We start from the raw sequence: 72,089 nt of genomic DNA, 5'->3' as shown, positions 1-72,089 counted from the left end.
CTCACCATCCTCGGCCTCTTGCATTGTTCCACGGAAGCTCAGCATAAGCTTGAGGAACAGCACCTCATCTTTCGATTAGGCACTTTACAGCCTTCTGGACTCAACACAGAGTTCAACAATTTCAGACAATAACCTCGGCCCCGATCATATATATACATATTTTTTATCCACACTCTCTGTCTTTTTTTCTTCTCCCCCACATGGCAGCTGTCTTTCATTCTGTCAGCGCAATTTACATTTCATCTAAAGCCATCCTTTGTTTCTTAACCTGCCCCATTACCATCTCCTTTTGCCTTGAATATCTCTTAAATGTCTCTTAACCTCTTCCACCTTCTATCCTATCACAGACCTTCCCTTTTGTTCTTTCATCCCCTCCCCACCATTCCCAGCCTCTATACTTGCTTAAAAATCTGTTCCATTTCCTGCTTTTTTCCAGTTCTGATGAAAGTTCATCGACCTGAAACTTTAACTCTGTTTCTCTCTTCACAGATGCTGCCTGACCTGCTGAGTTTCTCCAGCATTTTCTGTTTTTATTGCACATATATTTAGTTTGGCAAGGTTCTAACTCCTCGAAAAATAAATCATACTTTCCCCAACACAAGCTTGTTCTATTTTTTAAACACAAGGGCCTAGAAATTGGATCGCTCCCGAATCAAGACCACATGGTTCACATTAATCATGCCTTGCACTCTTGGCAATCCAGCAAGTGGGTAGAAGCCAAGTTATGTGCATCCTGTTCCTTAAGATCCATGGAGAACACCTCTGTATTCATTTGGTGGCAACTGAAGCTCTTCAGTAGATGGAAGTTAAGTTGATCTTAACTGGCACAGACAGTGATTTGAGGCTCAGGACTGTGGTTTAAAGTCCTCTCCCAACAGATGTTACAACTCTGATGACCTACTAAGCCAGAATATCATTGGAGTCAGTGTCATAAACCCACTCAGTTGGGTACCTCCAGGTAGGTGCTCTCCTCCTCTGGTACTGCCTTGCTGCACTTACATCATGCTCCAGGAACTCCTGTGTGGTCTGGTCCTCATTATCCTGTTCCTCACCATCATTGTTGGCATCAATGTCAAAATGGAAGAGATTTACGCCCTCCTGCTCCTCCTCATCACATCTTCAGAGGTAATGGTGTGGGGGTGGGAGAGAAGATTCTTTGTCTATGACTGTATAGACGGGAATGGAACCAGGTGAGGGCAGTCCCACTCAGCTGGACAATGAAGGAGAGGCGTTTAGAGGAGGATGGTGTGGTCAACCGTCTCAAAGGCTGCAGACAGGTTGAGAAGGATGAAAATGGATAGTGCACCATGGTTACAGTCACAGATGATGTCATTTGCTGCTTCAGTGCTGTGGCAAAGTCGGAAACCTGATTGGAGAGCTTCGAACATGGAGTTGCAAGAAAGATGGGCATGGATTTGGGAGGCAACAACATGTTCAAAGATTTTGGAGAGGAAAGGGAGTTTGGAGATGGGGAAATAATTCTCAAGGACAGAAGGGTTAAAGGTGGGGTTTTTTGAGGAAGGGGATAATGATAGCAGATTTGAAAGAGAGGGGACAGTAAAGGGAACCATTAACAATATCAGTTAGTATGGGGGCCAGGAAGGGAAGTTGGGTGGTCAGCAATATAGTGGGAATGGGGTCGAGAGATTTAATCCACTGGGACTCTATTTAATTGTTCAATACCGAAACCATATTGCTAATAATTATGACTTTATTTTGGTGCAAGCAAGAATGAATACATTGCAGTATTTAAGCAGCAGCTTACATGGTATAATTGAGAATTATATTGCCCCGTTGTTCCTTGAGCAGAAGTTATGACCTCGTTCCACACACCCTCTACAATTCCGTCCTCATTCACCCGCGTAGTGCCTTATGTTGCATCCTCTACCCTGAGAGAGGCTCAAATTCCCTCGGTTATACCCCAACAAGCGGAACTGCAGCAAAATTCATCCAATCATGTTTTCTCCAATACCCGCCCACCCCCCAATTCTACCCAATCATAGGGTCGGCACGTAAATGTCCAGACCCAGACAATGTCATGTGACCCCTTATCTCTGTTTTTAGCCTCAGTACAAGCTTCCTTTGTTTTTATAATTAATGGCTCATCCTGTAGACCTTGAAACTAATGACAATTCGAACTGCAAAGAAATCCTAGCATAAACATCATTATCTTTATTCATTCTAATAAAGGAATAAATGTAACTGTCGTTCAACAAAGCTTAATACTAAAATGCATTCTAGCAGGGCCCAATACTGGAAAACTATTAGAAGGAATTATAATTTGACAAATAATAAGAGTTCTTTAGTACGCATGACCACAGCTAGGGAGTGAATAACAAGATAGCAAGGGCTAGATTTTCAGTATAGACAGTTTTGGGGCGCTAACCTTAGCGCCCGCCCGAAGTTAGCGCCCGCCCCAAAGTAGCGCCCCGTTGCCGGAAATTCAGTGGCTTCGCCCTAAGAGGTTGGTGGAGCGCTAAAAGAGGCGTTCCACTACTATCTTTAGGCGCTAAGCCGGCGGTGCAGAGCGCAACACCCGCGCTCGGGCGCAGCGCACGGCAGACACTCTGGTGCCAGTGAGCACTTAAAGGGGAAGGGTGCATGTGTTTTTTTCAAAGGCAGAGTCTGGAGAAGAAACAGGAGGAGGAGGAGGAGGAGGAGGAGGAGGAGGAGGAGGAGGAGGAGGTGGTGGTGGTGGTGGTGGTGGCCGGAAACATAAATACACCGTTCACAACAACACACTGGATCCTTCCACACAACACATGCAGACTGCCTTTTATAGTGCAGGAGGAGTGCCCTTTAATTTGCGCTCCCCAGGGTGTGTTGCGTTCCATTTTACAAACGCTCTGGACGCCAGCCGCACAATCGGGCGGTCCAACTGAAGTTTGGATTCGGGGCGGCCAAAGGGCGTTGCACGAGGATGTGACGTCATTTTCTGCGCGCGCATCCGGGCGGCCGCTAAACTTTGCGCCGGCGCTAACGGCCAACTTAATTTGGGGCGGGGCGCAAACTGCGCTGCGCCCGGGCGCTATACGCATAGCGCCCGAAAATCACTTCTCTTAAGGCGCTAACTGCTGGCGCAAGCAACTGAAAATCTAGCCCCAAGTTTCATATCTCAATGTTCCTTCTTTGGTTTGCAACAATAGGGTACTCATGTTGTGCCTGCAGTCAGTTTGTCTAAATTCAGTTTAAGTAGTTTAATTTTCATTGAACAACTGTTCCAGCCAAAGCTGTAATCCCTAACCCTTTTGAGCTGAGTTCCCCCAAATAGCTTCTAAACCCACTGTTATGTCTGACATTGGTGATAGGTACTCGATTGCCTTGGCCTGAGCACATGGAGTTTGATAGTGCTGTTATCGTTATATTGTGTCTGAATTTGGATATAGGTATTCGATTGCTTTTGCCTGGGAGAGTGTGTTTGGATCAGCCATTAAAAGCAACATGAACTCAGCTCTGCATACGGCCTCTGGATTATCTTTGCAAACGCAACATTTGGCGACGAGGATGGGATGAAATCTCTCTTCCACCACCTCCTCCCTTCCTTGCACTACCCGGTGAGCCCCCGATCCCATGGGTTCGCTGGTTACAGTCCTTTGAAACCTACCTCATTGCTTTTGGACTAGAAAATGTGAGAACAGCACGGAAAAAGGCACTGTTATCCCATTGCTTGGGAGCGGAGGGCCAGCGTGTTCTTGGGACATTATGCGCAGCAGACTCAACTCAAACGTATGATGTGGCTGTGGCTCTGTTAAGCACACACTTCTCTGCCCCACAAAGTGCCCTGCTGCGGCGATTCATTTTTAGACAGCGTCACCAACTCCCCAGCAAGTCGGTGCATCAATATGTGGCTAAATGAGGGGGTTAGCAAGCTCGTGCAAGTTCGGTGCACTACAAGACGAGATGGTGCATGATCAACTAATAGAGCACACCAACAACATGAGAATGCGTGAAAGACTGTTACTTGAGTCCGACGATCTGTCGTTGTCACAGGCAGTCAACATTGCCTTTCAAGTGGAGTCTGCAGCCAAATGTGCAGCGAAACTAACACACACACCCAGTGACAGCGCTCTCGGCCCCGACAGCTCTGACACTGTAATGCTCGCGCGACGGCAGTAACGCGCGCTACCGCGGCAAGAGTGTGGAAACTGCAGATCTCGTTCACATGCTACCAGAGCACAGAATTGTCCGGCGCGTGGCCAAGCCTGTCGCAATTGTGGAAAACAAAATCACTTTGCCAATGTCTGCCGCTCTGCCCCTGTTGCTACAGATGAACACTCTCAGTCCTCAAGCAGTTGGCCTATAATTCACAACGTGAGCTCTGGGCCAGTAGTGGCTTTCAAGTCATGCACAATTAACCTGAATGATGTGTGCATCCCTCTGTTGTTGGATACCGGTGCCAGCGTCTCACTGCTGAATATGGACACATTCAAACGATTTTTCAGCTCCCTGCCACTCTCTGCGCCCTCCACTGCCCTTTACGGGTATGGTAATTCGAAAATTGGACTAGTGGGCTCAGTCAACCTCACTGTACGCTATGGAACAAAAGTTTTGCCAGATTTTTGTTTTCATGTGGCACGCCAAGGAGCTAACCTGATGGGACTGGATCTTTTCACTGACCTGGGTCTTTCTCTCTTGGACACCGGCAGGTCTGCGATTCTGCACGTCGCCTCACCGTGGCACCAAACATGGCCAGCACTCTTCGAGGGTCTGGGCTGCCTGACTGCCTTCACCCACCAGCCCATGGTTGACTCCACCATTACCCCTGTCATTCAGCCACTGCGCCGCATCCCGCTTGCTCTCCGTGACGGGGTCACAGCTGAACTAAAGCAGCTACTGGAAGCTGGCATCATCGAACCAGTTGATGCCTCCCCATGGGTCTCCAACCTGGTGGTCGCAACGAAAAAGTCAGGTGGTCTACGCGTCTGTGTCGATCTTCGAGCAGTGAATAAGGCCATAATCCCTGACAAATATCCACTGCCCACGTCAGAGGAACTCACAGCGCAGTTCTATGGTTCCATCCTGTACTCGAAACTGGACCTTCGACAGGGCTATCTACAGGTTCCCCTCCACCCCAGCAGCAGGGACCTCACTGCTTTTGTGATACATGCTGGCGTCTTTCGGTATACCAGGATGCCATTTGGACTTAGATCTGCACCCAGCTGCTTCCAAAAGGTGATGTCCTGTGTGCTCGCGGGCATTCCTGTGGTGGCCATCTACCTGGGTGACATCGTCGTGCATGGGCCCTCGACCTCCACTCACGCCGAACGCCTTCACAGAGTTTTCACGGCTCTAGCAAAACACAAGCTCACACTGAATGGCGAAAAGTGTGTCTTTGCTGTTTCAGAGATCGAATTTGTGGGGTTTCGGTTGTCGGCTGACAGTATATCCCCACTCCAGTCAAACGTGGATGCCATTCACAGCATCCCAGAACACAGCTCTGCAGCACAGGTTGCCTCCTTCCTTGGCATGACTGGGTACTACCTGAAGTTTTTGCCCCAGTACTCAGCCACCACAGCCCCACTGCGCCAGCTCCTGCGAAAGGATGAGCCCTGGGTGTGGTCACAAGCCTGTATGGAAGCTGTTCACCTCCTCAAATCGCAGCTCACGTCGCCTCCAGTGTTGGCTCACTTTGACGTCACCAGCCCCACCCTCGTCACCTGCGACGCATCCGCTGCAGCTGTGGGGGCGGTGTTATCGCAGATACAGAATGGAGTGGAGAAACCAATCGCCTTGCCTCCCGAGCCCTTAGCCCCACTGAACAGAAGTACTCAGTAGGCGAGCGTGAGGTGCTGGCGTGCGTCTGGGCATGTGAGCGGTGGCACCTGTACACGTATGGCCGTGCCGTCACCCTACGAACCGATCACCAGGCTGTCACTGCCCTTCTGTCGACATCCGGCATGGGCCACAGACCACTGCGTCTACACCGCTGGTCTGACCGCCTCCGCCAATACAATTTCAGTCTCCAGTTCACACCAGGACGTGGCAATGTTGTTGCAGATCTGCTCTCCCGCACTGTCTCTGCCCCAGCCCCACTCGTCAGGTCTGAACATGTGGAACAGGATATCGTCCAGATGCTGCACACGCCTCTCCAAACTCTCTCCAGGAGCTCAAAGAGGCCTCTGAACAGGATCTGGCCCTCTCCCAGCTGTGCAATTTCATCAGAGATGGCTGGCCTCGCAAGGTGCCTGAGGAACTGTCTGCCTACTTCAGAGTTAAAGAGGAGCTCTCCTGCTGGAATGACGCCTGTGTTGCATGTGGGCTCTGCACTGTGGTCCCAAGTGCCCTTCGTGCGCGTGTTTTATCCATGGTGCACGAGGGCCACTTGGGCATAGTGAAGCTCAAACAACGATGCCGAGACCTAATGTGGTGGCCGGGTATCGACAGGGAAATCGAGGCCCTGGTCAAGGACTGTGCAGCCTGCCTTGTAAGTGGCAAGACTGGCCACCAAGCTCCTCCACCCCTGCAACCCCTTACCTGGCCCTCTCAGCCCTGGGAGTACCTGCAGCTGGACGTCTGCGGGGAGATCCATGGTGTCCCCCACCATCAACGGTTCCTAGTGGTGACCTATGACCTGCACTCAAAATGGCCAGAGGTCACTGCCGTGGGCTCCGTCACCTCTCGGGTCATCATCGATATCCTTGAGTCCCTCTTCTCCTGCTGGGGGCATCCAAAGGCCATCACCACAGACAATGGCCCCCAAATGGTCTCTTCGGAACTCTCCTCTTACCTTGAGAGCAAGGGCATCTGTCACATACGCCTACCACCCCGAGTCAAATGGGGAGGTGGAGCGTTTTAACCAGACACTGAAAAATGGCCTCAGAGCACACCTATCCCAGGGGTGTGCATTTGACAAGGCCCTCCTCCACACACTGCTGCACTACAGAGCCTCCCAGCATTCCACTACAGGGGTCTCACCCACATCCCTCATGCTAGGCCGTGAGCTCATACTGCCCCTTGGCAGGCTCCGCCCCTCGCTAGCTCAGAGCCCTGCTCCACGGGCTCAAGCCACAGTCGCTAGACAGCAGGAGAAGATGAAACTCCGCTTTGACCAGTCGAAGAGGGCCAAGGCGCCCAATATCTCAGTCTCCGATTGGGTCAGAGTCCGCAGGCCTCACCGCAACAATAAGATGGCCTCATTCTGGTCCTCCCCTCTCCAAATCAGCCGCCAACTTGGACCAGCCACTTTCTGCCTCACTGACAGCTCTCGGTGGCATGCCAGCCACCTTCGGAAGGTGCCAGCACCCCCTGATGTGAGATTATACGGACCTAATCTCCAAGCCTTACCCCCAGAGTGGCGGGATGCACATGTGGCTCAGCCAGCCAAACCTCAAGCAGATATTGTGCCTCAGCCTGCTCCTCACCAGTCCCCACTTCGGCCTGCTCTTCACCAGTCCGCACCTCAGCCTGTTCGTACATGTTCTCGCCCTGGCCACCGACAGGAGTTTGTCACTACATTTCATGTTTGAAATTCTGTGAGCGGGGAGGAAATGTTATGTCTGACATTGGTGATAGGTACTCGATTGCCTTGGCCTGAGCACATGGCGTTTGATAGTGCTGTTATCGTTGTATTGTGTCTGACATTGGATATAGGTATTCGATTGCTTTTGCCTGGGAGAGTGTGTTTGGATCAGCCATTAAAAGCAACATGAACCGAGCTCTGCATACGGCCTCTGGATTATCTTTGCAAACGCAACACCCACCTATCTTTACAGAGAGCAGGAGGTGGGTCTCAGGGACAAGATGAGCACTCAACTATCCCAATACGTTTCCTAACATTAAATGGTGCTATATACACGCAAGCTGTTGTCTTTGTTGTACTCTTCTGGTGCCCAGGATGCCCAAGGAAGAAAAGGAGAGTGGTTGGTGTGTTATTTTGCTTACACTCATCGGGTGATTGAAGTTTTTGCGACATTGGTCTGCACTCCTGGGGGTGAGAGATTTGACACCCAGTGCAAGTGACACCTCCCTCCACATGGCATCACAGACAGGAGGATTTGCAAATCCATTTCAGATAAATTGTGGCATCATCTTCCCTGCCTCAGTGCCATGCCCTGGTCCCTTGTTTAGTTGCCTGTGCCAGCTGCTCCCGAGATAGGCTTTTTTGAATAATGACACAAAAACAATCATGAGACATGGAGTTAAGCTAGCTGATACTCAACTGATTAAGCCAAGCACTAGCCTTTATTTACCTGCTGCTCCCCCAGCCTACTGCTGCAATCTTCAGGCATTGAGCAGCATAACCAGTGGTCCTTAAAACCCACAACAATTTTGATCTTTTATTTTTCTGGGGCCTGGAGGAGCAGGACTCCTCCTCCTCCTCCTGGCCCCACAATAATTCTCTGGCCCACTGAATGCCCATGCACAGCTGTCCCCAGGCCCCAACTGTTGATTAGTTCCACGTAGAAGCCAGCTGATTTCTCATCCTCCCCAACTGGCAGACTCCATCAAAGCACTACTTTGGTGCAAGCAATTCACTGGTCCATGCAAATACTAGCATCTGCACCACCCAGAAGGACAAAGCCGGCATATGTGCGAGAACACAAGCATGTCCAAGTTCCCATTCAAGTTACCCACCATCCTGGCTTGGACATATATCGCCGTTCCTTCATTGTCGCTAGGTCAAAATCTTGAAGCTCCCTACCTTCATCACACAGACTGCAGTGACTCAAGATTTGTGGTTGTCTTCTGCTTGTGCATAACTTTGCCATCATAAGAGACCAGCCCTTACCACTACCTAGGCAGCAGGAGCAGGAGCAGGAGGAAGAGCAGCACAAAGAGGAGGGTGAACAGCAGCAGCATCAACCACTAGTGCCCCTAGCCGCCAGAGCACTTAGAAAGCAACACATCCAAGAGTGCTTCACCTGAATCATCCCTCCCATCTCCAATACAGCCACAGTCCTGCAATCCTTATCACCACCGTCCTTACTATCGCTGTATTGATTTCTTTGTGGGTTCAATGATGAGACATTTATGAAAGAGAATGAGTTTTAAACTAAAGTCTGTTCAACTCTTTATAACAACATTTACAGGAGACATCATTGCTAGTGATGCATCTAGAACGAAACTGAAACTAAACTAAACTGCCTTGCTTGTCTCGGTCACATGACCTCTGCTGGTCAGGCATAAGTAATCAATCAGGCAACTATGCTGGTAAGACATGATAATCGAACAGGCAAATAACATCACTATTTGCTGATATCATTACATCTCCTTTCCTTAAAACAAAAGTATTTTACTTTTAACTAACAACATGTTTTCTTTGTATTAATCTGCATCTTAACTGTAACACTTAATGAACTTACATTATCATTATCATGATCAAGGTTTTTTAACCTTGCTTTGTGTGTTCACATGAAATATGTCAATACACTAGAACTTGAAGAAAGAATAAGATAACATTACTTCCTTCTATAACAATAGTCCTTAAATTTGCTCAATGAGTCTCTCAGGAGGCTTCACGTGTCTTGAGGATTTTCTGATTGATTGTCCTTGAATCTGAGTTGTTGCCTCAGATGATTGGTTCTCAGCTGTGTGATCAGGTTGTTCAACAGTATCAGTCTCTTGACCTGCTGTGGCTGGTCCCATGAGAAGATCTCGATGATTTCTTCTCAGAACAGCACCCTCATCTGTCTGAATGGTGTATGATCTTGGTTGAACTTCACTCAGGACAGTTCCCTTCTGAGTCCATGTGTTTGTTTTGTCTTTGAACCTTACTTGGTCACCAGTGTGGAGTTCAGGTAGGTTTTGTGTTCCTCTGTCATAGTAGTACTTTTGCTTTTCTTTCTGTTGCTCTTTGAACTTCCTCACTTTCTCCCCCTCTTTTGTTTTCAGGAGGTTCTCCGGGATGGGTAGGTTTGACCTTAGCCGACGTCCCATCAGGAGTTGGGCTGGTGACATACCACACTCGAGCGGCGTTGTGCGGTATACAAGCATGCTCTGGTAGAAGTCAGTTCCACTGTCTTTTGCCTTGTACATCCGTCTTTTCACTGTGTTTGCAGGCTCTCCTGGGTCAACAGCTCTGGACAACGTGTCTGCTGTATACATCAGCTTACCCGGTGTGTACGCAACATTCAGTTCATCATAGACTGTCTCTCCTTCGCTTTCCACAACGAGGACTCTCTTTACCAGGTTCAGTCTCTCACAGGCTTTTAAACCTAGTATGGCTTGCACATCCTTTGGCACCACGATTAATGCTAGCGTGTGCTCTCTGTCCTTGTGTGTTACTTTGACAATGCATCTTCCTTTCACTGGTATATCAGTACCTGAGTATCCTGTCACTTTCACTTTTATTCCATGTATCTTTGGTCTGGGTCTAATTTTCTTAAAATCAGTCTCTGATATCACATTAACTTGTGCTCCAGTATCCAATTTAAATGGAATGTGTGTGTCATTCACTTTTAGTGTCAACATCCAGTCTCTTTTTTCTTCTTTGTTTTCAGACACAACATCTACATTGAACTCCTCTATCTCGCTTTCCTCTACTGCATGGACCTTGCTTTGTTGCATTTGGTTCTTACAGCAACGGGCATAATGGTTGTTCTTGTTGCAACTATTGCATGTTTTACCATATACTGGACACTTTCTTGGTGGATGCTGTGTACCGCATCGACTACATGTCTTTCGATTGTCCCTTTCATTTTTGTTCGCTGGCCACGCCTCTTTTTTCACATTGGCGCTCTTTTTGTTAAACGGTTTGTATCCGTTCTTTCTCACTGCATCCACATTGCAGCTATTGTCACTGAACAGCTCCTTTGCCTGCAACTTCACAGTCGCTGTAGCCCTACACAGTGCTATGGCTTTTCCCAGGTCTAGATCTTGCTCTCTTAGCAGTCTTTCCCTTAGACCATTATCTGGAATACCACACACCAGTCTGTCTTTTATCAGCGAGTCTGTCAGTCCCCTAAATTCACATGATTTGCTTCTGTTTCTCAGTTCAGTCACATACTGATCAATAGTCACACCCGTTTTCTGTACACATGTGAAAAATCTGTGCCTCTCAAACATCACGTTACATTTAGGTATGCAGTAGGCCTCAAACTGTTCCATTATTTTATCTAGCTTCATTTTGTCTCCATTAGCAGCGAATGTGAAGTTATTATACACCTCCAGTGCTTCATCACCCACGACATGTAAGAACAGTGACGATTTCCTTTTATTACTTTTCTCGTCAGCTCCGATTGCTGATAAATACAACTCTAAACGTTGTTTGAATCTCCTCCAATTTTCAGCCACATTACCTGTCATCTGAAGCATCGCCGGTGGGAGTAAACCTTCCATTTTTCACTTCGTTAGCTATTCTCTAATGGTAAGTAACGATGTTCTCTTTTGGCTTGCTAATATGTGGAGAGCTGATTTAACTTCAGAGTTTTTCTCTTCATCTCTTTCAGCCACTTCTGACACCATGTATTGATTTCTTTGTGGGTTCAATGATGAGACATTTATGAAAGAGAATGAGTTTTAAACTAAAGTCTGTTCAACTCTTTATAACAACATTTACAGGAGACATCATTGCTAGTGAGGCATCTAGAACAAAACTGAAACTAAACTAAACTGCCTTGCTTGTCTCGGTCACATGACCTCTGCTGGTCAGGCATAAGTAGTCAATCAGGCAACTATGCTGGTAAGACATGATAATCGAACAGGCAAATAACATCACTATTTGCTGATATCATTACAATCACCATCTGTTTGCTTTCTTTCAGTCGAGCCTTACGGGTCTTGTCCTTACTTTACTACAAATATTAACACCAACACAAAACTCTGGAACAAAAAAAATTATCAAACAACTCAATTCCATCTGTGTCTAATAGATAACAGAATAATTAAGAATCACCCTTGTGCAAGCCCTTAGTGCCTGTGCTCATTGACCTATCCTGGTGATCCTATGAACTGTTTCCCCAGTGACTACAGCTTGGGAGGTGAAAGGCTGTTGAGCTTCCCTTGAGGACACTTCAGATGGCCCTGGTGGGCGACTTTGAGTAGCTAATTCTTTTTACTTGAAGTCACTCTTAACAATTCCCATGTCTGTATCTTTCTTAAACATTGCAGCTATAGCTGAGGGTTGGAAAATAGCAAATATTATCCTGATATTTGGAAAAAGGAGTGAGATGTGACTTGAGAATTTACGCCAGTCTGCCTAATATCTGTTTCAGGGAAAATGCTTGGCAGCATTACACTGGATGTCACCAGGGCTTGTCTAGAGGACATGGGAGTCTTATAGATCAGTAATCATGGATTTAGAAATAATAGGTCATGTCTCATTAATCTTTGTAATTCTTTGAAGAGGTAATTAAACAAACAGACAAGGGCTACCAGAGAATACAATTCATGCCAATTTAATTTGTAAAAGTCCCAAACGTAAATGTTTTTGAAATGCTTCAAGCTTATGGAAAAATGGCAAGTTAGCTGGCTGGATTGAAAACTGGCTTGACAAAAGGAAACAGAAGGTGATGATGAATGTCAAACCTAAAATGCTAACCCAGTTGCTGCACATTTCCAGTACTATCCATTTTACTTTCAGAAACCCCACCATTTTACCATTTTCTTTCTGTTAACTGATAGTAGATTTTCTGATATAAGTCTTTATTATCAGCTATCAAACCTCCCTTTAAATGAGTAGGCAAACACAATGGGCCAGATTTTGCTGGAGTGGGGCATCTCGTTGCATGCCCATTAGTTAGACTTACAATTTCATATTTAGGTTTTTAAAACTTGTGCCCACAAAGTTGCTGAAAGTGCGAGCTGATAAAAGCGTAGTGAGGGCAACAGAACATCTGGGACTTTGGTGAACAATGGGACAAACAAGTCTTAACCAATGAGATTAAAGGATTGAGAAATAAACAGAGGAAGGACATGAGAGGGAGGGCGAATTAGAGGGGGTGAATTCAATGTCAAATCTGGTGCAGAATGAGAAATAAAGAGATGGAAAGAAAGATTGGATTAAGAGGGAGTGAGAAAATAAGAGTCAGAAAGGAAAAGTAATTAAAAAATGTAAAAATTTAAACTTTGACGTTTTTTAAATCTCCTAAAACAATTCACAAACGAAATAAATAAAAAGTTGTAAGACACCACACTTATAATTGTTTACTTTATGCCCAAAAGAGGTCGATTGGCAGTTATTAACAAGTATCACGTTGTTGGAGTCGACAGAAAACAACAGGCTGAGACTTTTCTTTAAGCAAAAACAAAACGTGTCTTACTTTAATAAATCTCCACGAGGTCTGAAGGATCAGCCCCGTGCAGGGGCTATGACATCATCACGCAACCGACGTCATGACGTCATCACGTTCCCGACGCTCTTAAAGGGACCCTGCACCATACCCAACCCAGCATGTACATATCACAACATTGCTATACAAAGTGAATTGTGTTCAGGTACATATAACAGCATTGGCTATACATTGTGTTATTGTCCCTATGTGGTCTCCGCCACATACGTCCCCCCAGAATTCACTAGTACTGGCAATGTCAGTCGTTGGGGGGGCCGGATCACACGGTTGGAACGGCTCCTCAATTCCGGGGTGGGGACCGGGGGGTTCATCGGAGGGGCCTCGGGCGTTCGGTGGTGGATTGAGGATGTGGAAACCGGAGGTCGGCCCCGTCTCGGGGGCTGTGCCAACTCAACGGGTCGGTCCAGATCCAGGTGGGCCGGCTTGAGACGGTCCACGGAAATGCAGTCCGGCTTACCGCCGACATCCATGACGAAGGTCTTGTCCCCGGTTTCCAGGACGCGGAATGGTCCATCGTAGGGTGGCTGAAGGGGTCCCCGGTGGGCGTCATGGCGGACAAAAACATACTCCGCCGCATGAAGGTCGAGCGGAACGTGGGACTGCAGGAGGCCGTGCTGCGACATGGGCACTGGCACGAAAACCTTGGCATTGTCCAGAAGATCGGACCGCTGACGGGCTGCGCACCAAGGTTCCGTTGCGTTGGGGACGAAATCCCCGGGAACCCGCAGCGGCTGTCCGTAGACAAGCTCGGCAGATGAGGATTGGAGGTCCTCCTTGGGAGTGGTCCTGAGTTTCAGCATGTCCCACGGGAGTCTGTCGATCCAGCCGTCATCCCGGAGGCTGGCTCGGAGCGCGGCCTTCATGGAGCGATGAAACCGTTCGCACGGCCCGTTAGCCTGAGGGTGGTAAGTTGTGGTGCAGTGGAGTTTCAACCCAAGGCCTTGGGCGACAGCATTCCAGAGCTCTGACGTGAACTGGGGCCCCCGGTCGGAGGAAATGTCAGATGGGGCGCCGAACCGTGCGACCCAAGTGCTGATGAACGCCCGAGCCACATCGGCGGCCGTCGTTGAAGACAGCGGGATGGCTTCCGGCCATCGGGTGGCTCTGTCGACCACTGTGAGGAGGTGGGCGAACCTGCAGGTGGGCGGTAGGGGCCCCACCAGGTCCATGTTAACATGGTCGAACCGCCTCTCGGGCACCGCGAAAGGTGCCAACGGGGCCTTAGTATGGCGATGTACTTTCGAGCGTTGGCATACCATGCAGGTGCTGGCCCAGTCGCGAACGTCTTTCCTGAGCCCGTGCCAGACGAACTTGGCCATCACCAGCTTCTGTGATGGCTTCCTGCCCGGGAAGGAAAGATTATGGACAGCGTCGAATACTTGCCATCTCCACCCTTCGGGCACGATGGGACGTGGCTGCCCAACAGAGACGTCGCACAGGAGTGTGGTGCCGGCAGCGTCGAACATGATGTCTGCTAGTTGAAGGCCCATGACTGCCGTCCTGTAGGCCTGGACGTCCAGGTCGCAGGGCTGGTCGGCCGCCATGCGGGTGCAGTCGATGCCGAGGTGCACGGCGCTGGCGACGGTTCGGGAAAGACAGTCGGCGACGGGGTTGTCTTTCCCAGCCACATGCTGGACGTCCGTTGTAAACTCCAAGATGAAGGTCAACTGGCGTTGCTGACGGGCCGACCACATCTCGGAGGCTATGGCCATGGCGAAGGTCAACGGCTTATGGTCCACAAACGCCGTGAACGGGCGAGCCTCCAGCAGGAAAAGGAAGTGTCGGACGGCGAGGTAGAGGCCGAGAAGCTCGCGATCAAAGGTACTGAACTTCCGCTCATTGGGGCGGAGCTGCCGGCTGAAGAAGGCGAGTGGCTGCCAGGCGCCGTTGACCCACTGTTCGTGGACGGCGCCGACCACATAGTCTGAGGCATCGGTGGTGAAAGCGATCGGCGCATCGGGCAACGGATGCGCCAGCATGGTCGCGTTAGCTAGGGCCCTTTTCATGTCCGTGAAAGAATTGGCCATCTCATCAGACCAGTTGACGGCGAGTTTGTCGGGCTTGCCTTTGAGGGCCTCGTAAAGGGGCCGCATAAGCTGGGCTGCTCTGGGGACGAAACAGTGGTAAAAATTCACCATGCACAAAAACTCCTGCACGGCCTTAACGGTGAGGGGCCGCGGGAAGTCCATCATGGCCTCCACTTTTGATGACAGTGGCACCGCCCCGTCCTTCGTGATGCGGTGCCCGAGAAAGTCGATTGAGGACAGCCCGAACTGGCACTTGGCCGGGTTGACGATTAGGCCGTGTTGGCTGAGTCGTTCGAAAAGAGCCCGGAGGTGGGACACATGTTCCGTCCTGGAGGCGCTGGCGATGAGGATGTCATCCAGGTATACGAACAGGAACGTCAGGTCCCGTAACACGGTGTCCATAAGGCATTGAAAAGCCTGTGCGGCGTTTTTGAGGCCGAATGGCATGCGGACAAATTCGAATAGCCCGAACGGGGTGATCACCGCGGTTTTCGGGACGTCCTGCGGCCGGACGTGGACCTGGTGATAACCCCGGACGAGGTCCACTTTCGAGAATACCACTTTCCCGGCCAGGCGGGCGGAAAAGTCCTGGATGTGTGGAATTGAATAGCGGTCGGGGGTCATCGCGTCATTGAGGCACCGGTAGTCTCCGCACGGGCGCCACCCGCCGCCTGGTTTTGGGGCAATGTGGAGGGGCGAAGCCCACGGACTGTTCGACCGGTGGATGATGCCGAGGTGCTCCATGGTGTCGAACTCAGCTTTGGCGATGGCGCGCTTCCCCGGGTCGAGGCGCCGAGCGCGGGCGTAGACGGGCGGACTGGTGGTCAAAATGTGATGTTCTACCCCGTGTTTGGTGGTGGCAGATGAGAACATGGGTTTCGTAAGGTCCGGGAACTGGGCGAGGAGGCGGGAAAACTCGTCGGAGGCCGAGAGTGCACTGGACAACTGCGTCGTGCTGGACCCGCTGAGGGAACATGGGAGCGAGCTGAAGGTTTCCGCGTTGATGAGACGTCGGGTCTTGACGTCCACCAAAACGCCATTGGCGCAGAGGAAGTCAGCGCCGAGAAGGAGGGTGGACACTTTTACTGTGACAAAGTCCCAGGTGAACCGTTGCCCGCCAAAACAAAGCGCCACGTTCCGTTTTCCGAAGGTGCGGATGGAACTGCCATTGGCGGCTTCGAGGACAAGGCCGTGGTTCCCCCCTTGAATGTCTATGGTTGACGCGGGCAGGACGCTCACCTGGGCGCCCGTGTCGCAAAGGAAACGACGTCCGGAGTCGGTGTCTGTAATAAACAACAAACTGCCTGAACGGCCGACAGCCATGGCAGCTGACGAGTGGTCTTTAGTTTGCTTCGACACGGGAAAACTGCACGGGGGCCAGCACTTCCTGGCTTTGGGGCCGAACTGCGCATGGTAGAAGCAGAGGCTTGAGCGTTGCCGCCATTGGGCTGTATCAGTGGGGGCAGGGCTCCGCATGGCCGAGCAGTACTGTTGCCCGGCGGAGAAAAATTTGTCGGCCTCCTTGGCCAGGTCGCGGAAATCGGTAGTGGAAGAGTTGGCTAACGCCGACCGTACCTCATCTGGCAGCTGTTGGAGGAACAGTTCCTTGAAGAGGAAGCATGGCGTGTGTGTGCCCAGGAGGGCCAGCATGTGGTCCATCAGCTCCAAGGGCTTGGAGTCGCCCAGCCCGGGTAGAGAGAGAAGCCGGCATGCGCGTTCAGCTTCGGTGAGTCCGAAAGTTCGTAAGAGGTGTGCCTTCAGCGTTTCGTATTTGTTGAGCTCCGGGGGGTTTTCGAGCAGGTACACGACTCTGGCCGCGGTGGAGCTGCCGAGAGCAGAGACGATGTAGTAGTACCTCATGTCGTCCGCGGTGATATCCCGGATTGCAAATTGAGCCTCGGCCTGGGCGAACCAAGCGGCAGCCTGTTGTTCCCAAAACTCGGGTAATTTGATGGAAACGGCGCTCGTCGCCATTTCAGAAGAGGTCTTTGGAATCGTCCAAAAGAGTAGCGGGGTCACCAATGTTGGAGTCGACAGAAATCAACAGGCTGAGACTTTTCTTTAAGCAAAAACAAAACGTGTCTTACAAGAGCGTTGGGAACGTGATGACGTCATGACGTCGGTTGCGTGATGATGTCATAGCCCCTGCATGGGGCTGAGCCTTCAGACCTCGTGGAGAAAGGGACCCTGCACCAATAACCCAACCCAGCATGTACATATCACAACATTGCTATACAAAGTGAATTGTGTTTAGGTACATATAACAGCACTGGCTATACATTGTGTTATTGTCCCTATGTGGTCTCCACCACATACGTCCCCCAGAATTCACTAGTACTGGCAATGTCAGTCATTGGGGGGGCCGGATCACACGGTTGGAACAGCTCCTCAATTCCGGGGTGGGGACCGGGGGGTTCGTCGGAGGGACCTCGGGCGCTCGGTGGTGGATTGAAGGTGTGGAAACCGGAGGTCGGCCTCGTCTCGGGGGCTGTGCCAACTCAACGGGTCGGTCCAGATCCAGGTGGGCCGGCTTGAGACGGTCCATGGAAATGCAGTCTGGCTTACCGCCGACATCCATGATGAAGGTCTTGTCCCCGGTTTCCAGGACGTGGATTGGTCCATCGTAGGGTGGCTGAAGAGGTCCCCGGTGGGCATCGTGGCGGACAAAAACGTACTCCGCCGCACGGGGGTCGAGCGGAATGTGGGACTGCGGGAGGCCGTGCTGTGACGTGGGCACCAACGCGAAAACCTTGGCGTTGTCCAGTAGGTCGGACCACTGACGGGCTGCAGACCAAGGTTCCGTTGCGTTGGGGACGAAATCCCCGGGAACCCGCAGCAGCTGTCCATAGACGAGCTCGGCGGACGAGGATTGGAGGTCCTCCTTGGGAGCGGTCCTGAGTCCCAGCATGACCCATGGGAGTCTGTCCATCCAGCCGTCGTCCCGGAGGCTGGCTCGGAGCGCGGCCTTCATGGAGCGATGAAACCGTTCACACGGCCCGTTAGCCTGAGGGTGGTAAGCTGTGGTGCGGTGGAGTTTCAACCCGAGGCCTCGGGCGACAGCGTTCCAGAGCTCTGACGTGAACTGGGGTCCCCGGTCGGAGGAAATGTCAGATGGGGCGCCGAACCGTGCGACCCAAGTGCTGATGAACGCCCGAGCCACATCGGCGGCCGTCGTTGAAGACCGCGGGACGGCTTCTGGCCATCGGGTGGCTCTGTTGACCACTGTGAGGAGGTGGGCGAACCCGCGGGAGGGCGGTAGGGGCCCCACCAGGTCCACATTAACATGGTCGAACCGCCTCTCGGGCACCGCGAAAGGCGCCAACGGAGCCTTAGTATGGCGATGTACTTTCGAGCATTGGCATACCACGCAGGTGCTGGCCCAGTCGCGAATGTCTTTCCTGAGCCTGTGCCAGACGAACTTGGCCACCACCAGCTTCTGTGATGGCTTCCTGCCCGGGTGGGAAAGATTATGGACGGCGTCGAATACTTGCCGTCTCCACCCTTCGGGCACGATGGGACGTGGCTGCCCAACGGATACGTCGCACAGGAGTGTGGTGCCGGCAGCGTCGAACGCGATGTCTGCTAGTTGAAGGCCCATGACCGCCGTCCTTTGGCCTGGACGTCCGGGTCATAGGCCTGGTCGGCCGCCATGCGGGTGTAGTCGATGCCGAGGTGCACGGCGCTGGCGACGGCTCGGGAAAGACAGTCGGCGACGGGGTTGTCTTTCCCAGCCACATGCTGGATGTCCGTTGTAAACTCCGAGATGAAGGTCAACTGGCGTTGCTGACGGGCCGACCACATCTCGGAGGCTTTGGCCATGGCGAAAGTCAACGGCTTTTGGTCCACGAACGCCGTGAACGGGCGGGCCTCCAGCAGGAAGCTGAAGTGTCGGACGGCGAGGTAGAGGCCGAGAAGCTCGCGATCAAAGGTACTGTACTTCCGCTCGTTGGGGCAGGGCTGCCGGCTGAAGAAGGCAAGCGGCTGCCAGGTGCCGTTGACCCACTGTTCGTGGACAGCGCCGACCGCATAGTCCGAGGCGTCGGTGGTGAGAGCGATCGGCGCATCGGGCAACGGATGCGCCAGCATGGTCGCGTTAGCCAGGGCCCTTTTCGTGTCCGTGAAAGAATTGGCCGTCTCATCAGACCAGTTGACGGCGAGTTTGTCGGGCTTGCCTTTGAGGGCCTCGTAAAAGGGCCGCATAAGCTGCGCTGCTCGGGGGACGAAACGATGGTAAAAATTCACCATGCCCAAAAACTCCTGCAGGGCCTAAACGGTGAGGGGTCGCGGGAAGTCCATCACGGCCTCCACTTTCGATGGGAGTGGCACCGCCCCGTCCTTCGTGATGCGGTGCCCGAAAAAGTCGAATGAGGACAGCCCGAACTGACACTTGGCCGGGTTGACGATTAGGCCGTGTTGGCTGATTCGTTCGAAAAGAGTCCGGAGGTGGGACACATGTTCCGTCCTGGAGGCGCTGGCGATGAGGATGTCATCCAGGTATACGAACAGGAACGTCAGGTCCCCTAACACGGTGTCCATAAGGCGTTGAAAAGCCTGTGCGGCGTTTTTGAGGCCGAATGGCATGCGAAGAAATTCGAATAGCCCGAACGGGGTGATCACCGCGGTTTTTGGGATGTCCTGCGGCCGGACGGGGACCTGGTGATAACCCTGGACGAGGTCCACTTTCGAGAATGCCACTTTCCCGGCCAGGCGGGCGGAAAAGTCCTGGATGTGTGGAATCGGATAGCGGTCGGGGGTCGTCGCGTCGTTGAGGTGCCGGTAGTCTCCGCACGGGCGCCACCCGCCGCCTGGTTTTGGGGCGATGTGGAGGGTCGAAGCCCATAGACTGTTCGACCGCTGGATGATGCCGAGGTGCTCCATGTAGTAGTACCTCGTGTCGTCCGCGGTGATGTCCCAGATTGCAAATTGAGCCTCGGCCTGGGCGAACCAAGCGGCAGCCTGTTGTTCCCAAAACTCGGGTAATTTGATGGAAACGGCGCTCGTCGCCATTTCAGATGAGGTCTTTGGAATCGTCCAAAAGAGCAGCGGGGTCACCAATGTTGGAGTCGACAGAAATCAACAGGCTGAGACTTTTCTTTAAGCAAAAACAAAACGTGTCTTACTTTAATCAATCTCCACGAGGTCTGAAGGCTCAGCCCCGTGCAGGGGCTATGACGTCATCACGCAACCGATGTCATGACGTCATCACGTTCCCAACGCTCTTAAAGGGACCCTGCACCAATAACCCAACCCAGCATGTACATATCACAACATTGCTATACAAAGTGAATTGTGTTTAGGTACATATAACAGCATTGGCTATACATTGTGTTATCGTCCCTATGTGGTCTCCACCACAACGTCGTTAGAAGGGTACTTATGCTGATAATTACCAGATTTAACTTTCTGTGATGAGTTTAATGGGCAGTTAATGTGCAAATGCAGCAAATTCATGAAAATCATGCTGAGGTTAAGCGCAAGATACTGTTTTTTTGACGTTAACGGCAGAGTGGCACAAATCGGCCAGAAACTTGTGGCGATTCACAATTCACGGGGTATCTCTTCCTCGCTACAAGTTGCTGGCTGATTTCTGCATCAATAACGCCATGCGCCGTTCAGACGCCGTTATTCTTTCAGCAAAATCCAGCCCAATAAACCTTGCGGCATTTATATACAGATAAAGAACACACTCCTGCCATCGGCTCTACATTTCACACTTCTTGCCAATTCTTTGGTAAGTGCTTTAAAAGCCATTCAGATAATGCCAAAGGGAAAAAGGTCATTTGCCAATCTTTCACAAAGTTCCTTCCAAGTGTTGTGAAGAAAAATCTGTTTTAGCTTCCAAGGTGGAGATATAATAATCAAAGCAATGTTATTATCTCCAAACACAAAACAGAGACTGTAGTTAGGCACATCAGAGATATGCTTCAATGGACAAAGATAATAATCTGTCCTAAGTGTTAGTTTAACAGCTTTATATTAACTCCAAATGTTGTTATGTGTTACCTTAAGTCCCTTGTAGCCAGAGAGTCCAAATATATCCAAATAGCCTTAGGGTACTATTTACAACAGCAATGCTACTGAATGGTTGGAGCAGCTTCAAAGAATAGAGCTGGAAGTGATATGGATTTTCCTTACATAAAAAAGTCAAATATTGACAGAGTGGCTAGTGCTGCTGATAGTGCAAGCTCATTGTTTAAGGCAAATACCTGTATTTGCTAACACCAGTTCTATAAATAGACTTAGGATAGCATTTTGTGGCTCAAAATCATAGCCCGGATTTTGCAATTGAAATAACGGTGCTTACCATTATGGAGTAAATCAAACAGCAACTTCTGGCATTCACACATGTGCAGTTAGATGCAAAATTCTGGATAGATTCGGCATTAAAATACAGTGTCGTTCCTTCGACGCTGCCTGCAAAATCCGAGCCATTATGTCATAAAACTTAAATAATGAACATGAAGGAGCCATTTTTTTTAATAAATTCATTTCAACCAGTAGAAAGGGTTGCTGTACTTCCCAGTTTTTTAAATCTACAATATTAATTTTGTCTTATTCTATTTTTTTCTGGTTGTAAATGGATTTAATAAACTTTTTATTTTCCCTGTTGCTAAATTAATTTGTGAACAGTAATGATATACACCCTATGTAATCTTCCACTGAGCTGTTCGATTTCTGATTTTAAAAGAATGATAGACCAGTCAGCTTAACATCAGTGGTAGGAAAAATAATGGAATCCCTACTAAAGGAGAAAATAGAAGAACATCTAGAAACCAAAAATATAATAATGAATAGAAAACATGGATTTCAAAAGGGAAAGTCTAGCTTGACCAACCTTATTGGATTTTTTGAAGCGGTAACAGCAAGAGTAGACAATGGTAATGCAGTATGTAATGTATATACCTTTAAGGTGGGAACTACTTTTTACAGCTCATGTATACTGTAGTACCGGAAGTGACCACACCTGTATATAGCACTGAGTAGTAATCTGTACAGATCAGTTGCAGTGTGAGCCACGTTGAGTAAACACCTGTTGTACCGTTCTCCGCAGTCTGTGTCTTATTATACACGGACACAACATTGGCGACGAGGCAAGTTCGAACCTACCTGCAACTCTGCATCACCTCCCGGGGATTCGTTCCTGGAGATCAGTGGATTGGAGGTCAAGGCCAGAGACTCGGGCGAAAATGACAGTGATCACCTTGCCAACCTGGAGCAGGTGCTCACTAGATTGCAGGAATATGGGCTCTGAGCTAACCACCCCAAATGCGAGTTTTTTAGAAAACAGATCTCGTATTGTGGTCACGTTATCAATAAAGAGGGGTTACATAAGTCCCCAGAGAAGATTGAGGCAGTAGTCAAGGCTCCAGCACTGGAAAATGTGTCACAACTGAGGTCGTTCCTCTGGCTGGTAAACTACTACCATAAGTTCTTGCCAAATTTGTCTACAATACTACACCCACTGAACACCCTACTGCAAACTGGGGTGCCATGGAAGTGGAGTGACAAATGTAGATGAGCTTTCCAGAAGAGCAAAACACTAATCACATCGAAAGAGGTATTGGCCCATTACAACCCAGCATTACCAATTCGGTTGGCATGTGATGCGTCACCCTACGGCATTGGAGCGGTGCTGTCACACAAATTCTCCGACGGCTCAGAGAGGCCAATAGCCTTTGCGTCATGATCACTAACCTCAGCCAAGCGTAACTACGCCCAGATTGACAGGGAGGCTCTCAGCCTAGTGTGGGGAGTGAAAAAGTTCAATCACTATCTGCACGGGCAGAAATTCACATTGCTGACTGATCACCAGCCTCTTGTCTCCATTTTTAATCCGAAGAAGGGCGTTCCGGTGATGACTGCGCAACGACTACAAAGATGGTCACTTTTTCTAGGGGCGCACCACTATGAGATTGAATATAAGGGCACGAAACAGCATGGAAATGCTGATGGGCTATCACGCCTGCCACTGCCTACTGCGGAGGAAACACCAGCAGTGGATCCTGTCGAAATATTCCATTCGACTATAGTTGAATACCTACCGGTAACTAACGCTTGTATCGAAAAGGAAACCCGAAATGACCCGACACTGTCTCGGGTATATGATTTGACGGTGAAGGGATGGCCAGCACATGGCGACTCACTGTTGCCAGCATTCTCGACAAGGAGAGAACAGCTGTCAGTGTGCCGGGGGAGCTTGATGCGTGGATCCCGAGTGGTAATTCCACCCAAGTTAAGGGATAGAGTGCTCAATGAGCTTCATGAGGGTCATCTGGGAGGGATAAAAATGAAAAGCCTAGCCAGGGCTTATGTGTGGTGGCCGGGAACCGATAAACAAATCGAGGACCTGACCAAGAGCTGCTCAGGATGCCAGAAAGTCCAAAATGCACCACCACAGGCCCCTCTACACCCATGGGAGTGGCCCTCATCTCCATGGCAACGGGTGCATATTGATTTTGCTGGTCCATTCATGGACTCAATGTTTTTAATAGCGTGGATGCGCACTCGAAATGGCCTGAGGTCATCAAAATGTCCTCCACCACCACGGAGAAAACTATTGCAGTCCTACGGACCATTTTTGCCAGGAATGGCTTGCCAGAACAGATTTGCTCCGACAATGGACCACAGTTTGTGTCCGAAGAGTTCCGGAGGTTCTTGAAAAAGAATGGGGTAAGGCATTACACATCCGCCCCGTATCATCCAGCCACAAATGGATTGGCTGAGAGGTTCGTACAAACCTTTAAGAAGGCAATAAAGGTTATGTACAATGACAACATTCCGCTACAGCACAAGGTGGACAATTTCCTGTTTGCCTACCAGAATGCGACACATGCAGTCACCAACCAGGCCCCAGCCATGATGTTCTTTAACCGAAGGTTAAGATCTCGCCTGGATTTGCTCAGACCAAACGTATGAAGAGATGTTGAGAGTAAGCAATTCCAGCACATCCATGAGAAGCCAACAAGGAGCTTCAATGTAGGGCAACCAGTCTTGGCCCGCGACTACCGAACAGAAAAATGGCAGCCAGGAATGATATGCACACAGCAGGGCCCACTAATGTACACAGTGGACGTTGGGGAGAGCATCGTGAGACGCCATGCTGACCAGATCCTAGAGTCACAGGAACAAGTCAACCCCATGCCTTGCCCATACGTACCTGGTGATGAACCCGACGTACAGGTCGCATCTACCCCAGAAACAGTAGCATCGGAAGCTGATGAACCAACCGACGACAGGGGGCCAGAATCGCCTCTGCACCAAGAGCAAGACACTCGGGAAAGGCGCTATCCAGAAAGGATCAGGAAGCCTCCCCAAAGACTGAATATATAAATAGGCTATTTTCAGCTAATATTGCATGTTAAAAGTGTTAATTGTAATTCGTTTGATATTTAATTGTTAAATGAGTGTTATGGTACTGTTAATCTGAAAGGGGAGGAATTTTAATATATATACCTTTAAGGGGGGAACTACTTTTTACAGCTCATGTATACTGCAGTACCGGCAGTGACCACACCTGTATATAGCACTGAGTAGTAATCTGTACAGATCAGTTCCACTGTGAGCCACGTTGAGTAAACACCTGTTGTTACCGTTCTCCGCAGTCTGTGTCTTATTATACACGGACACAAGAGAGTAGATGTAATTTATCTGGATTTTCAAAAGGCCTTTGATAAGGTTCCCCATAATAGACTGATGAATAAGGTCAGAGAATGCAGAGTCAGGGGACAAGTAGCAGAATGGATTGCTGGCTGGCTTCAGGACAGAAAGCAGAGAGTGGGGTAAAGGGTAGCTATTCACAGTGGCAGAAGTTGGGTAGTGGTGTTCCACAAGGATCAGTGCTGGGACCACTGCTGTTCACAATTTACATTAACGATTTAGAGTTAGGAATCAAAAACACAATTTCTAAATTTGCAGATGACACCAAATTGGGGGGGTAGTCAATACTGAGGAGGTCTGCAACAAATTATAGGAGGACATTAATAAACTTGCAGAATGGGCATTTCATTGGCAAATGAAGTTCAACACAGATAAATGTAAGGTATTACATTTTGGTAGGAAGAATAGGGAGGTCACTTATCACTTGGAGGGTGCGAGTCTAGGTGGTGTAGAGGAACAAAGGGATCTTGGAGTACAAATACACAAATCACTAAAAGTTGCAACACAGGTTAGAAAGACCACAAAAAAAAAGCAAACCAAGCACTAGAGTTTATTTCTACAGGGATAGAATTGAAAAGTAGGGAAGTTATGCTAAACCTGTAGCGAACCTTGGTTAGACCACACTTGGGGTATTGTGTACAGTTCTGGTCACCATATTATAAAAAGGATATAGAGGCACTGGAGAGGGTGCAGAGAAGATTTACAAGGATGATACCAGAAATGCGAGAGTATACATATCAGGAAAGGGTGAACAGGCTGAGTCTCTTTTCTCTTGAAAAAAGAAGTCTGAGAGTGACCTAATTAGAGGTCTTTAAAATTATGAAAAATTTTGATAGAGTGGATACAGAGAGAATGTTTCCACTTGTGGGGAAGAGCATAACTAGAGGCCATCAATATAAGATAGTCACCAAGAAATCTAATAGGGAATTCAGAAGGAACATCTTTACCCAGAGAGTGGTGAGAATGTGGAACTCGCTACCACAGGGAGTGGTTGAAGCGAATAGTATAGATATATTTAAGGGGAGGCTAGACAAGCATATGAGGGAGAAGGAAATAGAGGGTTACACTGATAGATTTAGATGAGGAAAGACAGGAGGAGGCTCGTGTGGAGCATAAACGCCGGCATGGACTGGTTGGGCTGAATGGCCTGTTTCTGTGCCATATATCCTATGTAATCCTATGTAACTGAAATCTGGAATGTATGGTTGACGTTTACATGGTGATTTTATCTTGTTACCGGTCATAGTTTAAAAACAAAGATTCACAAGCTTCTTTCTTCACTGGAAAAGTAGAATAATAGTCATTTAAAAGGTGAACTCAAAATGCATGCTCAATGTAAGTATGACAGTTTATCTACACTAGTTAAAATACACTCCCAGTAAGTCATAAAACTTCTACTTTTTTTCAATATAGGAGTTGATATTACTATCTTAAATATTAGTAATACATTCATGTAAAGTCTCTTTATCCACTATTTAATGAAAGTTTTAATCCATTTAATCATTTGTTAAAATAGTTAACAGAATAATGTCATTCAAGCACATTACCAATATCACATGGAACAATTTAAACCCAATGTTGTTTGAAGGTCACTACACATTCCACTTTTCATAAAGAATGAGAGAAATGTACATTTTTTTCTGAAATGAATGAACCATTAATGAAATTGCAGAACATGCAACTTTGAAATATGGGCCCCAATCTTTACTGTGGTAGGATTTAAATTGGGAGGATGAGTTTTAACTCCATGTCTTTTTTTTTAAAAACAGGATCCCCACCTGGAAGCCAGCTGATTGACAGGCTTGGCTCTGTGTCGGGTGTAACGCTGCAGCAGTGGCCACAGCCAAGGAGCAGCTACATTTGTGCTGCTGGGGTAGAGATCACGAGGGGGGGGTGGGTACAGAGTGGCCACCAGCAGTGCTGAAAAGGCATTTACCTCTTCCACACAGCGGTCCTCGCCTCCATTTAGCTGTCGGGTTTCCCAAGGCCCGGGAAACCCGGCTGGCCGGGGTTAAACCTGAAATGGAGGTAAAATCTGAGGCACACTGTCACATTAAAATATTTAAATGAACAACATGGCTCCTGGGAGTGGGCTGATTGCCCACCCCCATCCTGCCTCCGTTAAAACCAGAAGTGAGTGGGTTGGAGGCGTGGTGGGTTTGGGTTTGAGATTTTTCAAATGTTTACATCCCTCCCGACCCAAACCCACCTGTTTTATAGGGTTAAAATTCCCCTCGCGTTTGCATTAGCAGCAATGATAAAAATAGCAGGGAATAGTAATCCTTCAGCACTTCTTAACTGGGTAATTAGACATTTAAACAATATATAAGAGCGAAAATGTTTGTTAATCCAGTTTTGGAATGTACAATTTTTGGTGAAAGTGGCTAACCAGCAAATGAGAAAAACCTGATTTAATGACGAGACTGTGTAGTGCTGTTAAATTCAGTAATGGAGAGACACAAGAGCATTTTGGTGGGAGATGACAACCACCAAACATGCAAAGGAGATGCCAAGTGTTATAGTGTGGCAGTGACAGAGTGAACCCTGTCTCAGTGACTCAAGAGGACCTGTACGAAGAGCCTGAAGAAGTTGCACAATTTAAAGAACACATTGATCATTTCAATGTTAAGTTACTCCAGGATGTCAGAACATTTCTATTTAAAATTGTGCTTGAAAGTCCCTTTAAGGTCAGCCATGGGAGACCTACACCACTGCTTCACTTCATACACTGAATCAGGTACCATATGAATATGGAGGATAGGTTACCAGAAGTTGCAAGACTGGAGATTAGTGAACAAGAGAAACTTACAGCAATAGGTATAAACAGAAAAATTATAATAAATAAAGTAACGGGATTGAAGCCAAACAAATCTCCAGGCACAGATGGTTTTCACCCACAGGTATAAAAAGAAAAAGCTGAGGAATTTTAGGACGCATTAATTAAAATCTTCCAAAGCGAGCTGACTTCATGGATAGTACCAGAATATAGAAAAGGGTGCACTATTATTCATAAAATGGGCAAGGGGCATATTAGGTCATTACAGGCCAGTTAATTGAATGTCAGTAGTGGGAATCAAGGGATATGGGGATTGGGCAGGAAAGTGGAGTTGAGGTTGAAGATCAGCCATGATCTTATTGAATGGCAGAGTAGTCTCGAGGGACCATGTGGCCTACTCCTGCTCCTAATTCTTATGTTCTTATGTTCCTATTGCTAGAATCCATCATCACAGACAGAGTAAGTGAAGACTTGGATTATGTATCTGCTCAAAATGCAGTTGATGCAGATACACAAACAACAATCAACATTCTAAATGTATCATGTAATGTTTATAGCATTTATCCAGAAATCTTATAAGCTGCATTTCTAATTCCAATAAAATACAGTGCGAGAAAGAAACAAAGCTTTTTAAACTCCACAATTGCTTTTTAGCAAATTGTTATGTTGATACTTATTTGCTCTCTCAAACAACACATTTTGATGTAATTTCATTTTTATAATGTATAGTTTTTCTCTGATAGAAATTGTAAATGTTGGCACATATGCTAGTAGTCATGTGCAATTCTAATACACTTTATAACAATGTGGTCTGTTAATAAATCCTAGCACATGGGCCAAGAAAAGCATAAATGCTTGCTCCATGATACAGCCTTATAATTACTTATAAGTCTCTACCAAGCATCTGTCAAATAACATTGTCACTCAGAAAGGCTAAACAATGCACAAGAGGGGTGCTTTTGTGATTGTCTGGTAGGAGTATCTCAGCCACTTGGAGGGCATAGTGAAAATTTAAGCATGTGTTGTGCAGATTTCTGACCATTGCTTTACATGATTGGAAAATCATGAGCAGCACATACTCATTATTTTAATACGTACTCCCAGAGGGGAAGGGTTCCTCCTGGAGCATGTAGTCAGAAAATTAACCCTAGGATATTCTTTTCGGAGGAAGCTAAATAATACAGTTCCATTCCATTGAGGAACACACTCATTTTTGCCTGGTGCTGATACCTGAAAACTGCTAGGTACAAGGGAGTTGGGTCAACTGTATTGACTAGGTCAGTGTCCTCCCACCATGCAGCTATCACCTGTGCTTTTACTGGAGGATGGCCTTCAGCCCAAAATAAGACCACACTCCTTTGGTCCATCTCCTGCAGCAGGTCCTCCAATTCTTCAGCAGTTGGGTACTGCTGCTCACATGTCTCCACTGTGCCATTGGGAACAAATGAGTTCAGCACCACTGCTTTCCCTTTGATGATTTATGAGCTGCACCTTTCTGAAGGTTGTGCTACTCAGTCAAATGGCTTTGTTTGTAGTATATTCAAAAGAGTAAATAGGCCTCCTAAAGCAAAATTGAGCGCCGTTTTCCCCCGTGTGCATCCCCCACTCCTTTCGCCCCACCATTGGTGGTCGTGCCTTCAGCCGTCTAGGCCCTAAGGTCTGCAATTCCCTCGCTAAACCTCTCCGTCTCTCCTCTTTTAAGACCCTCCTTAAAACCTACCTCTTTGACCAAGTTTTTAGTCGCCCATCCTAATATAACCTTCCTTGTCCCGGTGTCAATTTCTGTCTGATTACACTCCTGTGAAGTGCCTTGGGATGTTTTCTTATGTCTATGTCAAAGGCGCTATTTAAATACATATCGTTGTTGCTATTGATATTTTGCTAGGATCTCAAAACTGGGGCTATTCACTCCTAGTATAAAACCATCTACAGTAATATCTGAGCAATTAGCCGTATCTAGGATAGAAAATCTGCAGCCCTATTGCTACACTCACTCCAGAGTTACAGCAGGAGTGTGCTGAGAGGGCAGCAATTTAGGCTGGGATATGCCAGATCTCGTCCATATATCAGTGTTCCCTGCTGGATCAGCTCCTGCCACCTGAAACAAAACCACTAAATGCAAGAAATGTGGCTCATCCGCGTCATGGCCTGGACCCCTGAAGTGGGAGGCCAAAAAATGCAGCCACCTTGCCAACAGAGGGGAAAGCATTGTGTGTGTGTGTGTGTGGGCGTGTGTGTGTGTGTGTGTGTGTTGGAGAGGGTGGTGGGTGGGGGTGGGGGGGTGGGTGGGATGGGAACCAACAACCCCCTCAAGATCTTGCACAATATACCAGTTTTCAGCCTCTGAGGCCAGATGGGTGCCCAAGGTCCCAAGGTGCTGTCTACTGACACGGGCATCCACCATTGGGATGCAAAGTGGGAAACCTTCCTCTGGCCCAGAAAGTCCATTGGAGTTAGTTCTTGGTGGCAGTATCTGGCACTTGTAGGTTTTCAGGCTTAAATTTCTGAAAATGCAACCTGGTTTCCTCTCAATTATATAAAGAATCGGAGAAGTAAAACAAGTAAGAAGGAGTTGGAAGTATTTAGGCAGCCTCATTCACATTCACGCAATGTACCTGAACTACTTTTGTCACTGCTTATTTCTCTCCTCCCTCACCTCTTCCACCTCAAAATTTGTTTTTCATTCCCTTCACCTTCAGCCAGGAGGAAGACACGCAGGTAAGTCAAGGCCTTCTCAGTGATTGTGATGCAAGGGAGTATAGGTAACCTGAAGTATGTTTGCTGCAGTTATGAATGTTCTGTGTCAGTTTTCCCTTCCCTGAGGCGCGATACAATGGGTAATTTTCTGAGTTTGTGTCTCTCCTTGGGCCGCCTCAGCTTCCCACAATGCATATCAGGAAACTGTGGCCGAGGCTCCCCGCCGGCAGTGCTATTTCTGAAAATCAACCTTGCCTGACTGATGCAATGAGCCAGTACATTAGTGGCTTGTCACTGCTCAACTTGTTTAGCTGGCAAATACATTAATTAACCCTGGTACTGGGAAGTGAACAGTCTTAGGCCTAGATTTTCAGTAGCTTGCGCCAGCAGTTAGCGCCTTAAGAGAAGTGATTTCCGGGCGCTATGCGTGTAGCGCCCGGGCGCAGCGCAGTTTGCGCTCCGCCCCAAATTAAGTTGCCCGTTAGCGCCGGCGCAAAGTTTAGCGCCCGCCCGGATGCGCGCGCAGAAAATGACGTCACATCCTCGTGCAACGCCCTTTGGCCGCCCCGATTGCAAACTTCAGTCGGACCGCCCCATTGTGCGGCGGGCGGCCGGAGCGTTTGGAAAAAGGAACGCAACACAACCAGCGCGGGCCCCGGGGGGCGCTAATTAAAGGGAACGTCCTCTCCAGTATAAAGGCCATCCTTTTTTCAGAAAACAGTCTTGTGCAACGCATTTCTGGAGACACAACAAGGAGGATAGCTAACTGGTTTCAAGCAGCAAGAGGCAGGTATTTTTGGACTCAGGCAATAGCGCTGCAAGTGGCCATTTGGAAATTAGACTGTTTGCCAGGATTTGATGGGGGCTGCATGGGGTGCCAACGCGCAGCTGCAGCGCCATATCCGTAGGGCTCGCAGATGCATTGTGAGAGGGGCAGCCCTGGCTAGAGGCAGAGGGGGCTACAGGCGTCGGCCACGTAGGCCTTACCCAGTCAGGCTATACCGCCAGCAGCGCTCCTACCTAAACATGAGTGCCGCGCGATGTGTTAGAAGGCTCCGATTCCGAAAGGAGGTGATTGCAGAGATCTGCCACCTGCTTCGCCGAGATCTGCGGCCAAAGCTCAGGTGCAGGACGTCTCTGTCGGTGGAAGTGAAGGTGACGGTGGCATTGAACTTCTATGCCACCGGCTCCTTCCAATACGCTGCTGGGGACATAGCAAACATCTCCCAGTATGGCGCGCATCGCTGCATCCGCCACGTGACCGAAGCACTGTTCAGAAGGAGAAGCCAATTCATCTCCTTCCCCATGGCCCTCGAGAGCCAGCATCAGCGCGCATTGGGATTTGCCAGACTCGGGGAATTCCCCTTGGTGCAGGGCGCCATTGACTGTACGCATGTGGCTTTGCGGGCCCCTCTGGAGCATGGCGCGCAGTATCGCAACAGGAAGGGCTACCATTCTCTGAATGTGCAGCTGGTATGTGACCACAAGCAGCGCATCATGGCAGTCAATGCCAGCTTCCCAGGCAGCAGCCACGATGCCTTTATCCTGCGGCAGAGTACTGTGCATGACATGTTCCAGGCACAGCCTTCCCCAAGAGGATGGCTCATCGGGGACAAAGGCTATCCTTTGTGCACCTGGCTCATGACCCCGCTTCGCGCGCCCAGGACCGCTGCTGAAGAGGCCTACAACGAGAGCCATCAAACCACCCGCAACATCATCGAGCTAACTATTGGGGTCCTCAAGCAGCGGTTCCGCTGCCTTGATCGCTCCGGAGGAGCTCTCCAGTATTCGCCGGACCGGGTCTCCCAATTTGTGGTGGTTTGCTGCATGCTACACAACCTGACTATCCGCAGGACTCAGGCACTGCCACCTGACGTTGGACCAGCACCTCAGGAGGAGGAGCAGGAGGAGCATGAGGAGGAGGAGGAGGAGCAGGAGTACGTTCCCAGGAGGGAGCGACCAGGGCCAAGGGCCGCACGACGCCACCTTATTACACGGTACTTCTAAGCCCCCTGTCAGGGAATGGCCAGGGGCCATGAGGGAAGATGAATGCAGCCGCTCCGCAAGCCCTCAGCCGGCGAAGCCAACAAACACTAAGAAGAACAACCATGGAGACTGCATGAATAAAGATAATTTTTTATTGCACAAAAATGAAAAGCCCTTCCCACATGAATCCCCAAAAACAATAAACGGGCCCCACAAAAAGCCCAACAAACGACTCACTCGCACAAACTGGGGAGGAGCCACTCCACCTTTATTGAAACCGGGCCTCAACGTCGGCCTAACGCAAAAAATAAGCCCTCCAAAAGCACAACCATGGGCAAAATAAAGATGGCCACCGCCATATTAAAGGAAAGCTGGCCACACCCTCTACTGAGTGGCCCGCGAGGGCGAGACCTTGGCCAGCATTTTGCCTCCCCTGCCCTGCCTGCTGCTCCTTCGCAAGCTCTGCCCAGTGGCTGCTGCGAGGCTGGGGGAAGGCGCCTGAGGCTCAGATGCCCTTCCGCCAGATGCCGCTGGGGGGCGGCCTACACGGCGTTTGGGCCTCGAGGGGCCGTCTGCTGAGTGGCGCACCTGAGCCTGGCCACCATCAGCTGCAGCCGCTTGCCGTCGACGCCCCAGAGGGGGAATGGCGGCGACGGATGGCGCAATGTGGGCCAGCTGGCGTCTGGGATGCGCTGGCTGGTGCTGTGGCGCGGTGGCACTCGGCCGGGCCCGCACTGCAGGATCCGCAGCAATCAGCCGACGGGCGGCTTGCTGGGATGGTCCAGCGCGGCGCCTGCCCTGGCGATGCCTGCCTGAGACAGCGCGTGTGGCAGCAGTGGGTGGCCCTGTGGTCCTGGTGTGCGCGCGCATCACATCCGCCAGGGTCTTGACGGCATCAGTTAGCATGCGGCCAGTCGCGGCAGTTGCTGCCCCGAACTCGCGAACACTGGTCGCCAGCGACTCGATGGCCTCAGGCATGCGCCCCACCACGCTCATGAGCTCCGTGTGGCGCCGGTCCGAGTCGTTGGCCATCTGATCCAGCTTCCGCACCTCCTCCAAAGTGAAGGTGTCCGGACTGGAGTCGCGACTCTCCCGCTGGGGAGGAGGGGGCCGAACTAGGGGACCCTTGCCGTGTTGGTGACGGCGAGTGTGCCGAGCAGCAGCACTCCCCTCTGATCCTTCCCCCCTTTGGGGGGAAGGCCGCGGGCCACGCGCACGGCTGCTGGGTGGCTGGACGCCACTTGTCCCAGAAGCTGCATTGCCCTGCGACAGTTCCTCCAGGCACTCGTCCAGTGAGGAGGTGTCAAGCATTTCCTCCTCTCCTGCGGGACGTGACTGTTCCCCCGAAGGTCCGGCTTGCTCCTCCTCCTCCTCCTGGTCGGAGGTGCTGTCACTGGCAGCCTCAGGGTCCTGGTCGTCACCAGCTGAAAGCAGGAATGCACAAGAGTAGCTTCAGAGTGAGGAGACGGCGTCAGCGAGGGAGTTAGGACTGGTGGGATTCAGCGCATTGCTGGGACAGTGGCAAAGGAGGTAGCTCGGATGGGCCAGTGCGACGCGAGAGGGCCAAAAGGCGAGGTCCTTACCATTGCCGGGCAGTGGAGGGTCGGATACACCGCACGCTGTGGGGACAATCACACGGGCTCCCATGAGCACACACACGCGCTCCTCCAGCCGAGTGAGCTTCTGCAGCTTGGCGCGGCCACCCCTGGCACGGGCCTGGCGATTAAACGCTACTTTAGCCTGCAAGAGAAAGGACGGGCTGTAAGTGCGCAGTGAAGCCCTGATGTAGTGTGCACTGCCTCCCATGGTGGAATAGCTTGGACAGAGTGAAGCCCTGATGTACTGTCCACTGCCTCCCATGGTGGAATAGCTTGGCCAAAGTGTAGAGTGCCGAATGGCCATTTGATGCTCATGACTGTCCCAATGCTGCTGGCTGAGGGCTGGCCAATAGGACTTTCAGGTCCCTTTGCCCATCATGTCAGGTGTACATGCAAGAATGAGGAGGAGACTGGAAAGGCTACTCACCCTCACAATCCTGGTCAGATCGTTGTATTTCTTACGGCATTGTTTGTGGGTCCTGGGGGCCTCACCGGTGAACGTCACCCTCTGGGCGATCTGCTTCCAGGCTTTGGTGTAGTCGTGGTGGGTTGGATTCCTCCCACTCTCTGGAAACAAGATCTTGCGCCTCACCTCCAGAGCTGTGACCATTATGTCCAGATCACCCTCTGAGAAGCGCAGGGCACGCTGACGGGCCTTCTCTGGCGTTGCCATGACTCCCTGGGGCTGAGCAGTAGTGTTGAGGCCTCTTTGCAAGGCTGCAGTGTGCAGGGCGTGGCAGCAGACCAATTCGTCCCTTCCCCCTTTAAGAGCTGGTCGGCACCACGGGGTCTGCTGTCAGTGCAAAAATGACCGCACCCGTGCTGCGCCCCGCCTGGGCGCTATCCCTCTGGACCGCCGGCTTAGCGCCTAAAGGTAGGAGTGCAACGCCTCTTTTAGCGCTCCACCACTCTCTTAGGGCGAAGCCACTGAATTTCCGGCAACGGGGCGCTACTTTGGGGCGGGCGCTAACTTCGGGCGGGCGCTAAGGTTAGCGCCCCAAAACTGTCTGTACTGAAAATCTAGCCCTTTGTGCGTCAAGCCTGCTTCTAAGTAACTATGCAGGATGTGACTAATATCCAAAGAAATTCCAAATAATGACAACCTATGAGTAAAAATGTAATAGCTATTTGTGATTAAAGCAGAATCAGAGGAAATAATTAAAAGCAAATATATTAAACTCTGCCAATAATACAACCTCCCTGACTTACAATTAAATTGCTTCATACTTAAATCATATCTTTCAGTATTAAATAATGGCCCAGAAATTCAGGTCTCCACGGGTGAGTACGCACGGGGTACTGACCCATAGGCCCGATGGAAGTGCCGGTTTCCTGCATGCACAGCGCATGCGCAGGAAACCGGCACTTCCGTTCCTCTGAACGAAGAGGTTCAGAGGTCGAACGCGTGCGCGGGGGAGGCTGTGCGTGCACATCGAACTTTGTTTTTTTTTTACAGGTTTTCCCGGGAGGGTAAGCCTTCAGAATTTAGAAATATAAAAAGCAGGCGTAAGGCCTGCTTTTTACAAGGTAAGTGGTGAATTAATTAAAATTAAAACATTTTTTCCACAGGTTTATTATTTTTAAATACTTTAAAGCAAGGTAAGTTTATTTTTAGTCCTGTTAGAATATAAAATAACTTTTTTCAAAAATTTAAATTATTGTTTAAAATAGTTATTTCATGTAATTTATAGTTTATTTAAAAATGTGATGTTTTTTTTAAATGTATTTGATGATTTAGTGCTATTTTGGGGCCGTAGTATTTATAAGTCTTGACAGCACTTCCTGTCCGACTTATGAATGGAGCATTCCCTGCTCTGATTGGCTGCCCATGGCCCACGTGATCCCAGGGGACGCATCGAACTAACTGCGCCCCTGGGATACGCAAGCACTGTGCGCCGGCAGCTGGACCAGGCCCCGGATCGGAATTCCATGGGGTCCCACAGCTCAACGGCCGGCGTGCAAGGTAAGTGCAGATCGGGGGCTTGCACCCGCGGGAAGCTCCCGACCCGAATTTCTGGGCCAATAGTTAAGATCAAACACACAACGTGTCAAAAGTCTATAATTCAACATTGTATATTTTGCAATATTCAGCTTTTTTTTCTCAGAGAGAGTTGATTATATTGTTTGTGAAACCAATAATGTCAGTTATGCATTTAATCAATATGTAATAATTGGGACGAGCAAAATCCCAATATCACTCACACCCCAACGTAAAGAGATCCAGATAATGAGTGGAAAATTGTCTCTGTGACCTGAGGGGGAAGAAACAAAGAAATAACTTGCATTTCTATAGCGCTTTATTATGGCTCTCAGGAGACCTCCCCCGAATCTTTACTCACACTAAGTTACTTTGAAGAGCAGTCATTATTATTGTGCAGAAATTATTTTTCACACAGTCAGATCCCACAAACAACAATGAGATGACTGATCAGTTACTCTTTTTTTGGTGCTGTAGATTAAAGGAATTGTTAGCCAGCTTCTCTTTGAATACTATCTACCTGAACTACTGGAACAGGCAGACTCGGTTCAACATCTCGGCCTAGAAATTGAGTGCCCTTAGCGCCGATTTTGCGGCGCTAGAGGGCCTAGCGCTGCATTTGGCGCCGGCGCCGAAATTGCCTGGGGCCCTTACGCCGCGGTAGACCGGTAGCGCTGCGCCGGCACCGATGACGTCATCGGTGTGCGCAGCGTCCCGGTTGCCATGCCGACGGGCCCCAGCGCCGAAATTCAGTTGCGGCCGCCTCGCCCGTGACACCCGCAACTAAGACTCTGGCAACAGAGTCTTACGAGTCTTTGCGCCGGCGCATTAAAGGCCCCGCGGCGGCCGGCCGCTTTCCCGCCGGCCGCCTGGCCGCAGCTCCCTCCCCGGACTTCCCCCCCCCACCCCCCGGAACAGAAGCAAGCCCGGCACTTGTCCGAGGTGCCGGGCTCATTTTTTAAAAGATTTTCGCGGGCCGCGATCGGGTGCAGGCAGCTCCTCCTTAAGGGAAGGAGGAGGCCTGCACTTCCCGAGCCTGCCGCATCGCATCGGGTGCCGCAGCGCCGGAATTGCGGCGCGAAACGGCAGTTAGCGCCGATTTACCGCCGCAAAGACCCTTCAGTAGCGCCGGCAGCCGTTTGGGCGCGGCCCTGCTGAATTTTTGGCGCGCGCAGGGGGACTTAGCGCCGGCACTAACTTCCGGCGCTAAAGCCCTGGCTAAGCCAAAACTCAATTTCTAGGCCCTCATGTGAAGGGTAGCAACTCCCGAAATGCAGCACTCCCTCAGTACAGCACTGAAGTGTCAGCCTAGGTTATTTGCTCAAAACCATGGCGTGGGCTTGAAATAACAAGCTCCTGACTCGGCCTATACAAGGAAGTCATACAAATTTCTGAAGCATTCCATAGTTAACTCTTCCTAGTTAGTATAGAGGTGACTATGCCTCATCTGTGACACATGATTCTGGGGTTCGATTCCTCACCAGGAAGGTTACAGCTACCCAATGGTTCAGTCAGTTAATTCAGTGAGTAGCTATATTATACACATCAGAAAATTGAAATCAGTCCCTGAATTAGCTAATCTCAAGATGTAAGTTAGCGCAATACAGGGTGGGTCAGTGAAAGTGTGCTGGGCCCATAATCCAGAATCAATGTATCAAAAACATTCTTTCCTAGAATGCTGAGCAGCAGCATTTTCACAGTATTTAGTCTACAATTTGTTCTGGTTGTGCTGAGTCTTGTCTGCTCTTAGAAGCTGACCAGAAATAGGTGTGGTTAGTACATAGGAAACTGCTAAGTGATGATGGATGCAATACACTCACTACAAAATAGGACTCATTCTCCAGTTACACATATTTCTTATTTACAGCACCAGTCCCACTACTGGTTACCTGAATACATAACTAGATACTATCAACAAATTTAATAACATTACTAGAAGTACATTCCTCTATATTATGTATGAATAGTTTAACTGGCAGAGAACCCTGAACAGTCTCCTTCAGAACTCTTAGAATCAGAGAATAGTACAGCACAGGAGGCCATTCAGCCCATTGAGTCTGTGCCAGCTCTTTCGAAGAGCAATCCAGTTAGTCCCACTCCCCCGCTCTTTCCCCATATCCCTGCAATTTTTTCTCCTTCAAGTATTTATCCAATTCCCTTTTGAAAGCAACTATTGAATCTGTATCCACCACCCTATCAGGCAGTGCATTCCAAATCCTAACCATGCATTGTGTAAAAGGTTTCCCTCATGTCGCCTCTGGTTCTTTTGCCCCTTCAGCCATTGGAAACAGTTTCTCTTTATTTACTCTATCTAAATCCTAAATGATTTTAAACACCTCTATCAAATCTCCTCTTAGCTTTCTCTGCTCCAAGGAGAACAACCCCAGCTTCTCCAGTCTATCCACGTAACTGTAATCCCTCATCCCTGGAACCTTTCTAGTAAATCTTTTCTGTACCCTCTCCAAAGCCTTCACGTCCTTCCTAAAGTGCGGTGCCCAGAATTGGACTTCTCACCACTACCCACCCCAAACACAACATTGTCCATTTACTATTACCTTCTATCTATTTTCAAACCAGCATATTATTTTCTGTTAATTTAATGAAATTTGATCTATTTAAAAGCCTCAGATGCAGAAATGTATCAATTGCTTTCTGAAAACTTAAGTCATTGTTCATTAATTCAGTTAGGTCCTCAGAGAATTTCATTAGGCTCATTGCTTCTAAAACTCATGCTGATTTCCCTTCATTGTTCTAAATATACATTGACTGTGTTCCATAAAATATTTGTCACTTTTTTTCCAAATGTTAATGTTATAACTGATGGACTTTTCTTTTATTCATGTCTCATTAAGCTTTCGAATATTGGGCTTCCATAAAGTATTCTCCTGTCCTCAGGCACAGCCTATAGCTTTGGAGCTCCTACAAATAGTAACTCGACTCCTGCCTATTTTTTTGAGTGTTCGAGTGTGCAATCCCTCTGATGAAGGATGCCCTATAGCTTTTTAATGCTTTAAGGTTATTCATAACACATGTTTCACTGATCTCTATGTACATGACAGATTCCTGAGGCAGTTTTACTGTATCTGGTATTTATCCAAAATCTTTATTGATGAAGTCAGATGTGAAGAATTAATTTAATGCATCTGCTATTTCCTGAGTCCCATGATATTTAACCCAATTTCACTTTTCTCTATAATTCAATATTAAAAAGCTTAAATTGATGACACATGCTGCCATTGCCAAACCTCATTTCTATTTTCCTCTTACCCCTATTAATATTCATGTTAGTTATCTTCCATTAGCTTTTAAATAGTACTCATTGGCCTAGAAATTCGGTTGGTAGTGCCAGCGATTAGCGCCTAAAGAGCCCGAGAATTGGGGCGTTACCCAATTTTCGGGCGGGCGCAGTGAATATAGCGCCACCTCCCATATTGAGTATCCTTTTAGTGCCGGCGCTAACTCTTTTCGCTCGCCCGCGGGCGCAGGCAGATCATGACGTCATTTCAGTGTGCAACGCCTTTTTGGCGCCCCGGACCGGATATTCGGTGGTGCCCGCAACCTTTTCGCCTTGCACTATTAGTGACAGTTGGATGGAGCGTTCCCAGGCCCTTCTCGGACTCGGGGGCGCTATTTAAAGGGGACAGCACTGGTATAAACGCTGCAGCCATTTGGGCTGGCCATTCTGATCGTTGCTGGAGAGAGTTGCTGACCTTCTGTTGGATAGTAATTTTCTCATTGAGCCTTCGGAGGCACTGGCACTGGCAGCTTGAGGGCCCGGCTCCCGAGCTGGTGATGCAGCATCTGAAAGCAGGGAGGTGGAAGAGTGGCTTTAGCAAAAGGACAGCTTGGCAGCAAGGGATGCCAGATTGCGGCAAGGCTATGACATGGGTCCACAGTGAGAAAGCATGCTGGCGGGGGGAACAAGTAGAAGGAGACAGTTGTAATAGGTGAGAACCTTACCATCGCTGTCGACAATGGGGTCGGCAGCTGCAGTGGTCACAGGACCACTCAGACGTCCTCCAAGAATCTGGTGGACTCTCTCCTCGAGATCCGTGAGAGTGACCACTTGTGGAGGTCCTCCACCGGTGCGAAGCTGGTCTTTGCCAATCCTCGCCAGCTTGGACTGTAGGGGAAAGGAGGGGAAGTTATGTTACATGATGCCCTGAGTGATCATCTCATGCCCCCCATGTTGCAAGAGCCCTTACATGACACCTTGAGTCAAATGTGCATGTGTGTGCCCAGAAAGGGCCATGGGTGCTTGCTGGCAGATGGCCAATGGGGCACAGCCCACCCTGTAGCCATAAAGTCAGGTGCAAATGAAGGGATGCAGAAGTTTGCAGAAACAACACTCACCCTCATGACCCGAGTGAGGTCGTTGAATTTCTTTCTGCATTGGACAGGGCTCCTGGTCACCATGCTGCTGGAGTTGACCCTCTGGCATAGATCCCTCCAAGCTCATCAGTAGTCCTTATGCTTCAGCCTCGTGCCATTGTCTGGGTAGAGAACATCTCGCCGGCACTCCACTGCAGCCACCAATTGCTCCAGAGCCTCATTGGTGAAGCGCTCTGCTCTCTGTCTCACCTTCTCCATCTGGTCCAAGTTTTTAGCGCCAGAGAAGGGCCTGCGCCGATTCTGAGGCCTGCAAGGTGAAGAGTGTGCATGCTGAAGCTGACTGACCCACCCATTTAAGAGCTGGCCGGCGCCTGGAAGTCTCGTGGTCATCAGTAATAGAGAGCACCTGCGCTGTGCCCGTCCGCTCCGATATTGGGTTGCGCCGGAAGATTAGCGCCTTAGGAGTCCCGTGTAATACCTGAATTCGCGCCTCAATCCTCTTTAGGGGCGATGCAACCCAATATCGCGCCAGGCGGCGATAAGTTTCGTCTGGCTATAAACTTTGCGCAGCGCCAGTTCTAACGCCTCAAGCGGGGCTATACCCAATTTCTAGGCCATTATGTTTTGTCCTTGTACCTTTTAACATAATTCTTAACATCCTTCTTAAGTATTTTCAACCCTGATGCCCAACCATTGTGACCTTCTTCTTATAGGAATAGTCTTCCTTTCCAAATTGCTCAAAGCACTTAACTTTTGAATGAATTCTCCTATTTAGCCTTTTTTACAATTCTCCTGTCTCAAGGTTTGTTCTTCTAAAACCATGAATATCTGCCAATTGTATTTGGTCTTAGCCTTAAAGAGGAATTGTATTCTATTAGTAGTCCCCTTATCCTAAAGATTACAATTCCTAAAGATTACATTTATCAGTGTCTTTTACTCATTTCTTGTTAACATGCTTTATATCCTTTAAACATTCCAATTAGATTCATCATGTGAGCAGCTAGTGGAAATGCTGCCTATAATCCATTATTCAAAGAAGTGTCATTCAGGAGAATATCACAGTGTCGTATAAAGGGGGAGTTTTGTGCAAAATGGTTGTTCTCATGAGAGAGATACAGATAAAAGTATGGCTAACTCCTAACATTTAGGATTTGCATGGTTAACAAGTGTTTGAATGGTGTGCCATTACAAGCAACTTTATCATTCCCTTTTGAAAGGATTTTGAACTCTGCCTGAACAATGTTTCTTGGCAGAGAATTCCACATTCTAACCACTCCCTGTATAAAGAAACATTATCTAACCGCCCCTTTAATTATGTCTATGATTATCATAAATTTGTATCCTCTCGAGAGGATCAAGAAGGTTGCTGAGATCTAGAAGGATGAACCCTGCCTCTACGTTTCCCTCTACAACACGGGCACTGGCATCCTTACTGCAGCCCTGAGTGAGAGAAAATGTAAGCCAGCACAGACCACAGATTAAGCCTGTGACCTTCCTGGTCTCTGTGATTCAGCTACTCGCTGGGTAAACCTGCTGAGCCATTGTGGGAGTTAGATGACAGTGCTAAAACAATCCTGATAGTTGGATAACTTTATTAAAAACATCACAGTGCATGAGCTGTAAACAAACAGCTATGGCTGTAAGAACCTCCCAGCAGTCTCAAATTATTATTAATTTCTGGTGGGGTGCTATATACTAAATCTAATAATGTCGTGCCAAGGAGCAGTCATTTGTTATGAAATTGCAAATGTTTGAACTTTCCTCACAGTTGTCACGCGTCTGGTTATTTTAGCTCTGGGATACTAAAATCCTTGTGTAATTATCACATTACGATCCCCGACAACCTCTCTCACCCGTCTGAACAAGTTGCTATCTTATTTGTTCACGCTGATCTTTCAGCCAATAGCAGTTGCCATTAAATTAATGATATGATTATTGGACTGGAGTTGTCATGTTTTTCATGTTACTGCATATAGCCAGTTATTAGACAAAAATGTTTGGTTACATATAAAAATAAATTGTTGCCCATATAGTTATGTAGACTGTCACGAATAATGAAATTTGTGTCGTTTTATTTTAATGTACAAAGTGGAAATTTTATGTTAAGAAAAAAAGAACTTGCATTTATTTAGCGCCTTGCATGACCTCAGCACATCCTAAAGCACTTTACAGCCAATGAAACACTTTTGAAGTGTAGTCACCATTCTAATGTAGAGAAGCGCGGCAGACAATTTACACACAGCAAGCTCATTACAAATAGCAATGAGGTCATTGACCAGACAGTCTGTTGTAGTACAATTACTACTTTGTATGGCTAATGTAGATGTAGAGCAACAACTATAATTTTACATTTAGGTGGTTAAGCCAGATAATTGCATCAGGAGTAGTGGAGCGTATCTCTGTGATACCTCCTTTGTATTTGTGAATCGGGCATTCCATGGTCTGTTCTGGGTGTGCATCGGGTATCCGCATCTGCCATGATTTGTGCGGATGCGGTTTAGGGTTGCTCATAAGCTTTGCGGTAGATCGAAGCCAGGGATCTTCTGTGTCACGAGGTGTTTGTTTGTGATGTCTTGTGAGCTCCATTCGGCTTTCCAAGCATCATCAGGGTCTACATCTAGATTAGCCATCCGAAGTAGTAATAGCACTACAACAGATTGTCTGGTCAATTATCTCATTGCTATTTGTAATGAGCTTGCTGTGTGTAAATTGTCTGCCGCGTATTCCTACATTAGAATGGTGACTACACTTCAAAAGTGCTTCATTGGCTGTAAAGTGCCATGCCATGCAAGGCGCTGAATAAATGCAAGTTCTTTCTTTCTTAATGTAAAATTCCCACTTTGGCTGTATACATTAAAAGTCACATTGTCAAAGAGTCCAAAAGGGCTTATGCAACTTCAAGTGGTGGTGAGGACATTAAGATCCTGGTGGATGGGGAGATTTTTGTTTTTCCATGATTCGCTGGACTTCCTGGAGGGTTGCAGCATCGCGGTGAATGGATGGGCGAGTGATGTGTGACAGTGTGGATAGCCAGGGTGTTGGGGTTGAATTGAGGGTTCCAGTGATGCACCGCATTGCAGTGTTCAGTTGTGTAACATTTGCATATTGAATTATCATTGGCCCGCAGGCATCTGTAAGGAATACCTATTATATTCACATGTGATCACATGCTGATTTGTCATTGGCCTGCAGGCATCTGTAAGGACTACTATTGTTTTGAAGACCCAGGCTAGGGGTCCTAACTCCATCTTGTCCCCACTGTGCTGTATGATTGAGATCACAGACCTGATGCTTCATAAAAGAGTTAAACTGTAATACTCAGTTGTCCTGCAATTTATTATTTTTGTACAAAGTGTGCAAAACAAGACAAGTTGGACATCAACAAGTCGAGTTGGCTACCTCTGGTCCATACCGGTGCACAGTTCTCGGCTACGGAGTACACAAGGGCCATCCCTGATGTCCGTAGCACTGATGCTGATGCACCCCAGCTTGTGCTTGCCAGTTTCTGGACCAGGTTGACTCTCATCTTTATCTTGACAGCTACCTTCTTCAGATGTTTGTGGAAGGTTAGTGTCTGGCCCAGCTTGGGTGCGCTTAGCGTTCCTGTTATCAAGATGAAATGCAGCGACTGTTGTTATGGGGGGGTTTGGCTTGAGCCTCTATTTCTGGAAATAGTCCTCCATGGTGTTTAGGTCCCCGTTCAAGGTGGATTTGATGTCGTTGGAGGTGGCTGCTTGCATTTCCAGGGCAAGGTCATCTGCATATGCAAATTTGCGCAACTTCGTTGGTGGCATGTCGCTCGTGTAGATATCGAAGAGCGTCAGGGCGAGTACTAAGCCTTGTGGTAGTCCATTGTTGAGGATCTGAGGCGAGCTGACTTTGCCACCCTAATGGACACGTAGCCACCTATTGTTCAGCATCGTCCGTAGCAGGTGTAGTGTTTTGAGGCAGGGGATGATCCTTGCGAGCTTCAGCACCAGACAGTTAATCCAGACTGTAAGGGGTGGTGCATGTGGTCAGCTTTGCCTCTGACTCCTTGAGCGGTTCGAATCGCTCCCACTCCCTTGGTTCTAGACTTTGGACTTATTTGGGGGTTGTAATGAAAGTGCAACAGACACCTGAGTTAGTCAAAAGAATTGAGATTTTTATTTTGAGGCAGGAAAGTATACAATACAATAATTCTTATACTCTAAAAGGGGGAACACTTCGGAATATGCGAGGGAGAATGACAATAGACAAAAATACCTTACCCTCCCAATCCCACTACACTAATGAAATCCAGAGGACCAGGAAATGCTCACCAAACGACTTTCTTGACAGATTATAGAGGTTCGCGATTTCGGGGTTCTCTTTAGTTGTGGCGGTTGGAGCCTGCCGTACCCCGGACGTGGTGGAAGATTGCACCTGCGTTAGGTTTTCAGTCTTCACCTGTCTGCTGATGCGGTTGCATGCGTAGTTGGATTTATCGGGTAAGTACCCAATTTCCTTTGGTTAGGTATAGTTTTTAGAGTCTTTTGTGTCAAATCTTACCCAGGGGTAAGTCAGGCTAGCTTGTAGAGTGGAAACAAACTTGTGAATTTTCAACTTCTTGTTGGTTGGTTTCTTGTTGGTCACGGCAGCCCAATATTACCTAGTTGGTGGTAATATTGTTAGTTGTTGGTTTCTTGAGGCCTTTGGTCGCCGCGATTTCCTTTTCCTTCCGTTTCGTTCTTCTTTCCTCAAGTCTTCGATCCTCCGACTAAGTACGGTGATGATGATAATGAGTAGTACTCTTTCTGAACCGTACTTTCTCTCTCCTGTACTGAACTTGAACTTTCTCTTGAGCTGTGTCCTCAACTGACTCTCTCAACTCGAACTGTACTGTCAACTGTCTGTAGTACTGAACTAGCAGGCCACAATTATACTGTGTTGAGGCCTGGCTTATCTGACCGCCAAATCTCCTCTAGTCCATTGTTAATTTTGGCGGGCTCGTTAATTTTAATAGGTTTAAATCGAGTTTCGGGGCTGGTCCCATCTATTTTTAATTGGCTTTTAACTGGTTTCGGGATTGCTTCGAAATCAGTTTTAAGTGTGCAAAGTGTTTTTGGAAATCTTTCTCAGTGGTTAATCTGGTGTTTGATTGTCTTCTCCTGCTGGGGCCAGGGACTCTTTTGTTGGTTGTTGGCATGTATTGTATTATTCATGTACTTGATGGTCCTGTAGGCTTTCGGCAGGAACTGTCCTCCCGTGGGCCTATTGTCTTTATGTAGAATGTCTGGGACAGTCCAGAACATTCTGAGACAATCTGGCCTTTTCCAATACTAAAACTGTCTGTCCCACAGTGTCCAACCCATTCCCGTTGTTGCAGCTTTTCCACAGGCCTGAACATGCCTTTTAAACTAGCAGAAATCCTGGGGTATTGATTTTAAGCTCCTTTTGGCCCAATATTCCTTCAAACAGTCCAATATCTCTTCTTTTCTTGGTTTGGGGGAGTCTGTAGAATTTTGCGAGCCTTACAAGACCGTGTCATAGGCCAATGACAGGTCTACAAAGGCTTGCGCTGGTCTTGGATTTACCTTTCAGTGATGTTGGTTGAGGGATAAATATTGGCTCCAGCTTTTCTTCGAATGGTGCCATGGGATCTTTTACATCCACTTGAGAGGGCAGATGGGGCATCGGTTTAACAGCTCATCAGAAAGACGAGATGAGACATTAAACTGAAGCCCCGTCTGTGCTTTCAGGTGAATAAGGTAAGTTCCAGTGTGCAATTTACCACAATTAAGGCTCATTGTTAGACCTGGGCTATATTCGTTTTGTGAGGGCAGAAAACATAAGACGCAGATTTCAGAGTGTCAGGGATGTGGCCCACTTATGGAAACTGTCATCACACAAGGACACAACATTTTAAAAGCCAAAACCATAACAAAGATCAGAAAACAAACTCGTTAATCAATGCTAAACCTCAATCCAAAAATGGCAAAATGAGTTCCAGGTTTATACTATTGTAGATTTTTAAGCACCAATGAACCAAGCCTCATTATATCTTTCTGCAGATGCTTAGGCTAAGACTATTTAAATTGAATTTCAAAAATATCTTTTATTAAGCAATAATGAAATGCGCGGTTTGGGTATTTCTTAAAATAAACATTTATTAAACAGTTTCCTGCTCAATCTTCTCTATCTAGCATCCCTACATTCTATCCTAAGCTATCTGGACAAAGGATAACGGAATTCAAAGGATTTTAGTCACTACTTTACTGCTTAAGATACATTTTACTATGTATTGCAAAGATTGTTACATTTATGATAGTTTCATGTCAAACCATCCTCTGGACTGACTCAGACTTTCATTAAAATATAAGGGTTGATTCCTCAACAGGCGCTTCTGGTGAAGAGCAGCCCTCACAAGGATTTCCTAATTTGAAATTGTTAGTCCGTAATGTAATTTAAATGGACAGATAAATCAGGCGCTGCAGGCCCACAATTTCCTGACCAATGGCCCAGAAATTCGGGTCGGGGGCTTCCCGCAGGTGTAAGCCCCCGACCTGCACTTACCTTGCGCGCCGGCCGTTGAGCTGTGGGCCCCCGTGGAATTCCGATCCTGGGCCTGCTCCAACTGCCGGCGCACAGTGCTTGCGTATCCCAGGGGCGCAGTTAGTTCGATGCGTCCCCTGGGATCACATGGGCCATGGGGAGCCAATCGGAGCAGGGAATGCTTCATTCATAAGTTTGACAAGAAGAGCTGTCAAAACTTATAAACACTACGGGCCCCAATACATCACTAAATCTTCAAATAACTTTTTTTTTAAATCACATTTTTAAAATAAACTATATATTACATGAAATAACTATTTTAAACAATAATTTACATTTTTGAAAAAAAAAAATTATTTTCTAACAGGGCTAAAAATAAACTTACCTTTCTTTAAAGTATTTAAAAATAATAAACCTGTGGAAAAAATGTTTTAATTTTAATTAATTCACCACTTACCTTGTAAAAAGCAGGCCTTACGACTGCTTTTTAAATGTGTAACTCCTGGAGACTTACACTCCCGGGAAAACCTGCAAAAAAACGTAAGTTCGATGCGCACGCACAGCCTCTCCTGCGCACGCATTCGAACTCTGAACCCCTTCTTTCAGGGGAACAGAAGTGCCGGTTTCCCGCGCATGCGCAGTGCATGCAGGAAACCGGCACTTCCATTGGGCCTACAGGTGAGTACCCCATGCGTCCTCACCTGTGGAGACCCAAAGTTCTGGGCCATTACAATTTCTGAGCTTTTAAAGGGTATTAGCGGAGTGCTTACCATCACAACAAAGGGTTGTTAGTCCAGTGACAATAACTCCGCTTATGATTCACACACGAGTGGTTTTTATAATAACAAGCTTTATTACAGTGACTGATTTGGTCTTTCATTTATATTAAATGACATGCAAATAGTACAGCCTGGTTTCTAGGCTCCGACTACCTCAAGAACGCTCTCCAATGTCATGGAAACACCCAAGTCCTAGAGTGACCAGCTCACGCCCTCCAGGCCTTCAGTGTGGCTCCTGACCCTCCCGAGAACGCTCTGCCTTAAAGGGGACATGGTTCTATTCTTATGCTGTATAGGTACAGAATAAGTCTTGTTAGGTACAAATACATTGCTCGTTTAGCTGAGGCCACATTTTTAGGTGTTTACCCAACTTCTAATCTTTTCAGCCATTGCCTTTGTGCTGTAAGCTTTGTTTATAATACAGTAAGGGAGAAAAATTCAGTTGGTTGTGCCTCCCATTAGCGCCTTAAGAGGGCGCTGACGGGACGCAAAGCAACTAGCGCCCGGGCGCGGCACTGCCCATGCCTCCCGCAAAATTCAGCGGGAGGTTAGTGGTGGCGCTAACCGGTAGCGCCCTGTGGCGCGGCGCCGCTGGCGATGACGTCATTGGCGTGCGCAGCGCCCCACTCGCGTCCCGGCCATGATCTTCAGGAGCACCCCCTGACTTATGTCCGACGGGGTCATGAGGGCGTACCTGCAGCCGGTGATGCGCAATTTAAAGCCGAGGTGCAGGGTGGCCATTTTTGTTGCTGGCCGCCTGTCAGCACCTGCCTGCACTCCCATCCCAGACCTCCAGAAACACCCACCTCCTGCCGTGGAGTGCTGCCTGCGCTCCTAGAGCCTGGCACTTTTCTTGAGTGCCGGGCTCTTTTGCCTGCACACCCGATCCCCAGGGACCCAGCTGGGCCCCAAGTCACGCTGCACAAGGCCCCTCCCCTTTAAGAAGGGGAGGAAGGCCTGCAATACCGCGGCATGACGTGCTGCAGCGTGTGGTGCTGCGGCACATAACGCCGCAATATTGACTCACAGTGCCCCGAGAGGGATGCGGGGCGCTTCCAGTAGTGCCCCGCTTCCCTCTTGGGGTGCAACCACTCAATTTCCGGCGCGGTGACGCTAATTTTTCCGGGGGCGCTACTTTTAGTGCCCCGGTGAAGTTTGCGCCCCAATTGGGGCGCTACTCAATTTTTAGCCCTAAGTGTTTAGGCCAAATATTTATCCCATTCCCTAGACCTGGATGTTTTCATTCTCTGCCCTTGCATTTCCAAACTGACAATGATCAGATAATTTGTGTTAGATGGTGGTTGACGGATAAATATTGGCCAGGACAACAGGGAGAACTCCCCTGCTCTTCTTCGAAATAGTGCCATGGGATCGTTTACGTCCACCTGCGAGGGCAGAAGGTCATCGATTTAATGTTTGAAGGCATGTTTCAGGTGCCTTGCCATTCACAAGGAACCCCTGCTTAACGCTCCAGGGGAGGAAGAGGAAGGTGAACAAGGTGAGCAGGGAGCCCAGGGCCTGCTTGAGGAAAGGTTCGCACAGGAGAACCCTTTGCCTTTTGTGAGACATCTATGGGCAGAGCACATAAGAGGCATCTTCACCTAACTTAGACCTGCTTCCTTTTTGCAAATATATCAAATCATTCATACACTGAAATGTATCTCTTCTGCACAACTACCAGTGCTCCCACTTAGAAACAATCTGCAAATCATTCTCCCTGGCATTCTGCCACAATAAACCTGTACATATCATCAGTATAAACAGTTATTTGCTCCACAGGAAATGTTTGCTGTCCTACTGTTTTTGTAACTATGCCTCCCCTTTTTGTAATTACGCCTGAAACTGTTTGTTCTTTCGAGCCAGTTCTGCTATTTCTCGGCATTCCCTCAGCGGCAGAAGATTCTGAAGTGGCTTCCTGGTGCTTAGCAACAGGACCATTGGGGAATAAGATGGCCTCGTTCTCAGGGCAGACAAGGCCTCTGAGCAGCCTACGATAGGCTCCGTGTCTGCTGCTGCAACAATAGCCTTGCCCTGACTACATTCAGCCACATGTGCAGGCATCTGAAGTGAACAGCAAGAGGGCGCTCACACGGTACTGTTCTGAGAGATGGCTTCACCATACATGCACACACCTTCAATACTGCCTGCCCATCGAGTAGTAATGGTTTCTGGCTCAATTTCGGTATTGATCACCAGGAATGCAGATTGAATGGAACCAATTAGAAATGGAGTGGGACTGGCATAGTGTCCCCATGAACACACAGCGTATGTCAAACCCCCTCCCCACCCCACACCAATATCCTCACTACCCATACTGTGAGAGTGTCCCTGAGGCAGTTCCCAAAAGGGTTCCTGGAGAACCAGGAACACTGCCCTCCCCAAGAGAGTGTTCATAATACCACGAGGACCATTCTGATTGTGTCCTTGCACCTACGACAATATCAGTCGCCCCCGCCCCCCAACATTGATCCAGGGGCAGCCTGAAATATCGTGCACCTCCCCCCCAAACCCCTGCCCCACAAAAGAGCTTCTCATGCATCTGGGGAAATATTGGCACCCCCTAACAGATTGTACTGGAGCGCCTATCACTAACTGATCCCCACTGCTACCCATTGCTAATCTATTTGGATAATGTTGCTACTGAGCCGCTGAGACTGATTGTTGGGCAGCCATCTCAATATGGCCCCTCACTTTCCTGGGCCCTTTTCCACCCTCTGACCCCTTTACTGTGACCCGTCCCTGGCTCAGATAGTTTTCTAACCAGCCATTCCTTCCCTTCCTTGCTGAAGTAGTTTACTGGCCTGGTCGCCCCACTGAGAGAGTTTGCTAGTGCTGAGGTAGTTGACCTACCTTTTGTTCTCCTCCCCCATTCTCACCCCCCACTACCTCCCTCACCTATAACCCACGCCCCACCCTCCAGCTCCCCGTCCACTTCTTTCCTCTCGTCCCTCCTCTTCTCCCCATCTTCCCTTCCCTCTCCATCTCCTATCCCCTTCCTTCTTCATCCCTTTCTCCCCCTCTCTCCCCCTCACACCTTTGCCTTTCTCCCTCTCCCCCTCCATCTCCAACTCATCCTCTCCAATTCTCTCCCCTCCCATCCGCTCCCTTTCACCTTATTCGTTCCTCTCCCTCTTATCTTTCCCTCCTCTCTGCCTTTTCTCCTCCCTTTTTCTTTCTTCCCTTCCTCCCTCCCTCTACCCTCCCAACTCTTTGCTGCTCTTTGCCTCCTCTGCCCAGGAACTGCAATATCAACCAGTCGGACACACAGATTTTCTGTTTTATAATATCTACAATATTTTTTTAATTTTGAAAATAGTAATTTTGAAGGTATTTCCAACGCACTCCTGGCTAGCCTCCCACATTCTACCCTATGTAAACTTGAAGTCATCCAAAACTCAGCTGCCCGTGCCCTAACTTGCACCAAGACCCGGTTAAGCAATGTTTCGATTTCAAAATTCTCATCCTTGTTTTCAAATCCCTCCATGGCTTCGCCCCTCCCTATCTCCGGGGAGACGGTGGCCGAACTTGCCTATCCCCCGTGCGTTGCTGCATGCCGCTTGGTCCGGCAACTGGTTCATCCTCAGAGCCGCCCCCCCTCCCCTCCAGGGGACTACTATCCCCAGTCTGTAGATGTGTCGGCTCCCCAGATTCTGCAACGGCTGGTCCGGATTCCTCCTGGTCCTCGCCTCCGGTGGCACTGGCACTGGCAGCTTCAGCGCGTTGAGCCCGAGTTAGTGCTGCTTCATCTGAAAGTGGGAGGTGCAAGAGTGGCTTTAGCAAAAGGACAGCTTTGCTGAAAGGCATGCCAGATTGCGGCAAGGCTCTGACATGGCTGCACACTGAGGATGCATGCTGGCGGGGGGACCAAGTGGAAGGCAACAGGTGAAAAAGGTGAGAGTCTTACCTTCGCTGTCAGTAATGGGGTCGGCAGATGCAGTGGTCACAGGACCAGACAGACGTCCTCCAAGTATCTGGTGCACTCTCTCCTCCAGATCCGTGAGAGTGACCACTTGTGGAGGTCCGCCACCGGCTCGACGCTGCTCCTTTCGGATCATCGCCAGCTTGGACGGCAGGGGAGAGAAGGGGAAGTTCTGTAACATGATGCCTTGAGAGATCATCGCATGCCCCCCATGGTGCAAGAGCCCTTACATGAGGCCTTGAGACATCATCGCATGCCCCCCATGGTGCAAGAGCCCTTACATGAGGCCTTGAGACATCATCGCATGCCCCCCATGGTGCAAGAGCCCTTACATGAGGCCTTGAGACATCTGTCCATGTGTGTGCCCAGAAAGGGCCATGGGTGCATGCTGACAGATGGCCATTGGGGCATCATTGCAGCAGGGTGCCTGAAGTCAGCTGCAGATGGAGGGAATCAGAAGTTTGCTAAACCATCACTCACCCTAACGATCTGTGTGAGGTCGTTGAATTTCTTCCTGCACTGAACAGGGGTCCTGGTCGCCATGCTGCTGGAGTTGACCCTCACAGCAACCTCCCTCCAAGATCGTTGGTAAGCCTTTTGATTCGGCCTCTTGCCATTATCCGGATACAGGACATCTCGACGGCATTCAACTGCAGCCATCAAGTGGTCCAAAGCCTCAGTGCTGAAGCGCTCTGCTCTCTGTCTAACCTTCTCCATGCTGAACAAGTTTGTAATGCCAGACAAGGGCGAGCGCCGATTCTGAGGCCTACAGGGCATTGGGTGTTGAAGCTCAGGCTGACTGACCCACCCCTTTAAGAGCCGGCCGGCGCCTGGAGGTCTCGTGGTTTCCCGTAATTGAGATCACCTGTGCTGCGCCCGTCCGCGTCAATATTGAGTAGCGCCTGAACTTTTGCGCCTTAAGAGCACCGTGCAACGGCTGAATTAGCGCCTCAATCCGCTTTGGGGGTGATGCAACCCAATATCTCGCCAGGCAGCGATAACTTTCGTCTGGCTATAAACTTAGTGCTCCGCCAGTTCTAAAGCCTCAAGCGGGGCTATATCCAATTTCTAGGCCAAAGAGTTTAAGTTTACATGTGTGCCAAATGTTTGTATTTTGGTCCAAGGTCAAGGGACCCGACCATGTCTCCACCAAAGGCAGCAGGTCAGTGAGACCTGGCTGCATGTCCTTTTAAGTTTTGCAGGAGATTGGAAAATGAAACAGCCATGTTCGCCCAGCCCGAGCTGGGCATTGAATGAAGATATGGAGACAGAATGGTGGGGATCACCTCGCCACTGGACGAATCCAGGAGACCCCGCAGCGATCTTCGGGAAAAACCGGACAGGGTCTGGAGGAACTTGCCTACTCCTCCTACGGGGAGGAGATGGCCCCAGCTGGGTGGGGCACGACCCCCAACCCAGCACTATCCTGACCGAAGTTCACTTGCGGGAGACCTCGCTGTTGAGGAGTCATGATGGGAAACGCGGTTGCCTTGTGATAGGGACGCGTTCCTCGGGGTTGGGTGGTGATGGCCCGGGAAAGATTGCATAGGGAGGGGGAGACCCAAGAGTCACGTGGGTGCGTTCGGGGAAGGGAGGAACTCACCCGGGGGCCCACGGGCAAAGTTAGTGTAAGTGTGGCTGGGGAGGATGAGTGGGTGGCCGGATCTGGGATCCAAGCTTGTGTGGGGCCAGGGAGAGCCACCACACAGGCACCCATCATCTTTCTGCAGCCAGTCGAGGGAAGACGGGAGGGGGAGGGACTGGGAGTCATGATCCCAGACTCCCCGGTCTCGGTCTGTGCCAAGGTAATTTTATACATGAGGGGTACCCCGCCTCCACAAAAGGACAAGGGAACGGCTCGGGGCTGGCGGAGCAGGCTGGTCTGTAAATCCATTCTGCCTGTTTTAAAGTTTAAGACGATCAAAGGGGGGTGGAAGGAATATTTACTGCCCGGGTGGGAGGAGCAATACCCACTCGAATTTTGCGACCCATCATTGGCACATGATGGTTGGGTTTATTTATGCATGTTGTTTCAAATGTTTAATGTTTTTTTGTATCTTGTGTTACAGCCCCAAGTTGAGCAGAGGCGTAGGATCCTCTCTGTGCTTGGGATCATTTTGTGACAACTCCAAGTTGAGCAGAGGCGTAGGACCCTCTCCGTGCTTGGGATCATTTTGATTACATTTTGTAATAAGTTATAATGTAAAAGGTGTTTGTACATTTGGTTCACATTGTATAATTTTACAAGCGTGTAGGGGTATGAGACCCCTTATTGAAAACTGAAGTATCTGTAAGATGCCTACCGTACCATGGTTTTTTTTCTTGAATTTAAGGGGAATAGACGGGACGGGGATCAGTGGCAGATAGCTATTAGGTAAATACAGGGGATGGTTGTTTGTGAGGGGTCAGAAATTATTGCTCATTTCTTCAAGAGGATACTACAAGCAAGCTGGAAGTATCCAAGGGCGGACTGTAAGAATTCGCAATAATTTACAGTTCTGAAGATCAATTTTTTTGATTAAAGAATCCCTGGGCGTTGTGCTTTTAAATTTCCAGGGATAAAAATGGCAGTCGCACCACATGGCCGAAGACAAAGGGGCTTGGAAAGCAGCTTTCTGTGTCTGGAAGTAAGGTTCAATGGAGACAAAACGTTACCACAGGACAATGCTTCATTTACAAAGCAATTGAATGCTATTAGCATTTGTTTGTATATCGAGTGGATACATCTAAACTGCAGAAGAGACTTTTGTATCTTGAATGGGATCCGTTTAAGAACTGAATGGGTCTAAATCACCTAGCATTCTGGACAATAGAGCCATTGTATTTCCCTTTTGTTTCAGCCCAGGGACCTCCGGAAGACACATTAACCCAGTCCAACCACTCTGAGTTAGCCAATCACAGCTTTCTCTTGTGTATTGGACCCTTTGGGTGGGAATTTTGCACACAGCCCTTGCAAGGCAGAACGGCAGGGGGCTCACCAGGTATAAAGATAGCTGCTGAGAAGCTATCTCGCTCTCTTTACTTTGCTGGACCACAGGTGAGCAGGGTGTTCTGACTCCTCAACAAGGCAACCTAGCAGGAGTTTGGGGTGGTGATTTAAGGGAATTGCTAAGATTGTTTAAATAACATTGTAGTCATTTCATCCCTCGTTTTTGCCGTCTGCAACCCCCTGTTATATAGTTTTACTGTAATTACTGTGTTCGTGTGGTATAGTTTATTCTTTGGATTGTAGTTTATTTAGGTAATAAAACTTGATTTTTCTCTCATCCAAACCACTTGTCCGTTTTAATATCATTAATTATAAGTTCCTCCACTCAGAACTGAAGGAGGGGTAGAGATTCGAAACCGCTGTTTGTAAATTGGTCAGAGCTCAGAGGCAAAGGCTGCTGGCCAGGTAAATTACCATAAACCAGTTAAAAGGTGCCCCCCTTACATGAGCATTGTAAGATTCGCGAAATTTTCATCAAATAATCACGCAGGAAATTAGAGTTAATAAGACAGCTTTATTGACCAAAAAGAAGCTTGTACAGAGAAACCTTTGATAAAAGGGCACACAAAATGGCCGCCAGACCTCGTGACCAGCTTCTGGGACCATTTGAATTTCTGTTACTGCAAGCCAGACAGGCTTGTGGATTGAGGACATTAAGCCCGCGAAAACCAGTTTCGGGAAGCCGAAACTCATGGAACTGAGTATACATATTGATTAGATTATAAGTACAGGACAGATTTGGGTAGCAGGATGAGGCCCATCAAAAAAAAGGGTGGACAATTGAACGAACACTTTAACCCATTTACTGTACAAAGAGAAGCCGTTTAACAGCCATCAAGGGCAATCTCCAGACCGATCAATATACAAACCGAGTTACGGTGACAAAGCAAAGACATTATCGGCCCAGGAAGGCCAGTTAAGCTATCACCGGCTCCCGTTATGAAGACAAAACACCCCTGCAGAGAGTTCTGCCCGCCAAAATTATTACAAAGACAGGACTATGATTTGGCGGGAGATAAGAATGTTCCAAAAGATATAACTGTGGATTGAAAAGTCCATCAGTAGCTTCACTTCTTCAACGCTTCAAAAACGCTTCGGGACAGACTTTTCGGTTGAGGCCTTCACACAGCACTTCGGTTCGGAACGGAAGACGACGAGAAGACTTCGGCTTGGAAGCCAGCTCGGCCAGGCAAGGCCCGGCCACGACGGGAAGACGACGAGGGTGGCCCGGGTACTTTTGTCGGGAGATCATCGACGACCCAGGCCGAAGAAGAAGACACCCTGTACTCCAGCTCTGCTTCAAATCAGAAGGACAATTATGACTGTATAAAAAGGGTTTTTTGGGACCAGCGTCCCGCCCTGGGGAAGACCATCGAGGGATCGACGACCCAGGCCGGATAAGAGGACACTCAGGGCCCGGCACTCCAGTGTCTCAACATCACATCGGTAACGGATTCCTCCATGTGCATCCAGTTCTTAAAGTCACACCGGTAACGGATTCATCCGTGGCGAGCGCTCACCAAGGCTGTATCGGCTGCCTCATCGCAGGAGAACCAAGAGGAAAACAAGCTGCGCCAGAAGCTTTCAAACCCACGTGACAACGGCAAGCGGTGTCGAAAGGCTGTGAACCCCTTTTTCGCAGTTCTTAAAGTGGTGAGCATGATCCCGAGTTCCTCAAGTCGAAACTTAGTTAGGTCTAGGGGAGGGGGTTAAGGGTAGTTGTAATGTGTTACCCCTTTTACGATGTGCCGTGTGTTCCCCATTTCTATAGAGTTAAGTTTATAGATGTGTGCATGCTTGTAGTTTCTTTAATCTGTGCATATGACATGTATTTTATAATGTTGCAAACTGTTCAATGAAGGCATCCATTTCGTGCTATTCGACCTGGTCTATTGAGTTTTTCTGCACTACAGCTCCCTGCACCTAAGTCCAAGGTCGAGAACCGTAGGGGCGAGTGGGTCGAACCACTCGCGGGTAATTATTGCAAGAAGCCTGGCAGGAGACCAGAGCAAGCAAGAGAAACCCCCTACAGCATCCCTGATTATAATCGCTCAACCTTTGGTGGTCATGCCTTCTGTGGCCTAGGCCCTAAGCTCTGGAATTCCCTGCCTAAACCTCTCCGCCTCGCTACCTCTCTTTCCTCCTTTAAGCCGCTCCTTAAAACCTACCTCTTTGACGAAGCTTTTGGTCACCTGCCCTAATTTATCCTTATGTGGCTTAGTGTCAATTTCTTTACCTTATAATGCTCCTGTGCAGCGCCTTGGGGTGTTTTATTACGTTAAAGGCACTATATAAATACAAGTTGTTGTTGTTGTTATTTCTGGTCAATTTTGCATCCCAGCTCTAAAGTTTCCTTTCAGCAAATCTCCCCTACCCTCCTCTGCCTTTCCTCTTCCAACTCCTCCGCTTTCTCCCCTACCTACTTCTCCCCTCTTCACTTCTCCCCTTTGCCTCCTTCCCTACCCTGTCACTCACCCCTCAAACCCCTTCGTGGAAAGCCGTGAAATTGAACTTAAGAAATGTTGCAATTGAAGGCTAACGGCAGAAAAATGACCACAAAAGCTGATTGCTGTCTACACAAAAACAGTCCACATTGACTGGTTCAGCTCAATGTTTCGACTATTTGAGCCCAGCTTTTATTCCACGTCATAATTCGCTGTGTTAGAAGTCAAGGCAGAGCAATTTCACACAAACCTCTTTAATTGCTTCTTATCAAGGGAAAAAAAATTAAGATCAGGTCTGGGAATTTACATCCACTGCAATTATTTACTCACAAGACCCAATTCAGGAGAGAAGTTAAAAGTAAATGATTGAATCATAGCCATGAAACGACTTACCATTGTGCACACTTGACGCATGTGCTAACTAAAATGCACAGATGACGTTTTCTCCCATGAAACTTTTTGCTCAGTTATGCATCAAATCAAATCAGTTGTAAGATAGAAATAATTTCAATGTATTAGCAAACAAAGTCTTGAAGGCATTGATCAAATATAATGTTGAGCAATGGGAAAAATAAATCAAAACATTTGCATTACATTAGACTCAGATGGTGTTTCTACTGCTGGCAAATGTGTGTGATTGTGGTAAAACTTGCCTCTTTATTTAGACGGTAATCTCGAAAAGTCAAATTTTTTTCAAGTAAACCAAAGAAAAACAATCAGAAATGTTGGCAGCACATTAATAGCATTGGTTACATTTTTTTTACGATAGAGAAAAATATACTCGGATAAATAGGCTGCATAATGTGGTTCCAGTACCTGTACACTAATGAGCTGACCTTGGATGATAATGTGAGGATGGTTTATTTCAACATACAGGTGCTTCTCTTAATGCATTACTCATGCCATGTAGGCACAGTGTAGAGTTTGCAGGGGTGGAATTTCCTGTGCCAACAGTTCGCAAAGGGCTGCATCTTTTGGCAATTTGACTGCATCTTTTTTTGGAGGGGGAAAGAAAGAAAAAAAAAGGATAATTTGCATTTATATAGCACCTTCCATGACCTCAGGACTTCTCAAAGTGCTTTACAGCCAATGAAGTTTCTTTGAAGTGCAATCACTGTTGCAATGTAGGAGACATGGCAGCCAGTTTGCACACAGTAAGGTCCCACTGTGAATTCCAGAGTGTGGGACCTCGCCATCTAACAGCATGACTCCCATTAGTGAAGCGAAGGGAGGCAGAGATGCACAGGAGATAAGAATCAGAGGAACGGAGAGTTTAGCAGATGGGGGTCTTAGGGCTGGAAAAAGTTATGAGATAGGGAGGGTTGATGCCATGGAGGGATTCAGACACAAGGGGCTCGATTTTACCAGGCCCGAGGAGGTGGGTTTGGAGGTGTGTGAGTTGTCAAAATTGCAAAAAATGGCGGGTGGGTCTGATTCCGCCTCCATCCCGCCTCTGAGCAATTTCCCCACATTCGTGGTTTCAGACCCCATTTCCATCCCGCCTCCAAGAGGTGGGATAGGCCCTTAAGGCCCTTAACAACCATTTAATTGCCTCTATAATCCAATTTTGAGAGGCCTTTCTGATTTTAACACATTTCCTCCATCCTGCACTTCTCCTCTGGAACATTCCAGCTAATCCTGATGGCCTCACAAGTGGATTGCTTACTAACAGCTGCAGCTCCACCATTAAAAAGGAGTTTTCACCAATGCTCATTTGCAGGTGGCAGAACTTTGTTGTCTCAGGTCTGGGGGAACTTTTAGCAGGCCTACTCATTGTTGTGGAAGTTTAGAGCCTGACACCCATCTCCAGTGTGACCTCCTGGGAAACCCCTCTCCCCACATTGACTGAACGCTTCCTCAACTGAGGCATATACCAGAAGCATGGGAACCATTTATTTCCTTTCCTCCTGGACATCAGATTTGGACGAAGATCAGCCGTGGCAGCAGCAGAACCCGGAACAACAGCACCACCAACAGCAGGAGCAACAACAGGAGCACCAAGCTGCTGCTCACCCACCTGAAGATGCACAGGCCAGAAAGTGCCAGCACGTGACCATGTTGCTGCCCGGGATGCAAGGGACACACTCATGTTGGCCAGATTTGCTTAGCCTGCACAATCAAACACTTTTGCCTCGCACCTTCTTACCAGAGCATCGACAATAGACAAGAACCTGCAGATTCCTATCACTCTGACCACCATACTGACAATTGCAAATCGCCCTAAGCCCTCAATGTGGAAGTCCCATTTGCAAAATGACACAGGCCACAAATTCAACAGTTTGCCATCAAATCTGTTTATCATAACAATTCAAGGATGGCTTGTCAAAAATCAATACAACAGAACACCCAAGTGACTACCCTTGTGACTACTTGTGCTTTATCTTCCTCTTATGCGTGCTCCTACGTGGTGCTTCCCCTGTGGCTTCAGCAGATGTGGAGGCCTCTTGCTCACTTACTTGCTGCTCTTGTCTCGACACCTTTGGCGGGTGTATTCTGGAGTTGCAAACCTGTGAGGGCTAGGCAACAGTCTGCTGCTCCTACGGCTGTGCAGGGGCTGAGACGCCCATCTCAGTTGGGTGAGGACTCTCATGGGTCAGCCCCACTTCAGAGCTAGCAAGTGGCTTGACAGCGCCTTGCTGCACTACAGAGGGAGCATGAGGACCCCTTTCTGCACTGGAACGCCTACTCCAGAGGACTTCCATGAAGGCCTGGTTTCTATGCTCAATAGCTGACCATCACTCCTCAAGAGATGTCAGTCTATTCTGAACAGTGACCATGTTTTCAATACCCTGGCGACTAAGCTCCTCCATGGCCATAGACATCCTCTCCTCTACCGTAGCCATCCTCAAACCTACGGTAGCCAGCCTTACCACAGAGGTAGCCATCCTTTCCATGGAGGTTGGCATCCTTTCTGTGGTGATGCGTTCATGCGCCAATGCCTCCACAAAGGCTCTGCTCATGTTCGCGATGGACTCCTCCATTCGCTCCACACTCGCAGCGACCCTGGAGACAAAACCTGCCAGAGACTCCTGCACCTCTTCCTGGAGTTCCAGCACTGCTCTCCTTCTGGATGGACCCGGAGGCACAGGGTTGACATGCAGCTGAGGCGAGCTGGCAGAGTCCTGCGCCCTCCGACGAGAACTCTCCACTGCTGTCCCTGTCTCCACCATCTGCTGATACTCACTTGTGATCTGTGATACATCAGGTGACAACACTACGCTATCTCACGAAGGTCCCATCGAGGTGTGAGTGTCTGCGCTGGTGCTGGGTGCGCTGAATTCTGCTGACGCTGTGCCCTCAGAAGTTGCAGATTCCTCTGAGGAGTCTGGAAGCTCAGACTGTTCCTCCTGGATAGTGGGGACGGGGGCTCTCAATGGTCCTGTGGGGAGTAAAGGAAAGAGTTAGAGATGTGAGGTAAAGGTGTAAGATTCTCAAAATTCACAGATCCCCCAAAGCTAGAAGAAAACCCTAAGGAAAATGACTTTGGACTCTTTCTAAACAAGTTTCAGGATGATAAAATAAAAAGGCATGTTTGGATCTGTAGAGGGAGAAAAGGCTGCAACAGGAAATGGGATCAACCTCTGTAAAGACAGTTTGGATATTGGAGTAAATCAAATTGCCTGGGGAACTGTGTAACCTCAATTCATCCTAACAATCAATCCACGAAGGAGCAGTCCCCACCCAAAACACAGGACCCATCCAAAACATGCATAATGCAAATCACCTCGCCAACCTGCATAGAAATCTTAGGCTCAGACAGGATACTCGAAACTAGGTGATCAACAACTCATCGACTAAACAGTACAACATCCCGAAACCATTTTTCACATTTTTAATCAAGTTACCTTAACGAGCCAGTCCAAATCAAACAATAAACCGGGACTGATTTGGCACGCAGATTAGGAGGCCCCAATTAGTATAATTAAAGGCCTGTTTTCTAAAGAAGGTAAACTCTCCAGAAGTTCGAGATAACTCAAGGGCCTAGAAATTCAGTTGGTTGCGCCAGCCACTAGCACCTTAAGAGGGCGAGAAGTGGACGTCATTTCATGGTGCAACGCCCTTTGTGCGCCCCGAACCGGAAATTCAGTGGCGCCGGCCTATTGTGCGTCTGGCGCCCCCAGCGTCTGGTAAAGGGGAACGGTTCCCAGTCGCTGCGGGGCGCGGGGGGCGCTAATTAAAGGGGACTCCTCCTGCAGTATAAATGTCAGCCATTTTGCTGCACTCCTTCTTTGTGAGACACTGATATTTGGAGAGAGACAAAGGGAGACAGCTTTCTGGTTTGAATCAACACTCGCTCAGGTGCATCTGGCTTCAGGCCAGAGCTTTGCACTTGTAATTAACTTTCAGTGCCATAGCATTAATTCGATACATCTAATGGGGGCTGCAATGGGTGCAAACGTTGGCTTACTGCATTGCATTCAGAGGGCTCAGAGACGCCGTGAGAGACTGCCAGTCATGGCCAGACGGAGAAGGGCCAACAGGCGTCGGCACAGGAGACCTTACCCACCCAGAGTATACCACCAGCAGTTCTCATATCTGAACATGTCTGAGGAGCAGTGTGTTCGGAGGCTGCGATTCAGAAGGGAGGTGGTCACAGAGATCTGCCACCTGCTTCAGAGAGATCTGCAGCCACAGCTGAGGAGCAGGATGTCTCTGTCGGTGGCAGCGAAGGTGACGGTGGCTCTCAACTTCTATGCCACCGGCTCCTTCCAATCCGCTACTGGGGACATTTCCAACATCTCCCAGTTCGCGGTACATTGCTGCATCTGCCAGGTGACCAATGCCCTTTTCAGAAGGAGACGTCAGTTCATCTCATTCCCCATGACCCTCGACAAGCAGCAAGAGCGTGCAATGAGATTTGCAGCATTAGCGGACTTCCCCATGGTGCAGGGCGCCATTGACTGCATGCATGTGGCTTTGCAGGCACCTCTGGAGAATGCCGAGGATTACCGCAACTGGAAGGGCTACCATTCGCTCAACGTGCAGTTGGTGTGTGACCACAGGCAGCTCATACTAGCTGTCAATGCCCACTTTCCAGGCAGCAGCCACGATGCCTTCGTCCTGCACCAGGCTTCTGTGGCAGACCTTTTCCAGGCCCAGCCTCACCACGAGGATGGCTTCTCGGGGACAAAGGCTATCCTTTGTGCACCTGGCTGATGACCCCGCTCCGTGCGCCCAGCACCCCTGCAGAACAGCGATACAATGACAGCCATCAAGCAACCAGGAACATCATTGAGCACACAATCGGCGTGCTCAAGCAACGGTTCCGCTGTCTGGATCGTTCCGGGGGAGCCCTACTGTACTCGCCTGAGCGAGTCTCCCATTTCGTTGTCGTGTGCTGCATGCTGCACAACCTGGCTATCCGCAGGACTCAGCCACTGCCAGCAGACATTGGAGGACCACCAGAGGAGGAGGAGGAGGAGGAGGAGGAGGACGAGGATGGGAGGGAGGCAGAAAGTGCAAGGGCCGTCCGTCTGCAGCTTATTGCAACTCAGTTCTAGGCCCCCTCTCAGGGAATGGCTTGTGCCAATGAAGGAAGATGAATGTAGTCGCTCCGCAAGCCCTCAGCCGATCAAAGCAACCAATACTTCCAAAAGCAAACATGGACAGTGCGATTAAAGAAATTTTTTTACTCTTATAACTCTGTGCCCTTCCCGCATAACAAACTAATTCAGAGAAACCCCTCAAACAAAAACACACCAGTCTCGGCCTTTATATAAAAAACAAACACACCAGTCTCAGCCTTTATACAAAAAACAAACACTCCAGTCTCGGCCTTTATATAAAAAACAAAAACGCCAGTCTCGGCCTTCATATAAAAAACAAAAACGCAGTCTCGGCCTTCATATAAAAAAGAAATACAACAGTCTCGACTGTTTATAAAAAAGAAATACAACAGTCTTGGCCTGTTTATAAAAAACAACAAAATTGGCCAGGCCTTCTACTTTTTCACCTGCGAGGGTGATCCGTCTCGCTTCCGGGCATGGCCCCTACCCGCCCTGCAGCTCCTCCTCAATGGGACCCCAGTGGCTGCAGCAAGGCTGGGGGAAGGCTGCTCAGGGTCAGTTGGTGAGACAGCAGATGCCCTTGGGGGTCGGCCTGGACCAGCTCTGGGCCTGGAGGGCCCGGCTGCGGACTGCTCCAACTCAGCTTGGGTGGCAGCAGTCTGTCCTACGGGTGGTGGCAGCTGCAGTGGAGGAGTGACAGTGTTGGCTGCAGGAATGCTGCCAACCTGACAGAGCACAGGCACTCCCTGGTCGGCTGATTCACTGGCACTCGCACGGGCCAGCACTGCAGCATGCGCAGCAATCTGCTGAAGCACAGACTGCTGGGCTGCTGCGGCGCGGCGAGTGCCCTGGCGATGCCTGGCTGAGCCAGCGAGTGTGGCAGCAGTTAGTGCCCGTGTGGCCCTGGTCTGTGTCTGGATGACACCAGCCAGTGAATGCACGGCACGACTGAGCACTTGGCTGGAGGCCGCCTGTGCTGCCACGAAGTCCTGCAGACTCCTGGCCTGTGCTGCACTGAATTCCTGCACACTCCTTGCCAGTGACTCTATGGAGTCAGGCATCATTGCCACTGCAGCCATGAGCTCAGTGTGTCTGCGCTCAGCCTGGGCGCCCATTTCCGCAAGGAGCCGCACCTCCTCTGCGCTCACTGTAGCAGGACTGGAGGCCACACTCTCCCTCCGGGGAGAAGGCCGCTGAGCTTCCCCACCCCTCCCGCGTTGCTGCAGCCCGCTGGTCCCCGGAGCATCACTCTCCTCCGACACTTCCCCCCTGTGCTGTGCATTGAGTGCTGCGAGAGTTTGGTAAGTGGGAGAAAAGTCATTTAAGTGTATTTTGTGAATTTTAGTGTGTTAAAAAGTTAATTATTTGAAGTGAGTTTAATTTTATAAGTGTATATTAAACTGCTGGGGAGTTTAAACCGGAAGTAGAATCCGGGTATAAAAGGGGCGGGACTAGTGCTGCTGCATAGAGTGCTGTGCATTGAGTGCTGCGAGTGTTTGGTAAGTGGGAGAGTTCGGGCAAGTGGGAGGTGAGGGTGTGTTTTTTGCTCTGTTTTGTTCCCCTCTCCCAGGCTTAGACAGCACTGCGGAAGCGGAGCAGCGAGATGAGTCAACAAAACAGGCCCCACAGACAGTATTCAAGGAGGAGTTTGGCGATCAGCTGGTTGGTTGGTTTTCTTCCTTCTCTTTTATAACTTTAAGTTGGTAGGTCCTATTGAATAGTGGTGTAATATTATCATCTATATCGGGGCAGAGGGACTTCATAACTAATAATAAGAAATTTAATTAATTACATAGATATGGGTGAACAGGTGATGTGTCCCTGTTGTGAAATGTGGGAGCTGGTGGACCCCATTGAGGCTCATGGTGATTACATTTGCGATAAGTGTTTGCTGCTAAAGTAACTCAAGCTCCATGTTAAAGAGCTTGAGACCGAGCTTCAGACACTGCGACACATCAGGGATGGGAAAAGTTCCTGGACTCTATGTTTCAGGAGGTGGTCACACCTATGAAATTAATTAATGCAGATGTAGTCCGTGGTAAGGGACAGGATGGTGTGACTACAAGTGAGGCAGGTACAGGGATCCAGGAGGAAGTGTTGAAGGAGCCGCAGCCCTTGCTCTTGTCAAGCAGGATCGAGGTTCTTACTCCCTGTGAGGGCGGGAGCGGGGACTGCAGGGAGGATGAGCAACCTGGCCACAGCACTGTGGTACAGGGGGCCATTCAAGTGGAGGGAGTAAAAAGAAATGTTGTAGTGGTAGGGGATAGTATCATTAGGGGGATAGATAGGGTTCTCTGCAGCCAAGAGCGGGAGTCCCGAAGGCTGTGTTGCCCGCCCAGTGCCAGGGTTAAGGATATCTCTTCTGGGCTGGAAAGAAACTTGGAGTGGGAGGGGGAGGATCCAGTTGTCATGGTCCATGTTGGGACAAACGACGTAGATAGGACAAGGAAGGCAGTTCTGTTAAAGGAGTATGAGCAGCTAGGGGTCAAATTAAAAAACAGAACCTCAAGGGTAATAATCTCTGGGTTATTACCTGAGCCACGAGCGAATTTGGCTAGGATAAATAAAATTAAAGAGTTAAATGCGTGGCTCAAAGGCTGGTGTGGGAGAAATGGGTTTTGCTTCTTGGGACACTGGCACCAGTACTGGGACAGGAGGGAACTGTTCCGTTGGGACGGACTCCACTTGGCCAGTGCTGGGACTAGAGTCCTGGTGAATCATATAACTAGGGCTGTAGAGAGGGCTTTAAACTAACTAGTGGGGGGGAGGTTTCTAGAGAGCAAATAATAGAAATGACAACGGAGAAGGTCATAGACTTAGGTAGCAGTGGGGGAATAAAAAAACAGAACGTGTCAGGAAGGGACAGAAGGTATGGAGTAAAAGGTAAAGTAGTAAAAGGGGAAAAAACAGGAACTAAGTGTCACAAAACATATTTGAAAGTTCTTTATCTGAATGCACGTAGCATTCATAACAAAATGAATGAGTTAATGGCACAAATAACTACATATGGGTATGATCATGTGGCCATTACAGAAACATGGCTGCAGGGTGACCATGACTGGGAATTAAATATACCAGGTTATTTAACAATCAGGAAGGACAGGCAGGAAGGGAGGGGAGGTGGGGTGGCTATGTTAATAAAGGAAGGAATCACTATAATACAGAGAAATGATATTGGGTCAAAGGAGCAGGATAGTGAAACAGTTTGGGTGGAGATAAGGGATAATAAGGGGAAAAAAACACTAGTGGGCGTAGTCTATAGGCCGCCGAACAGTTGCAACTCTGTTGGACGGAGAATTAATCAGGAAATAGTTGAGGCTTGTAATAAGGGAACAGCTATAATTATGGGGGATTTTAACTATCATATTAACTGGACAAATCAAATTGGGCAGAGCAGCCTTGAGGATGAGTTCATTGAGTGTATTAGGGATGGGTTTCTTGAGCAGTATGTAACTGAACCGACCAGGGGGCAAGCAACCTTAGATTTGGTCCTGTGTAATGAGACAGGATTAATTAAAAATGTCCTAGTAAAGGATCCCCTTGGAATGAGTGATCATAACATGGTTGAATTCCATATTCAATTAGAGGGTGAGAAGGGTGGATCTCAAACAAACGTGCTGAGCTTGAATAAAGGAGACTGTGAAGGTATGAGAGCGGAATTGATTAGAGTGGACTGGGAAAATAGATTAAAGGGTAAGATGGTACATGATCAGTGGTGTACATTTAAGGAGTTATTTTACAACTTCCAAAAAATATATATTCCACTGAGGAAAAAAGGGTGTAAAAGAAAAGATAGCCATCCGTGGCTAAATAAAGTAATTAAGGATAGTATCTGACTAAAAACAAGGGCATATAAAGTAGCCAAATCTAGTGGGAGGATAGAAGATTGGGAAGTCTTTAAAAGACAGCAAAAAATAACTAAAAGATTGATTAAGAAAGGGAAGATAGATTATGAAGTAAATTCGCAAAATATATAAAAACAGATAGCAAAAGTTTCTATCGTTATATAAAAAGAAAAAGGGTGGCTAAAGTAAATGTTGGTCCCTTAGAGGATGAGACCGGGAAATTAATGGTGGGAAACATGGAGATGGCAAAAACGCTGAACAAATATTTTGTATCAGTCTTTACGGTAGAGGACACTAAGAATATCCCAACACTGGACAAACAGGGGGCTCTGGGGGGGAGGAGCTAAATAGGATTAAAATCACTAAGGAAGTAGTATTTGGTAAAATAATGGGACTCAAGGCGGATAAATCCCCTGGACCTGATGGCTTACATCCTAGGGTCTTGAGGGGAGTGGCGTTAGGGATTGTGGATGCATTGGTAATAATTTTCCAAAACTCCCTGGACTCAGCAAAGGTCCCGGCAGATTGGAAAACGGCTAATGTAACACCCTTATTTAAAAAGGGTAGTAGGCAGAAGACTGGAAACTATAGACCTGTTAGCCTAACATCTGTGGTTGGTAAAATGTTAGAGTCCATTATTTAGGAGACAGTAACGGGACATTTGGATAAACATAATTTAATAGGACAAACTCAGCATGGTTTCATGAAGGGGAAGTCATATTTGACAAATTTGCTTGAGGTCTTTGAGGAAGTAACATATAGGGTGGATAAAGGGGAACCAGTGGACGTAGTGTATTTAGACTTCCAAAAGGCATTTGACAAGGTGCCACACAAAAGATTATTGCTCAAGATAAAAAATCACGGGATTGGGGATAATATTCTAGCATGGGTGGTGGATTGGCTCTCTAACAGAAAGCAGAGAGTTGGGATAAATAGTTCGTTCTCAGACTGGCAATCAGTAACTAGTGGTGTTCCGCAGGGGTCAGTGCTGGGTCCCCAACTCTTTACAATCTATATTAACGATTTGGAGGAGGGGACCGAGTGTAACATATCAAAGTTTGTAGATGATACAAAGATGGGAGGGAAAGTAGTGAGTGAGGCGGACATAAAAAACCTGCAAAGGGACATAGACAGGCTAAGTAAGTGGGCAGAGATTTGGCAGATGGAATACAATACTGGAAAGTGTGAGGTTATGCACTTTGGCAAGAAAATTCATAGAGCAAGTTATTATCTTAATGGCAAGAAACTGGAAAGTACTGTAGTACAAAGGGATCTGGGGGTCCTGGTGCACGAAACTCAAAAAGTTAGTATGCAGGTGCAGCAAGTGATCAAGAAGGCCAATGGAATGTTGGCTTTTATTGCTAGGGGGGTAGAATATAAAAACAGGGAGGTATTGCTGCAGTTATACAAGGTATTGGTGAGACCGCACCTGGAATACTGCATACAGTTTTGGTGTCCATACTTAAGAAAAGACATACTTGCTCTCGAGTCAGTACAAAGAAGGTTCACTCGGTTAATCCCGGGGATGAGGGGGTGGTCATATGAGGAGAGGTTGAGTAGATTGGGACTCTACTCATTGGAGTTCAGAAGAATGAGAGGCGATCTTATTGAAACATATAAGATTGTGAAGGGGCTTGATCGGGTGGATGCGGTGAGGATGTTCCCAATGATGGGTGAAACTAGAACTAGGGGGCATAATCTTAGAATAAGGGGCTGCTCCTTCAAAACTGAGATGAGGAGAAACTTCTTCACTCAGAGGGTGGTAGGTTTGTGGAATTTGCTGCCCCAGAAAGCTGTGGAAGCTACATCATTAAATAAATTTAAAACAGAAATAGATAATTTCCTGGAAGTAAAGGGAATTAAGGGTTACGGGGAGCGGGCAGGAAATTGGACATGAGTCTAGGTTCGGAATTTTCATGGCCCTGTGGGTAGTGGAGTGGGCCCAGGGGCCGTGTAGCTTGGTTCTGCTCCTACTTCTTGTGTTCCAATTCTGTGTTAGGTTTCAGGAGATGGTTTTATTCCTGTTCCTGGCTGGGGTGGAGATCACCTTTACAGACGGTAAGTACTGTAGAAAATATAGGGACAGAGTGATCTCCTGGATGAATTTCGATCGCCTAGATGGGTCGGAGAGGAATTTCCCAGATTTTTTCTCCCAAATTGGCCATTGGGTTTTTTTATCTGGTTTTTCGCCTCTCCTGGGAGATCACATGGGTTCGGGTGGGATAGAGAGTGATAGAAGATTTGAGGTTAGGATCAGATCAGCCATGATCTTATTGAATGGTGGAGCAGGCTCGCGGGGCTGATTAGCCTACTCCTGCTCCTATTTCTTATGTTCTTATGTTCTTATGCTCCCCTCCAGGGAAGACGTGTCCCCAGCATGGCCATGGGCTGCCTCGGCCGAGGGTGTCCCTGATGGGGCGGCTTCCTCTTCCTCCTCCTCTAGGTCTGAGTCCGACACAGTGCCAGCTTGAGGGGCCGCCTCCTCACCTGGCGAGTCACCATCTGAAAGCAGGAAGGCACAAGAGTTGCTTTAGCGTGAGGATATGACGGCAGCGAGGGAGGCATGAGTGCTGCTATGCACTGCATTGGTTCGATAGTGGCAAAGGATGCTGGCGTGAGGCGCAGGTGGAAAGAGAGAGGTCATAAAGGTGAGGACCTTACCATTGGTGCCCAGAACAGGGTCGGCATCTCCAGTCGCAATGGGGCCACTCAGCCGGCCTGCCATGATCTGCTCCACTCGCAGCTCTAGGTTACTGAGCTGCTTAATGTCAGGACGGCCTCCCCCGGTCTGGCGCTGCTGTCTCCGGTTGTGCGCCAGCTTGCCCTGCAAGAGAGAGGACGGCCTCTAAGTACAGTGTGAAGCCCTGATCTTGCCTGCACAGCCTCCCATGGTGGAATAACCCTGACAGTGTGAAGCCCTGATCTTGCCTGCACAGCCTCCCATGGTGGAATAGCCCTGACAGTGTATAAACTCCTGAATATGCAAGTGCTTTTCATGACAGTCCCATAGCTGCTGGATGATGGCTGGGCAGTAGGGCTTTCACGTCCCTTTGGCCATCAACTGAGGAGCACATGCAGGGATGAGGAGGATACTGGAAAGGGTACTCACCCTGACAACCCGAGTGAGGTCGTTGAATTTTTTATGGCATTGGAGGGGAGTCCTGGCAACCACGCTGTTGGAGGCGACCCTGCTTGCCACCTCCCTCCAGGCTTTCTGATATTCGGAGGGCAGCGGCCTCCTGCCACCTTCAGGGAACAGAACATGGCGCCTGCACTCAACTGCGCCAACCAGCACCCTCAGGTCACCCTCGCCGAAGCGCTGCGCTCTCTCCCTTGGCTTCTCCATTCTCCTGGGCGTGGAGCCGATGAATGCATTAGCACTGTTCAGGCCTTCCCTCAGGGCTGCAGTGTGCAGGGCGTGGCAGCCAAACAATTCCACCCTCCCCCTTTAAGTGCTGACTGGCGCCTGACTGTCAGCCTTCAATCAATAACTCGCTGCACCTGCGCTGCGCCCGCCCTCGGTGGTAGCGCCCCGGATCGCCGGCTTAGCGCCTTATGATACTCGTGCATCGCCTGCTTTAGCGCTGCAGCAACCTCTTGGGGCGATGCAACTGAATATCGGCAAAGGTGGCACTAAGTTGCGCCGGGCACAAAGTTTTGCGACCGCCCGGCTGTAGCGCCCCAAACGCGGCTATACCGAATTTCTAGGCCAAGAAGTTCTCTCTCAGAAAGCTCGCCCCAGAAGCAACACACAAGAGAAACCGAAGCATCAAAACGGGGCAGCATTCTACCGTACACCCAAGTTCAACAGCTCCAGTGACCCAGGACAGCGTTGGACACCCCATGGCAACAAGAGCCTTACGAAACTACCAACAAAATATTACCACCAACTAATCCAGTAATATTGAGCCACCGCGACCAAAGAAAAACAACTCAGGAGAAAAACCGAAGATTTGAAAGTTTCCACTCTACAATCTATTCCTGATTTACCCCGGGTAAGATTTTTACTTAAAAGGAACTCGAAACCCTATCTCTACCGAAGAAAAGTGGGTACTCACCCCATAGATCCAAAATGCACCCGACCGCATCAGCGGACTCATGAAGACTGACCAGCAGATAGTCAAAGTCCTCTACCGCGTACGGAGTTCGGCAGACACTGACCAACACATCCAGCAAACCCCAAAACCGCGAACCAGCTCAACTGTCAAGGATTCATTTTGGTGAGCATTATCCCTGATCCTCTGGAGTCCAACTTAGCTAGTAAAGTGGGATTGGGAGGGCTGAGGTATTTTTCTACTGTATTTTCCCTCATATGTATCGAAGTGCTCCCCATTTTTATTAGAGTAGAAGATTGCTGTGTTATATTTTCTTTCTTGAATAAAGATCAAAGTTTCTTGCACCAAAACCAGTTGTCTGCTGCACTTTTGTCACAACCACCAAATAAGCCCAAGGTCTAGAATCAAGGGAGTGGGAGCGATCCGAACCATTCAGAAGGCAGAGGGGAAGCTAACCCACGCACCACCCCCTACAAAGGTTGCATGCACATTGAATTGTGCAGATGATCATAAGTCAATCTGTTGGAGCATCAGAATCATTATCAGTCACTCATGCAATGTCAGTGAGAGAGATGCCAAACTATTCTGTCACCAGCTTGCTGTGATGCGCCTGTCTGTCCGTCCCCCACTTGCGAATCGTCCTCCACTCTGGCGATCTCCAGGGCCGCCTCCTCTAAAGTGGTGAGCTGGGCTACTGAGGGTAGCCCTCCTCCTGTCCTCGCTCTTTCCCTCTTATCGTGTGTTCTCTTTTCCTGCAATGAGGGACACAAGTGGAGTTTGATTGAGAATGGAGGAGTGAGTGTAGAGAATCCATAGCGTAGATGCTTAGAAGGAGACAAAAGGGCCCTCCCAGTGTGTTGTAAGTTGTTGTCATTGCATCACTGCGATAGGGAGTGTGAGGGCTGCATGGTAGAATAGTTAAGTGAATGTGACAATAGAGAGAGAGGGAATGGGTAAGGGTGCAAGGATGTAAGGGTCAAGTGGGATGTGGAGGAAGAGGTTGGCAAAGCAGGGTGCTGGTGATAAGAGGCGATGGGGATCAGATTGAGGCTGATGGGAATGTCATACTCATGATCTTATTGAATGGTGGGGCAGGCTCGAGGGGCCGATTGGCCTACTCCTGCTCCTATTTCTTATGTTATGTTCTTATGTTCCTGTGCGGAGAAGGTCATGAAACCTCTTCCTGCACTGCAGCCAGGTTCTGCTGCACATAGAAGTTGCATTTACCTCTTGGGCCACTTGCAGCCACACAGCTTTAGTCTGCTGGGGAGGCTTTTTCCTCCCTGAGGAAGGGAAGAGCACCTCCTTATTTGCTCTTGCTCCCTCCACCAGAGCTTGGAGGGAGGCCTCATCGAATCTTGGAGCACACTTTGGTCTACTGGTGGACATAATTGCTGAAGGAGGCGTTCAGAACAATGGGCATAAAGTTTAAAGGCTGAAAATGAAGCAAGGCTGCTTGCAGGCCTTAAATCCAGCAGCATTGATGACGTCATCGGAGGTGACTTTCTCTATGAAAAGGCTCATTGGGCCAGGGGTTTCCACACGCTGGAAATCAAGTGCCCAATTAGGGCAAAATCGCACTTTTGTCCCACTTCACAGGGGTCCTGACACGGTGACCACCTGACACGCCCACAGCCTGCCCCCAATGGCAAAATCGCGCCCAAGGGGCACAATCTTGCCAGCCCTGGGGAGGCAGGTTTGGAGGTGGGACTGCCGGGAAAATGGCAGAATCTGGGGGCGGGTGCCCATCCCGCCCCC

The sequence above is a fragment of the Somniosus microcephalus genome, chromosome 10 (assembly GCF_052327205.1).
Source record: "Somniosus microcephalus isolate GS21.2 chromosome 10, FLI_Smic_1.0, whole genome shotgun sequence".
In the NCBI taxonomy this organism is placed as follows: Eukaryota; Metazoa; Chordata; class Chondrichthyes; order Squaliformes; family Somniosidae; genus Somniosus; species Somniosus microcephalus.
This window is presented reverse-complemented; position numbering follows the sequence as displayed.